We start from the raw sequence: 72089 nt of genomic DNA, 5'->3' as shown, positions 1-72089 counted from the left end.
GGGGTGACGAAGAGTGACTCGTCGGGAAATTAATTAGCAGTGGGAAAGCAGTGAAGCTGCGGCCTCTGGGCAGCCGTCTGAATCAATGAGGCTGCGATCAGCTGGCTTTGACCTGCCAGCCAACTTGCGGCGCTTTCCAGCATATGAAAGTGTAATGAGATGCCTATCGCCCGGCTCGACACCCCCACTTCTGACTCAACCTCCACAGAGCTGCACGGAGGGGCTGAGGTTTGATGGGGAAGGCTGGCACCTGGGGAATTACAGAGAAGAGAGCAGACGGTTAAGGGTGAGATGATTCTTCTTTGATGGACGCAATCTTCCTGCCATCCACTCCAACTCTTCTCCTTCCTCTCAGCTCAGGTGGCTGCTGCAGCTTTTCCCACATCGTCCGAACCGGGCCTGAGTGTAAAATCAGTCTCACAGACCCAGAGAAGTATGAAACCATAAAACAGAATAAAACCTGACAGCCTATTTCTTCATCACAAGAGTTATGAGCCCATCACTGCCAGTTTTGCTGATCATTTGTGTCCTCGGTGTCGTGTCAGCTACTTGTAGTTTTTCCATTTCTTCCCAGGAGTCATGCAGCTCTCAGCAGAGGGTATGAAGCCATCATTACAGATGCAATCCCAAAGAAGACTGGCCTCATTAAATCATTACTACTCATGGTAATGACCGGCGCGGGGAGAAGCCTTCTCAAAGAGCTGTTTAAACAACCAAGCAGCTTTAAATTAACAAATCAAATGGACGATGAAAAATGTAAAATGCTTTTGATTGGTCAGTATGTTTCTCTGACTGCCCTGTTCTTGGGGATTCAAGCAAATACTGATTTATGTTCCTGACAGTTTTGGGAATCAAATCTAATCTAATCAAACTTTATCTATAAAATAGCGCTTCTCATGCATTTATGCAGCTCTAAGCGCTTTAACATTAAAAACAGAAAACACAAAATTAAAGTAAAAACCCAAACCACCCTTCACCCTTCCCATTCCCCTCTGTTAAAACACATGACCCATGACCCCCACGTACAATGAATTGATGAATGGATGTTAGCAGCAGTGCGGTGGGGCACTTTCACGACTTCCTTTCACTCTCAACACCTCAAACTGTCAGCTGATGACAGGAAGGCCTTCTGCAAAAAACCTTGGACTAAAGCAGCAGTCGGACAGTTATCTTTATAACCAAAATTAAGGAAATTACAGCACATTTTTGAGGGATGAGCAATATTTGTAAGTTTTGGGAGTAATCTGGGTGACAAATAAACTTCCTTCAAGACTGCTTTTCTACAAAAAGTATGGTGAACATTACATGTCTGCTTGCAATTCCAAGAAACCTTTTCATTGCTGTTAATCTTAACCCTTAGCAGGGGTTGACATAGCCCAGAAATTTGCACTGGCCCAAAGGGCCAGTAGTTTTTGAAACTTACTGGCCCTGCCTGAAAGTTACTGGCCCGACACCGCGCATAGCGGGACCCGCCGCTCCGCAGGTGCTTGCAACTTTAGGGGGGTACGGGGGCATGCCCCCCCGGAAACTTTTAATATGGTGCAATTTGGTGCATTCTGGTGACATCACTTATTTCTACACTTTTCAATGACTGAAAATAGACCATATCAAACTTAAATCTGCTCTAGTCTGTTTCAGATGTTTTGAAGAGAGCACTGCAGTGTAGTAGGTAACACTAGTTCAGAAGTTTTCATGGTGCTTCTAACGGCCAATATCGCAATAAATCATAAACCTTAAATCTGTTAAAACAATCTAATGGCAGCTTGAACCATTTAACGAATCAAATAAATCCCTTAATGCATTTGACCAATCGGATGGACGCCTTCACATTGTTGACCAATCAGATGGAGCCCTGTTATGTTAGATGTTTGTAACCTATGTCAACGTGGGTCATTTGGAGTATAATTTTTAAACTGGGAATGGTTATTTGGTTATTTTGCTGTTTGTTTATATACCGCAAATTATATCGTTATCGCAATTTTAATCTCTGATATCGCATATCGCGAGTTTTCCTCATATTGTGCAGGTCTAACTGAGATCATTCAGCTAACTAGAAATACTTACTGCTTACAGTGTTCAAACACAACAAAATTAAGTAGTTTAACATTCTACTGCATTTGAGTCTGAGATTCAGGTATTTGGAGTTGCCTTTGATTCTTTGACATTCAGCTTAAAGCTTAGTGGATACAGTTTCATCTTCAATGCATTCATTAAATATCTTGCTGTCCATAGTACTAATTCCACCCATTACTCCATCCAACATATTCCTATCTATTCCTGCCATGTCTTCCACATCTCTGACATGCTTCAGTCTCTCTTCAGTGACGGTGTCGGATTTATAATCAAATGTAATAATAACCCACTGGCTTGTGCCTTCGTTGTTGCTGTTTAACAATGTTTTGTATTGAATTGTTACATTCAATAAAGTTTGAAAAAAAAAGTAGTGAGCGCGTGCCGCGTGGTGCTCGGCAGTGAAAGCCGCGCCCGCAGGCGGGAGAGAAGGAGAAGTGATCAAAGGTTTCCAATAGAAACCCTTGAAGTCTGAACACAGGACTAGCAGAAAAACTAAATTATGAAGACGAGGTAAATCTACACGTTTTCGCAAAATTTACTTTATTGAAAAAGGTGAAGAATATATAAACCGTTAGATATTTTAGTGGCCCGAGCGGACAAGTGAAAAGTAAAGTCTTGTGGTCCGCACTGCTCGAAAAACAGGACCGGGCCAGCGGACAAATGGCTATGTCGAGCCCTGCCTTAGTCTTAACGCCGGTGAAAGTAAAATAACACACGTTCTCTATTTACTCTTTGACCGTTTACGTAATTAACGTAATTACAATAGAAAGAGTGTTGCATATTGGCAGAAAGCTGCTTTTCTCTGCTTTAGAATACACTGGAATTAATAGAGCCTAACCAGTTGGAGAGTTACAGTAGTGGACAGAATGTCAAAACTGGAACTAAAGCTACGATTCAAGATTCAAAGGGTTTTTTATCATATGCACAGTAAAGAAACGGGTTTCCCTGCACAATGAAATTCTTTCTTTGCTGTCTGCTCCAAATGCCAAAAGTATAGAGGAAACAAAACAATTCACTCACATTGTACACACAAAAACACAAGATGTCGAGTGGCAGTTCTAAAAGTGCAAAAGTGACAATGACAATAGCAACAATTAGGACGAGCAAAGGTGCAGTTTGTTTTTCCAGACTCCAGTCAGCTGTTAACGAGTCTGATGGCAGAGGGAAAGAAAGAGTTCCTAAATCTGGTGGTCCTGCACTTCACACTCCTGTACCTCCGTCCTGAGGGGAAGAGAGTGAACAGTCCTTGTTGCGGGTGGGTGGGGTCCTTGATGATGGAGGCAGCTCTCCTGCAGATCCTGCGTTTGTAGATGCTCTGCAGCGAGGGAAGAGGAGTCCTGGTGATCTTGGACGCAGTCTTTACCACTCTCTGCAGGCGTTTGCGGTCCATGGCGGTAGGGCTTCCGTACCACACCGTGATGCAGCTGGTCAGAACGGACTCAACCATGCAGCTGTAGAAGTTGCTGAGGATCTTTGGGGACATGCCGAACCTCCTCAGCCTCCTCAGAAAGTACAGCCGCTGATGAGCTTTCTTCACCAGTTCTTCACCATGTTAAAGGGTTAAATACAAAAAAATGCATAACATTAAGAGAAGCGAAGATTTATAATTTCAGAAAAAGACTAATTAAGCTACAGAAATAAAAAGTAGCAATGTCACAAAGGAAAAGTTTTAATTCAGAATTAAACATTAAAAGGTCATTGGCCATTTAAAATGATGTATAATACATTTGTAAGCGTTAATGATGCTATTAAGGCTGGAACCTATAGTTGGCAAAGACTCCAGAAAAGGTAAAACAATGTATTGAACAGTTGATGAATAACGCTGGGGCTGAAGCAGAGGGCAGCAGATGGGGAACGGTGGTCATTGCAGGGGTTCTAGAAGAGAGAATAACAATTATAGAGCTGCAGAGTGAGTGTCAGCCAGATGCAGATGAGAGTAACCTGAGGAACTTCTGGTAGTTCTGGTGGAGGCTGGAAAACCAAGAGGAGAAGTTTGGAATGAGGCGTGTGTGTTATGTGGGAATTCAGTCATAATTGTCTCAAAACATCCATGTAAGAGCCATCCAAAGGGACTAATGCAAAAGGGAGTCCTGGAAGAGGTGAAAGGTCAAAGACTAAGATAAACTAACTGTGAAGGCTGAGAAAGAAATCCAGATGGCCAAGATGAAGCAGACAATTAACCATAAACTCAAGGTATTCAGGGGAAAAAACTCCACACATCCAACAACTTTATGGCAAATTCTGAAAGTGGAGTAGTAGCATTGCAGCAGGCTAAAGACCCGCTCCTTCTGAAAGAGTTTAAGTCAGTTCTGCTGCAAAGCTCCAACTCAACTTATAGACCCACGCCAATGAAAACCATGTTTTTGTCTAATGAAAGAGGAAGAAAAGGAAAACTTAAAAGCTTAAAATTGCATTTCTGAGTATTTCTTTATTCAAATCATTGTGAATCAGGAGGAGAGGAAAAAATGCTGTTGTAAAAGTTTGTAGCTAAGACGTGGGTCACAAGCTCTTCATTCCCATCCACTTGTAAACATATGCAGTACGTAGGGAGACAGTGTAAACAAAGAAATTATGGGCTTAATCCAAGCCAATGGTCCAATCCACAGCTCAGAGGTGAACTACTGCCGCTCTGCAGAAACTATGTCCTAGAAAACAACATGTGTTTTTTTATTCAAAGTGGGACTTCAACCAAGCTGTATAAAAGAAATCCTGTTAAAGTTTCTTTTAAACTTTACTGTGAAAGATGGACCAACTTTACTTTTGTGACTTCAAGCTGATAAATGTTTTCGTTTTGCCGTTTAGACGTGTTTCACCATGACAATAAAGATGCCTTTGGACTGCGAGGACAGCTGCATATGGTTGCAAGATGTGGGGAGTAAAATGCACTTTCATACATTACTGTGGGTAACCAGTCCAGATGATCAGCGGCGGATAAAAAAGAGGATATTTATGTCAGTGTAAATATTCAGTAGGAGATTTTTCTCTGTTGTCTTATGTGAAGCTAACATCGGCCATTAGAGTACCCTTCAGATGACAAACTGTCAGTCGGTGATGTCTTGCCTAAAAAAAGTACATTGATGTTTTCATTCAGAAAATGGCAGTGTGAGCATTTAAAATGAGACAAAACACGATAGGATTAATGCAGGGAAAAGGACATTAATTCATCCTTTAGAAAATAATTAGTGCTGCTGTGGTTTAATTTGAGCCTCATTGATGAAAATAGCTGTTAAAAATTGTTGACTGTTAGTAAAAAGTTGACATCTTTATTCTTTAGACAGTTTTTGTCTTTCCAGTATTTTAAAGTCAGCAAATGTCCAAAAAAAAAAAACTTAAAGCTATCAGCACAATCTTTTTTTTAATTTAGTTTCACATTTTGAAAAAGTTTTAATATTTAAAAAAAGCAAGAAGTCTACAGTTTGTACTGGAACTAGAAGTTTATTGTTAATGTTTTGCTTAAGTCTTGTCCCATATCATCTGCATAATAAAGGAAAGATGCAAAAAGAAAACAAAGAAGCTCAAAAATGGATCCCAGTGGGATTCCATGGCTCCACAACCTGAAATAAAGAACTTATAGTTCTAAAAATGAAATATAAGTCTAAATATTACTTTTAAAGGCTGGTTTTCAGTGACACAGCACTGTGGACACATCTTGTTTTTTACATTCTTTAAAGGCCACACTTTAAGCACAACAAGCGAATCACATATCTGAATAGTCGCCAAACCTGAAAAGTGAATAAAAACCTGAGGAGTAAAAAAATGGAGCACAACGCTGTATGATCCATTTATGTGGGTCTGATGCCAGATGACCTCCTGAATGAATGTTGCTCTGGAAATGCAGGTGAATGGTTTTTAAATAATGAATAAGCAACAGTCCTCTGCATAAGGTCACGGAGCAGAGGAAAGACTTGTTTTTCTGCTTGAACATCCACAACTACAGTCTGCAAAGAAAAAATCTGTGTTTTTTGTTTTTGGCAGTTTTTAAGAGCATCGAAGGCACGCAGGCTTCCATCTGTAAACACTTCTGTTTCTTTCACCACTTCTCCATCATCTCAGCTCTTTCATTGATCTGTCACTAGCTAGTTTTGATATCTTAACATGTAGTCAAACGAGAAAGTGTCGCTGGAGCAGTAGAAAATGGGCAAAAGGTTGTCAGAGATTGACACCAGTAAATGTTGTCACAACCTATAAGAAGCCAGGTAACTTCTGCTCACTTTGTTTCAAATCTGCCTTCTGTTTTAGTATTTTAGGCTAAAAAAAAAAGGTGGAGAAACAGCAACGATGTATAAAAGAGATTGAACCTGCTGTTTTAATGTTGCCAAACGTTCACCGTTTGCAAAGATTGGTCTTTAAAACCTTTTTAAAGTCAGTGTCCTTTTGGCCACTGGAGAGATTTTGTTGACCACCATCTCCCCTCATAAGTTATTTGTTTTTCTTCTTTTCCTTGATGAATGAACTCCTGCTCCATCCTGGATAATTAACATGCTTATTCTTAATCCAGGTAAAGTTCTACCCCACTTTTTGACCCATAACCTTCCTGAAATTTAATCTAACCAATAAAATGAGTCCTAAAATGGGGCTTTGAAATTTTGGGTTTAAAGCAAACGTAACCAGAGTTATTGCACATTACTGTGATACGCCTTAAAATAAAGAGTTTTTTGGAGGTTGGCATACTTTTAGTACAGAGGTAGAGTGGTCAACCTCTGATCATTAGAGGGCAGGTTCAGTTCATGCTACATTCACACCGGGCTCAGAAACGCGTATGAAAGCGCGTTTATGCACATTTTGGGCTTCCGGGTTCAAATCTCTCGCACTTGTGAGGTTTCTTTTGCAGCCCTTTTTGGGCTCTACGTAGAAAACGCAAAGCAATTGAATGCTCACTGACAGCTAAACAAGTTGAACTTTCACCAGTCAGGGTTTCAGGTTTTGGTAGTGATGCATGGGTAGTGTCCCTTTCAAAACTGTTTGAAAACAAATCAGGTAGGAGAAATTAATGATGGCGGTTTGACCCGACATGAAAAATCATCTTTCATATTTCGGAATAGAGCTGAAAAAAATAAAGCTTGGAGGAAAACTTGCACCGCTTCGACATTTCGCACCAAGCCTCTTCCAACTGTAGGTGGCGGACATGCGCTAGTAAACAGTAAAAAAAAATAAAGAAGACGCATATAGTGCGTTCTTGTGTGGTGTGTATACTGCCTTATGCTAAAAGCGCATTTAAAAAAACTCACGTTCAGCGAGTTCTTGAATGCGCCACACATGCCGGTGTGTAGCACAAAGGGCTTTCTGCCTTTAAGGAAGGTTATAAGTATATTTCATTTACCATTCTGTTTTTGGATTTACAAATTTTTCTTTTATCTCTACATTTTACAAATTTCTCATAAACCAGAAAATCAAATTGATCTTAATCTTTACACCAAAAAATAACAAGATTTACCACTTCGAGTTGAAGTTGTTGTACAGTTTGAAGTTTATTGTGGAGTCACTGTGTGATAAAATGATAAAAAAAAATCGTTTACATAAAAAAAAAGGGTTTTAAGCAATGCCACATAAACTGTTTTAACAATAAATTGTTAGAGCACACTTTAAAGTAGTAGAAACATTCATATAGGCCCCAAGCTACTAAAGGTTGAAAATAAGACATGCCTTTTCTTTATTTACTATTGTAATTCAAGGCTATTTTGTACCACAGCAGTATCATTCCATCTGGTATGAAAACATTCAAAAGTTTAAAAATCCTTTTTAAATTTGGTTGTCTGATTCACCAGCAGTCTATCTACATTTACATACTATTTCTGTGTTTATCTAATGAAGTTTATATTTTGCCTTAAGCTGTCACTCAGGCTGCAATTAATTGAGTCGTAGCCTTTAATTAGACTTGTCGTTGAATTGTGTTATTGTTAGTTTTCCTGCAGTTTTGTCAGATGTCCTCATATTCCTCTTTATGAGTCAAACATGAGTTTTATCTCGTTCCGACTGACCCTGACACGTTTCTAGAGCAGAAAATAGGTAGTCGCCCCCCTCCCTCCTCCGCACAACCAACAGTCAACTTCAAGATCAATTAGCGCTCACTTTCAAATCCAACAGATTGCAGTAAACCGAAGGTGTATGTCGAGGAAGGGTGGCCACGCACACACACCACCAGTAATTAGGATGAAGCTCCTAAAGTCGCATAAGGAAGGATCGACACTCACGTTTCCCGTGTCACCTGATCGTCACACTCTCTAATTACAATAATCCTGTGTGGATAGAGATGCACCCCCTCCACCCCCACCCTATGTCTTTGTCTTCCTGTGGAATGAGAGGTTTAATCTGGCAGGATCAGAGCTGCTGGGAGCAGGGGGAGGGAAAAGAGGGGGTTGGCGAGTGGAAGGAGGCAAGAAGGAATTTGGGCATCTTAACAAACTCTTAATTACGTTTTCTATCCGCCGCTGGTGGCAGGCATAAATGGCGTTCCCCAGGGAGCCTCTGATCCACTTTCTGATCTGCACAATCCGCAGCCGAGCTTCTGATCAAAAAGATGGAGCGGCCTAGATGCTTCAAACACATGGGACCTTTTCCAGCGTGGGACTCGTAGCTTGTCATTGAGCGGAAGTTTGAATTGTAGAAATTTGTGCTCAAAAAGAAAAAAGAAAACAGCTCCTTTTCAAAACCAGAGGGAGGAAAAGAGACTGCGAGAGTTTGGCTGCTCTATGAATTGATAATGAGCATTCATGCAACGTGCTGAAGGCGTTTGTCCCACATATGAGGGAGGATTCATTGGAGATGACCTCCACCCACATTTTCGCTATTCGTATATGGCAGACACAGCTTTGATGCCTGCCATCAGCGTAATCCCCGGGGAGGTTCTGCTGCATTAAACCAAAGCAGCCACTGTGCTAAAGCATCCGCACCAGCAGGAAGCCAGATCGTCCGGCTCCATCGGCTCTCCTGGAGCCGCATGGAGTCATCAGCCCATGGGCCTTGATCACGACAAAGTTGGATCATTACAAGGCAGAAAGTGTGGAACCATATCTTCATAAAGTGAAACATTTCCTCTGCCATGGCATTACGCTGTAGGTGCTTTAATGTTCTCATGCACAAGGGACTATCTGAGCACGCTCAGGACTTCCAGGTGCATAAATTGTGTCCTTGGTTTGGATGAACTTGAACTCTCTTCAATTCAGGATTGATTTAGTTTGTTACAGCGAGAAAAGTTAAAATCACACATTAAAGTTTTCAATTTGTTCACCAAAGGGTGCAGTAGGAAGACCACCTGCCTCCCATCTCTGCATTTTGGGTCCTTCATCAACCCCCCCTACCTGACAATTAGTTAATTTATAACTAACTGGTGAAATTTCCCTTTCGCAGTTTTTTGCCAACAACCTCCAGTTTTTACTCTAAAAAAGAGTTTTCTACAGTATTAGTTCTATAGTATCAGTATTAATAAGTAGGGTGTTTTTTCTCACATGTAAATTTGTGTTACAGAAGATACACATGATGTAATTCTGGATAGGATCTTGAGGCCAGCGCTTTGTGGGAGTGATCCTTTCTGCCTCACCTGAGATTCATTTTCATGGAAACATCTACTTCATAGTACCGGTAGGTAAATTTTTTCTGATGGTTTTCAGCTCTGAAGCACAAAAGTTGTCTGACACATCAAGTCTGGGTTTAGAATTCTAGTTCTCTACTATTATTTTGCCAGAAGAAACAAAATGAGATCTGGTCATTGAAGTGTACCTGCAGTGATTTCTCTTCAGCAACAAGCAAGCTCATGCATGGAGCAAACATGGTTAATGCTTAGTCACATGCACCCAAACGAGGGTTGACTCTTGAGGGATTTTGGGTTGTTCAGGCCCACAGAGGGTTGTAGAGAGGCTGCATCTTAAGAGAAGGGCAGGTGTATCTTGCCATTTAAAGCTTGTGCGGCCACTTTAAGAGATGTCATGAAAATGAAAAGTAAGGTGGTTTTGCTTGTGGTATGTGAATCGTAAAGTATTTGTAAGAATAATGTAAGTTACACACACTTATGACTTGTGGATGATGCTGCGCTACGGTGGCGTTTACGCAGCACTTTAGTAAGATGCACGCATTGACCACTTATTGGGTTGGATTTATCTGCGCTTTTCCGCTCAAAGCTCTTACAACGTGTCCATTATTCATTCACTCTTCATTCATATTTGGTGATGGTAATCCACTGATGTAGCCACAGCTGCCTTGGGGCAGACTGACAGAGGCGTGGCTTCCCAGTATGCGCCTATGGCTCCTCTGACCATCACCGGGACAGTTATCCGCACACCGGTGGAGTAACACTGGAGGCAAGGATGGTGAAGTGTCTTGCCCAAGGATACAATGACAAGATAACCGTAGGATGGCCACACAATTGTCTCCTGATTCTTACACAAAGGGCGTCAAAGGAGCATTCACCTTTCACTTGAACAGCACAAATGGGCTCCCTGTGTGGTGGGATTGAAATAAGGAAAAATCCTTCTCTACAGTGTTCCCTACAATCTGACGCCTGCAGCATGCCAGTAGAAAAGAATGTACGGGAACATTTTCACCTTACAGGCTCACTAGGTTTTCTACAATCTACAGTGTGTGCCCCATACAGATTTGCCCATTTTTCACTTGCAGACAGCCTATATCCACCTGTAAGGGCAGTTGTTACTAAGGCATTAAATAAGAGGATAGTGTATTAAGGACTGGGACAGTATTAAGGACAGTGGAACTGTCTGTCTATGGTTGGATTGTCCTTCCAGCTCCCACCTGCTGTGAGGAAGTCATCATTTCCAGGTTGGAAAAAGTCAAATGGGTGTTCAAGCAACGTTGCTCTGGACCAGCATCCTTAGAAACTTAGAAAATCATCTGTCATGTTTTACAATTTTTGTGTTTTTAGAAGGTAAATCTATATCAAAAGTTATAGTTTCTGTGCTTTTCTTTGGTTTTGTTTTAATTGTGTTTTTTTGTCTGTGTCTTGCTTTTGCCTGACGGTTTTGTCACTTAAAGCCCGAGACTTAGAAGATGAATCCCCATGGGAACGCTTTTTCTGGGATTCAGTTGAAAATGCCACTTCTCTTTGTAATTTGTAGCCAAAGACTGCATCTCTTACACTCAGAAATCCTTCACTTGTACCAGTCTCACATATCAGCTCACAGCCTTTCTCAGATCCTAAAATTCCATATCCTGTGAAATATGGGGACGTCTCTAAGCCAGCAGAGGAACATGGGAGATTAGGATAGGCAAGTGCATTAAGATGCCCTGGTTGCAAATATATACAGGGTGCCAGAGAGGGAGAGGGAGTGTAGGTTTTTAAGTTGCTGTCACCCGGCTGTCAGCGTGTCTGTCAGAACAGATCCATCAAGCCCCTGACACATTTGCATGGAGTGCAGCAGGAGCACGCCTTATTATGCATTCTTCCTCACACCGACCTTCTTCTCTCCACCAGAAGAACTAACTAGCATCCGAGAGGCATAAATTGCAGACTGACATAAACTGGAGATGATGGAGAGCTGTTATTGGCTTCTGACAGTACGTGTGTGTGTGTCTAAGTCTGTGTGTGAGAGCCGCCATCTTCCCGCTCTTCCCAGGTGTTCGGGGATCAGCCATCTTGTCAGGTGAGCTGTGGCGTCTCTGCAGGCTTACACGACACGCGGCAACAGAGGCAAGGGGGGGGCATTAAGGGCACAGCTCCGGGTGCCCATGTGTTGCAGATGCAGTCAGCACCCCCCTGTGTGGAGGCCTCCACTGGGACGAGCACAGCTGTGGCATGGCATTGGGTTGCTAACGAGCCTTATCGCACAGGCGATAGACGAGAACACACAAAGGCATACAAGCACAACACCAAATGGGGGGAGGGGAGGGGGAGGCTCAAACACCAACAAGAGATTTAAAAACACAAAACTCAACGTCAATGACACAAGTCACACAACATCAATATTTCTAACGTTTGTCCTTAAGATTGACTTAGAGTTTTATTGTTTTGTAGTTGACAGGAAATCATATATCACTGATGATATCTAATCTGTCCAGTATTTATGTTTTACATCCCAGTCTCACTGGAATGCAAAACCTGCAGAAATCCCATGACTTAAAAATTTTAAAGATTTCACTTTTAGTTTAATTAGATAATTAGATAATTAGATAAGCTGCAAACAAAGTCCTGGGAACAGACCAAAACTTCAAAAAACATGAACCATATTTAAGACATGTAACATGTATATACGTCTACCTAAATCTAAAATGTAAACAATGACATATACCAGTATGTGCGCTAAAGATGTAAACTTAAAGGTTGTGAGGAGGGCACTTTAGTTTGCTTTTTAATTTTTGGGTAGGGATATTTCCTGGAGTTCTTCTGTTATGAGTTGTTTCCCTTTGTTTGTCACACCAGGATCAGGTTGATCCTCTACAGCTGTCTTCATTTCTGTTACAGTAATTACCCTCAGTGTATTTAAGTGTGTGGTTTTCAGTTCATCATTGTCAGGTCATCTGTTTTGTCACTCTTTTGTTGAGCCCTTGGTTTTGTCATGTTGACATTAATTAATTAAGTTTCTGACACCAAGCCTGATCTCCAGCATTTTGGGTTCTACATCACTGGTTTCTGACAGAAGAAATGATGACAGAGAGAACCAAAATATGATTGAAACTAGGACAGGAGCTGAGAAATAAGTTAAAAGGTAAACTAAGACATGAACCAAGACAAAACTAAGATAGATAACACACAGTAAACTATGACAGGACCTATGACCTGAGCTAAAGTGTAATGTAAAGTAGAATGTGAGCATCACGTATTGTAAACTAAGAGGAAAACAAGAATGTGATCAAAGATAAATTAAAAAACTAATTTAAAACATAAATGAAGATAAAACCATGACACGCAGTAAACTAAGATGGGAACTCTGAAGATAACTATGATGTAAACTGGAATGTGAACTAAAACAAAAGTAAGAATACGCAAAAATGTAAACAGTGACAAAACTATCTAAATGTAGAGTGACATACTACAATAAACTGATATGGGAACTATGACGTAAACTATTATTTGAAATAAATTAAAAAGTAAGCATGGTGGCGCAGTGGTTATGGCTCTTGCCTCACAGCAAGGAGGCCCCTGGGACCTGAAACAGAACATCAATGGGGGACCTTTGTGTGGAGTTGGCATGTTCTCCCTGTGCATGCGTGGGTTTTCTCCGGGGACTCTGGCTTCCTACCACTGTCCAAAAACATGCTTTATAGGTTAATTGGTTACTCTAAATAGTCCATAAGTGTGAATGTGAGAGTGCATGGGTGTGTCATTTGTGGTCCTGCGACAAACTGGCGACCTGTCCAGGATTCCCCCTGCCTTCGCCCGCAAGTGGTTTTGGCAGGCTCTGTCCCATGACCCCGAAAGGAAAAAAACAGATTAGAAGATGAATGAATGAATAAAAAGTAAGCTATGGCACAAACTACTGCAAAAAAAAAGAAAAAAAAGAAAAAGGAAACGGTATTTCAGTAGGGGCTTTTTAAACTGAAGTCTTATTGGCTTTTATATAAAGCATTGTCAAATTTTTGTATTCAATATTGACTGCAACATTCCAGAAAGTAGCAATCACACTCAACAAAAAACATTAGCAGTTAGAGTTTTCCTTCATTTAAAAATCAACATTTTTTCCTCTTTACCTTCCAGATTATAGCACTGATGACCCATCCTAAAGAAAAATACAAACATCTATTTGTGTAATTTCAATTTCTGGGAGGTGTAAATACCTCTATGGTCCAATTCTGAAGGGATTTGTCTGTTTGCAGAAACGGGAAAAGTTCCCCAGCTGTTGAATATGTTTTGATTTAGAGATCCTGTAGCGTTGGTGGTTTGGTGGAAAGATGAATGAATGGATTGACAGATGAACAGTTCTACAGTCTGACACAAAAAGTGATAACATGGCACATTTTTGGATCCTCATGACTCTACTAAAGCCATCTGTAAAGCCACTGACATTCCCTATTTTACTATTTCTTATACTACTATGCAGATTCTTTTAGGATTGCACTTCATTTAATTTCTCTGACTCTTCAGTAGTGGCCTCCATCATCTCGTGTTTCCTTTAGAAACATTAAATTACACACAGTTTCAGATCACTTGGCTCTTGAGATGAAGAAGTCCGGTCTAAAATAATTATCTTTTTTTATTGTTCTAGATTTCTGACAGTATAAGTATTGCATGGAAAATTTGGTATATTGCACTACAGTGACGTGCGGTGAGATTAATGGCTGGTGAGGCACTGACATCATCAGTCAGATTTACAAACATGAACCATACTGAGTAACTTTTTCACCAGTTATTATTGACTGTTATTGACAACAGTTAACGTGTTTTGTTTAAAATTTCATTTCAACGTGGTTTTTTTTTCATGTACAAACTGCAGCATAGAAAAAAGCACAAACGTTATTATCGTCTTACCTTTACTTGTAAATAAAGTCCATATGCCGCTCCTTCTGAAGAAAATGACTTGCCGCTTGCTATCACTTCTTCTATTGTTTTTTAGCGTCATAATCTCAGGGCTCACCGGCGCCCCCTAACATGAGGCACGAGAACTGCTGGCCTCACTCAGCGGCTTTTTCGCCGGCGTTTAGCGCTAAGCACAAGAAACACGTCCCTCACATACAGTTATTTATAAAAACAAACACTGTACATCATATACATCTGCTAAATTATGTAAACTCAGCTCATATAGTACAAGTGATTAAACCGACATACAGAGAGACAGCAGTACCGTCTGACTGCACAGGTATTGCGCAATCCAAGGTGAGGCTCAGCGGGCTGGTGCCTCATCGCACATCACTTTTTAGTATCTGAACGGCAAATGCGGAAATTCAGCGATTTTGAAAAGAAAAAACGCCCAAAAATGGTACATTTAAATGGAAAATGACTGCAAAGCACAAATTACTGACTAAATATAATAATTGAATTTACTTTTTTCTCTTTTCTTCCCATATGACGGGTGAGGCTGTGCCTCACCTGCCTCTCCAACTGCACGTCACTGTTGCACTATATCATGACTTGATTTTCATGACAAATAATTCAAGATGTCTTTTTGACTTAAGCAAAATCTAACTTTGATCACACCTTAATGTAAGAAACTAATGACTGCCCTTATTTGGTCAATCAGTATGTAAAGGTTTTAATTTTTTAAAGAATATTTTATTAAAATTTAAACAAATAAGACTGTTGTCTTATGAAGTATTTACATGTTTTGTTCCTTTCGGGGTCACAGGGCTGCTGGAGCCTATCCCAGCCACTTTTGGGCGAAGGCAGGGGACACCCTGGACAGGTCACCAATCTGTCGCAGATCATAGAATCAATCAATAAGAATTGATTACTTACAGCAGGGCTGGCGTCATTTGAACACCAGACTAAGAGTCTACTCTAAACTGCTCTGCATGAACGGATATCATTACAAAGAATTAAGAGAAATCCAAACATAACTGACTTTAGTGGCAGCTACAGAAGAACAAGGCTGCTCCATCACCGACTCTGCAGGATCCTTTCAACTTTTTGTGGCTGCCATTAGAAAGTAAAACTCAGCTCCTACACTCAAACATGGGAGTGGAAGCATGTTATTCTGGGTTTTGCTCCATTTATTTTTTTAGCTGTTTTTTAAGACAGTAGTAGAAAATAGATGTACAATTTAATGGCAGCCAGAAAAAAAATGTTTGGATTCACACACACACACACACAAAACAATCAATGTTATGAACAGAAAATATTTGAATAACATAATTTTGATTACTAAAACTGACATCTTAAATCAGACTCTAACAGCATTATTGAGCTTACATCCTCCAAGTCACATGCTGGGTAAAATGGAAACGCATGGACATAAAATTCCTTTAGTTGACTTTCAAGCTAACAATTATTCATGTCCTCTTGAATTGACACAGTTTTTCTATAATCAGCAGCACCATGTGACACACCAAAGTCAATACATCTGCCTGGTTTCTTCATCCTTATTCACCATGCAGCGTATCCTGAAGTGTCAGTGTTATCAGATCAACATATGCAAACATTACAACTACAGGAAAAACAGATCAGCCATAAATCAGGTGAAAACAACCCTTATAATGGCATGTTTGAACCACAAATACTGAGGCAAAATCAAAGCTTTTTGGTAAAATATAAAGAAATATAAGTAAAAAAACAATAAAATGTGTTTTTTTATATATTTTTATTATTGGATTTTATTCCTTAAATTACTCAATTTTTTGTATTTCCCAATTTTGTCACAAGTTTCACAGACTATTTCTAAAAATAAACAAATGCAACTCTAAACCCCATAATCCATCATCTCCTGTTTTGACTGGTATGATAGTGGACATGCACCTCCCCTCACAGGCAGCTTTGAATGAAAATATCTGAGACACAAAAGGATTGATTTTCCTCTTTGTTTTATTTTACAGTCACCAGATGAGCAGATACATCATTTTAGAAAAGAAATTGATATTTGCAAAAGAATTATAATACAATTTTCTCAATATAGATTATGTACAGAATCAAATGCAGTCAGACTGAAATAGCATCCTGCCTCTTTTTCAGGACAAAACAGTGAGGGCTTCTTCATAGACCCATTCTCCCCAACCAATAAATATAAATTGAATTTGTTATTTCAGCCGGCCACGGATCGTACCAGGGCAAAGGTGCGGTTCCCCAAAATTCCCTTTATCCGTTCTTGTACGTCCATTTGCTGCTCACTCTCCGACAAAGCCTGACGCAAAAGTGCACATGAACCAAAGAACAAATTACAGTTGGGTTGCAACAATGGGCCATCTTAACACGTGAAGAAAAGAGAAAAGGATCAACAGAAATGTGTGTGGAAATACCCGTCACCGTCTTTGATCAGGAGCCAGAAGTGGCTGTCTGGAGCCAGCTGAGCAGCACTTGACATTTGGCCTGATGGAAACAGACAATTTTACAGAAAGCTGCCGAGCTGGAAAATCTCACACTTTAACCGCCTCCCTACCATGTAGCTTGCCTCTTACACCCTCCACTCTTACATGTTTCTGTTCTGTCTGTCCTCAGAGGAGGAAAGTAGTTAGCAACCCCCCCACACACCGTTGTTTGTTTGTTTTCCAGCTGCAGACCTGGAGCACGAAACACATAAGCTCATCGGACGAACAACTGCACAAGCACCAGAAAAGACCACAGCAAAGGGAGGCCATGTGCAGGCCAAGGGGGAGGGGCTTGTTTAAAGGATGCGAGACACTTGAAGGACACTACTGCCAGCACACCCCCTCCTGAGCTGCTTCACCCAGACGCTGGGCACCGCCTCTCAAACGTCACCCTATCAGGGGGAAGGAGTTATGACTTCACGCTAGTGAGCAAACACACGCGCTCGCATGAATCATCCATCTTGTTTGTCGGTTAATTACTCTTGTTTACCCTCCGAGTAACCTCGGGATGGGGGGGCGCGATAGGAGTGAGCCTGGAACGAGTAGATAGCACCAAACCATAATCTGCAAATGCTGGTCCTCAGTGGGTCGGTTTAGGAGTTTCAGCACGTGGTGGGCTTCAAACTTTGAATTCTGGCAGGTTTTGGGGAGTTTTAAGGACAGCTGCTTTACCAGCCCAGCCCCAGCCTCCTGACCTGAATGCGCCTGTTAGCTGAATTCCTCCCAGGTCCGCTGGTGAAGGTGCCACACTGAGGCACCTCAGCCTCAGATCACTGCTTATTTTACTGTGTGGAGGGGAAAAGGGGGAAAAATAGGCATAGAGGGAATTTCTGCTCTTTTCTTATCTCCCTTGAATTCAGGCTCCCTTTTGCAGAAACAGCCTTTCCAATCCCTCCCTGAATTAGCGCAGAGTGACTTTTATCATCACTTTCACCAAAACACATTAAGCCGGTGCGCTGGGAGTTGAGGAGACAAAGGGGGAGGGGCTGAAAAACAGAGGAGCGCATTAGATTTACAATGGTGATGCATCAATCTGGCATTACTTTGGAGATTAAAGAAAGGATGGTGCGTTTCAAGAAGGGGTGCAGATGGTTGTTTGATGGATCACTGTCCTCATGAGCCAAACTGGCCAAGACAAGCCAGAGATCACACCTTACCTGAATCTCCTTTGTTTTCAATATCCCCACTTGAGCTCTTTCCCTCCTTTCCTTAAAATAAACATTTTTATTTATCCCTAAACCTCAAAGCGTCCTCGAGCTTTAACCTGCAGTCTGAGAGCATCTCTGCACTGGAGATATTTATGCAACTGTTTGATCATGCTCTCCAGTCCTGCTTTGTGGGAGGGGATAATACTGTAAAGTGGATTGCATACATTAAACTGAAGTCAACACGTCACTTTGCCTGGTTTCTGTGTAACTGCATTAGTGTGAGGAGATGATATAAAGTGCTTGGAAGCTTAGGACGGACAGGATGAGTCTGGCAGCAGGGAGACAAAGACGCAAAATAAAACTAAAGGACGAGAATTGGGGGGGGGGGGGGGTATATTCGCTTTGAGCTCATATCCAGCAAACCCGTAGAGAAGGCTTTACACAGAGTGGTAGAAGTTATAAACCATCATGTGATAGTGTAAAGTCCTCAGGAAACCAAATGACATTACAACATGTCTCAGAGTTTCAGCCCACAGCAGCTGAGCCCTGAAGTTGAGCTCTCAGGTTGTGTTTGTCTGTCCCATTTGGGTGTGACTTTACCCCGGTACCCAACTCCGGTTGTTTTGGGCCGGTGGAGGGCCGGCAAAAGCCCCCAGACTCATGCCCATTCCCATCCCCACCCCTTGAGACAGAGAACTGTCAAAGTTGAAGTCCATGTTTTGTGTGTCCATGAAATCACTGAGCAGAATAGAGTCAACGTCACAGTCCAGACTATGAGAGGCGTTCTCCATCTCCACGTGGGCAGACATCCTACTGTGAGTGCTCGGCTGGTGCTCCTGGTATCCTGTGATCCCTGCCTGCTGGTTGTTATGATAGTAGCCTTGCCAGGAGTCAGTAACACCTTGATGATGAGCTCGGGGGTAGGACTGTTGACGAGGGTGTGGAGCAGATGCCAGGTGGCAGGGATCCTGGGAAACATCCAAGATGCCTGCAGGGTTTGGAGGTAGGGCAGGGGATTTTGGAAAGTGGGGACGTGGTCCGTAGTGGTTAGAAGTCTTGAGAGTGTAGGGCTGCAGGACGTCAGTGCTCATTTGGGGAGACAGTGCCTGCTGGGGAGGCCCGCTGTGCACAGGAGTGTTGTGCATGTGACTCTGGCTTGAGTGGTGATCATGGCTCAGATTGACTTTGTGCTCATGCCTCTGAACATAGCTGTTGGCAGCGAGGGGCTTGTGGCTATAGTCCAGGTTGGCTTGGTGTTTATGACCCTGAATGTGATTCTGATGGTGCGTCGTGTTCTGGTCATGGACTGAGCCACAGCCATTGTGTAAACTGGGGTTGTGAGAGTGCTCTTGGCTGTGATTCTGATTGTGCTGGCCATGAACGCCACTTCCTTGCGTCAAGAGTGCTTGTGTTTCCCGGTCCTGTCCCAGAAGTTCATTTTTGCTGCAGTATGAAGGACCCCCTGTAAGCAGACTCTGCAGGGCGTTGTTCTCTGAGTACCCCCTCACTGGGCGCTGAAAGCTGACTGGCTTGTTTTCCTGGATGGTCTCCATTGGAGTGTGGTGCCACAACATGCCTATGGAAGATTGTCCGTACATGTGCCCGCAGTATGACCCCTCAGACTTTGGTGCAGGCACATAAGAATAGCCATTGCATTTGATTTGGGCTTGCTGGGGGTACCTACTCTCATTTAGGCTAATAGCTCCGGTCAGGTCAGTTAGCTGAGGCAGCTCCACAGTGGGGCAGTGGCCTCCAGTTCCCAGGGCAGGCGAGCGGGTGCTGGTGGGACTGGGGTAAAGCTGAGGAGAGGTTGAGCAGGAAAACCCCTCCTCCTCAGGTTCATTAGCCTCTGCATCTGCAAGAATTGGAGACAAGCAGCCACTCAGTGTGGAGGCAGAGGATGAGGTCCTGGAATGGATGTCGGTCCAGGTGTCATATTCCTCACTACCCTTGCCTGCACCCCCTTTCCCTGCAGGACTTCCATGCTCTGGTGATCCCTGCAGAGCTGGACCAGAACCCTGTAACTGTCCTGATCCAGGACCAATGGCAACTGCTCTCTTTCGGCTGATCCGACCCTTGGCTTTGAGACAGCGCGTTCCACCGTCTACGCAGGCTGCACGTCGCCTGGGTCCCTTTCCCATTTTGCCTCCTTCTGGATTGAGCATCCACCAGGAGCTCTTGCCTGTGCCCTCGTTTTGCACCCGGATGAAGCGGCTGTGCAGAGACAGGTTGTGTCGAATTGAATTCTGAAAAGAAGGAAAAAAGGAAAATTGATAAATATTAACAACTAAGTGACCATTGATGCCCAAATAATTGCCATTTCCCAACACAAATTCCCTTCGCATCTTGGCTAAACTACCGTGACTCTGGAGGGACCAAGAAAAAATATAGACAAATAATAGCAATAGAATGAGGAAGAGCAGGAAGGGTGAAGGGCTAATCGATGCCTCCCTTGACCACCCTCTCCTCTCTGCACGCTCTCACTGAGTCCTAATATGGGAAGAGGTACAGCCTCCACATCAAACCATCACCAAGGTTACAGAAATGAATCACAAGAGGCAACCAGGCAGCCCATATCGATCTTGGTGCATCCAAATATGAAAACTCCAACTCAAGCCACAGCCAGGGAGGGTGTGGAGGAGGTGAGATTGAGAAGAAAGTGACTGGAGGAGCAAAAAAAGTACTAATACAGGAGAGGTAGGAAAAAGGTTGGGGCTAGTGGTAATTTACCGTCAGTTAAAAATAGCAGGAAAAGGACCACCAGTCCCATTCTGATCATCTTTTGATCTATTTTAAAAGTGTTTCCAGTGGTCTTTAAAATTATGATTATGCTGTTTTTAACTAAAATTAAAAAACTAGTTTTCTATTGTGCAGAGCAGCAGTTGATCATTAAAAATATGCCTCTCAGTTGTGGCCGGAACCGTTGGCGTGAAGCAACCCTGCCCAGCTTCCCAACATCTTTCTGTTTATACTCTCTCCTGCTAGCTTACAGTCCCACACAAGCCAACATTGGCGGTGCAACAAAAATGACGAGCAATATCTGAGCTATCCAATCATACAGTTTTGAGTCAGATACCAGATCAGATGAGAAAAACAAAGACGTACATGGATCCATTTGTCTGAAAGTGGGTGCATTGGAACAGAACGGAGCAGGGAGCTTCTGGCCCACTTATTGTAGTCCCTACGTCACACCTTCAGGCTTTTTCCAACAGCATTTTTTATCATCAGCTCCTGATTCCCAACTATTTGAATAATGAAATATTTAGAAATGCCGATTTAATCTTAATTTTCCTAAAAATCAAAATTTAAGTTAAGTGTTGAAGTTTTCGCAGCTGTGTTTGAAGCTAAACTGACTTGAGCTCTTTCTGAAGGAGACCTGAGAGATCCACATCTTCTCCTGTCACACGTTCAAGCAGATCCTTCCTGTTTCTGTTTAATGCCTCCATCTTTCTTCCTGTTCCATATCAATCCTTTAATTTCTCTCCTTTCTGATTTTCTGGCTGGTTTCAAACTCTTCAGCCTTGTAGCCCACATGTGCAGTCCCACACTTTTCTCCTTCTCTCTGGAGATATCCATCTATTCCACCATGTTTATTACCTGCACATGGCTCCCAATCTCTGTCTCCTGATATCTCGAGCTGTTCTCTATCTTCATTCACTCCCCGCCTCCTGTCCAATTTTCCTGCTCTCAGCCCCATTCATCTCCCTCTGTGAGTCTCAGCCTCTGTTGATCACGGCATTGCTCATTCCCTCCCTCTGTCTCCACATCTAAACTCTCATCACCCCCCTCCTCCGTCTCCCATTCATTCTTTTCCCCCTGAAAGGAAACAAACAAACAGATGTAAATTTGTCCTGGTCACTCGGCTCACAGAGGTTGTTTCTCTGTGCTTTATGAAAAGCTGCTAAAATGTTCACTGCAGGAATTCGCCTTTAAGTGGACTTCAGATCACAAAATCCCAACCACTACTACTTTCATTCACATAGAAACCCCCCCCCCCCCCACACACACACACACACACCCACTCCAGACGTTGACTCATCCCCACAGCGTGACTGCTAACAGGTAATTGTATCTCATCCTCAACTCCAATGCCACGGCTCTGGCAGGACTTTCCACAGATGCGAGGCTGGATTGTTTCTGCGTTTAGAGGGGTCCACTTTAAAAGCCGGCCCACAAAATTGCAGAACGTGCGGCGCCGAACGCCTGTACTCTTGAGCTGCCAGAGAGGCAGACTTAATCAAAGCCAAATTGAACAACGCTGAGTGTGAACGAGGCCACCAACGGAGGCGACCCGCATCAGGTGATCAGAGAGCAGAGCCCTGACAGGCTCCTCCGCGGCGTGATGGCTCCGGCTGGGCGTAGCCATGGCAACAGAGTAAACCAAAGGAGGGAGGAATGAAGAGAGGGGAGGTGATGGTAGGGAGGAGAGGAGGGGGAGAGGGAGGTGGTGGGGAGGCGGCTGATGCTGTTTGATGCTGCAGGCACCTCCAAACAGCCTTTTATCTGAGTCTGTCAGATTCCTGCTTCCAATCCACCAGGGAGGCTCAATCACCTGCAGTCCCAGCGCCTCGCTACCTGTACCAAGCTGTGATTAGCAGGCGTGTGTGTGTGTGTGTGAGAGACACAAAGGTAGAGCTTCTATACTACAGTAACAATTAAAACACAGACACACAGCACTGCTGGTGATCCTGCTGGTGAGCCGAGCAGCTCTTTGTCCTCCTCTGTCTTCTCTCTTTCAGTTCAAAGGTTTGCAAATCGCGACAAAATCAAAATGATCGACTCAAAGGCTTTTTGATTTGAGTGGTTTGTTGGAAGTGCATATGGGAAGTTAAGGTTTTAAAAACAGTAATTTGCAAATTTACTATTGAGGCATAAAGGCCTGCCCCTACAGCCACAGAAGAATTGAAAAAGCGTATTGCTTTTTTATTCCATTTTAAATAAACTTGAGTTGCTTCAAATTAAAGGTAAATTGAAAAAGTGTAAAATCAGAACAAATGAAGAATTTAACAGATAATTGAACCTCTCTCTGTGCCCGGCCTGCAGCATCAAAAGACAAAAAATAACACCAACTTCACATCAGTCTCCATGATTCTCCAAAAACTCCAAAAAGTGTCTGTTGGATCGCTTAACAAAGAGTCACTGATTGTCTCTGAAACCTTCTTTAAAAATGTAATGAAAACCTTTCAGTTTAAAAATCTGCTTTTGCATGAAAATGACGAGGATGAAATGATCAAAAAATGAAAAGAAATGCTGGATGGACACCTAACAGTGGGAAACAGGAAAAAGATTTTATTTAGAAAGTTAATGCACATAATGCCAAGGAAACTTCCAATCCCAAGCAGCGAGTTTTAACTAAATTAAATGAAAAGAAATGGGTCAAAGAATTTAAAAGTTTCTCCGGATATATATATTTTTTATTAAAAAAGTGAAACTCATAAAAACCTAAAAATTATTTTTTTCTCCAACCCCTTGATGCCTACATTTCAGTCAGACACTCTTGCAGTAAGAAATATTTATTTCACAACTTAATTTTCACATTCTTTAAGTTGGCATTCACTTCTTTTTCGTTTGGCAAAAGGCTCTGTTCAATTCCATGAGAAATTTCCATAAAATTTTCGGGTAACATTAATGGTCAACACAGTGGGTGTGAAGCTACTCCAGAATTTATCAAACACCTCAGATGTTATTCAGGATATTAACCCCCGCAGAAGTGCCAAAGGGATATCAGTCAACAACAAATCTATCAGAAAATTGAGACAAGAAGAAAAACTGTAAAGTTTTGACAGTTATACCCCTTAAATCTGACTTTAAAGTGATACCAACTGTAGCTGATCCAAAATCTCTTCCTGCATAGAAGCTAATTTAAAAGGCATCTGAACCAGTTATTGAATAAAATACCGATAGGTCTTTATCATGTCCATCTTTGCATCTATCTGAGTTTTGATCCCAGCTCCATCCCATTCCTCAGTGTTAGATGGGATTTTTGCCTCTCTCATCATGATCCTAAACAAACCTGCATCAGTTATGCTGTTGAATCGTTGTCAACCTTACTTTTCTTAGGGAGGATCGTTCATCCTACAGGACATTGCAGCGGGGGCTTTATTAGCCTTGTGCCAGTCTTCTCAGTCACCATGGAGCCAGTTTTCATTTCCACAAGACTGATCTTCCTGTCACAGCTCTGTCAGGTGCTGTCTGCCTTGATGCTGTCAGTTTTTTGCCATGACAGTGAGGCTCATCGAGATAATCCTTACCTTCACTTAATAAAAAACTGTGATTGTGTGTTCCTCCTGCCTGGTGGTGTGAAGAGGTCCATCCCACCCTTAAAAGCCGTTTTTAAGTCTGGAACATTTTGCTCTTTCTCTCTTTGGACTGATTCTGGGGTAAAAGGAGGTGCAGATTTGGTAACATTCAACTAAAGATTAGAAACACAGAAGTGATCAGCTGATCCCTGATCTATAATCAGCTGATAGCCTATGAGTGTGGCTCTCACAAGCTTTTAAAGTCAAGACAACTATCAGTCTAGGTTCTTCTGACCAGAATAATTCAGTTTTGTGCTGGTGCGGTTCTCTTCACTGTTAATCCAGATGGACTTTCAGCAGGAACGGAATCAAAGAGAGGAAATGATGTAAGCTGTGCAGGTTAGGAGGAAAAAAACAGCTCAAACCATAAATCTGAAGATGTAGAAATCATGAAAAAGTTGGAAAATGTCTGCTTGGTAAACTTGGTGTGGTGAAGTTGTCAGTTTATACAGTCAGTTCTTGGTTTTCTCCTGAGAGTGCTATAAGGAAAACCAGAGCATATGGGGTAGATATTTATCACCATTCCCAAGCATAAAGGAGTCCTCCAAGACAGGAAGTGATCTAAGAACCCTGACATTTCTGACAAGTTTTCTAGATTCCTAATGTTTTTTTCTTTAGTCTGGATTCAGTCTCCAACACATCTTTATGTTTAATCCTCTTGAAAAAAACACGAGATGTTCAAATGGCTGAGCTTTTTTTGTCCACACCCCCTTGCAGCCACATTTTAATGGAGATTTTTTTTTAATGGTCAAACAGCCCCCACGCCACATCCTCTATTTCACTGCAGCAGTAATGGAGGAACAGCTAATTTTCTAGGTTATTATTATTTTCAATCCCCTTGTCCCTTTTTATTGTGTGTAACCTAGCTAACACTAATTACATCTCTTGAAAATTATCCAGATCATGTTGCATAGCAACAAGAATGCAACAAACCCGACGCCCCTCTTGGCAGTTCTTTATTCCTAATTCTTTCAATGAAGCTTTGTGTCTCCGCAGGAAAAAAGGTGCCAATTCCAGCAAGACAAGTTCGTGTTAAAAAGTGTAAAAAAATGCTTGATGAAACTGTATGAGACATTACAGATTATCTGCACAATGAACTGGACCACACCAGCTCCTATCTGTTAGGACATGATCACTTTCTGGGGTGCATTCTCTATTCCTAAGAAAATGAACAAAGATCAGTTTTTCTCTTTTTTCGCACCTTTTTTTATATTTATATTGATACATGTAATGAAAAGTTGTTGTTTTTTTAAAACACTAATAGACCTGTTGTGCTTTAATTTGGAAGCGTGGCAGAACAGTGATGATGTTTCCTCATTCCCACACACAAAATTGATTCAGTGTTTACAGCTCAAGTTAAATTTGCATTATTTTTGTCATGGAGCAGCCAGAGCTGCACCAGTTTAAATTCTCTGCATGGCTTCCAGTTGACGTTGGAATCAATTGTAAAAGTCTTAAAGACTCACTCCAATGAAAATCATGTTTTTGGTGTGTTTTTTTTTAAACATGTTCTTGTAAAAATTTTCTCGTGATGAAGGACATATATAAAGAAAATTAAGATTAAAACTGCAATTCTGAGTATTTCTTTATTCAAATCGTTGAGAATCAGGAGCAGACAAAAAAAGCCATCTGAAAAAACTTGTAGGTGTGACATAGAAGCCACTACTGCAGGCCACAAGTTTCCTACACAGCTCCATTTGGATGCATCCACTTGCAGACAAATAGATCCATTAAGGTTTTTGTTTTCCTCATCTGAGCTGGAATCTGGCTCAAAACTGTAAAGCTGGATAGCTTCAATATTGCTCGTCATTTTAGTTGCATTGGTGCAGGGAAAGTCAAGCAGTTCCCAGCTTTAGCTCATGTGCTGACAGGCAAGTAAAGGACTGCGTCACAGAAACCTGAAATTAACAGACATCATTACTCGCGATAACAACAAGCAGAATTATAATGTAATTAAATGTGGTTTATTAAACATTAGATCCATTTCCTCCAAGTCCCTCTTAATTTATGATAACCAACGTAGTCTACTAGCCTTAACAGAAACTCCGGTTCAAAGCAGTCTCTGAATACCTGAAAACGTAGCGTCTTAAATAATAAAAAAGCTCTTCGTAGAGCTAAAAACCCAGTACCATTCAACCTAAATATCAGAAAATGGAAATGATCTAAGATTTCTTTTTAGTACAATTGCTAAATTAACTCGCATTTAGAGCTCAGTAGAACCACATGTTCCTGTTTCACTCAGCTCTGTTGATATTCTTACATTTTTTTAAGTAAAATCTCAAATATTAGACATAAGTTGAATCAAGTTATTCCTACTATCAGCCCAGATCAGGCAGAAGCAGTAGAAGTGGAGGCATCCATAGAAACCTCTGTACCATAGACTGCTTCACTGCTGTGGATCAAGCGGAAATAACATCAGTTATTACGCCCTTCAAAACCTCAACTCGTCTTTTAGACCCAATCCCAACTAAGCTTTTAACCCTTGTGGTATCTTAGATGACCCCACCCTTACATTAACGTGTTCTCCCTACCATGACAAAGGTGGATAAAGGTGGAAAGATTTCATGTAATCCATGGATACCAGTGAAGTTCACAAATCATTGAAGAAAAAAGGTTCAGCGCACTGTCTAGTGGGTCTAAATGACCCAACTCCCAATGTTAAAGTGCCTAGGATAGCACAAGGGTTGAAAGAAGCCTTCCCCCTAATTAATGAATCTGTATTAACTATAATAAATACCTCTCTAGAAACAGGTTATGTGCCACAGTCTTTTACATTTTTCATAGAAAATACCTTCTCTCGCACCTGAAGTATAACTTAAGCAGGACGAACAAGAAGGGATTAATATCTACCCAGATGTGCAACAGTTCCACATGAAAACAAACACTGATACTTGTAACTGTGTTGTTTTGTGCTTTGGGTCACAGTGGGGTCAGGTGGGTCAATTTATGGCTAAGAGACCTGTTTTGCTTCATCCAGCTGTGATTACCATCATCATAACTTGAACTGAGTCAAAACAACTAACACCATATGCATTTTACAACACCATCAACATGCGCACAGACACCCCCCCCCCCCACCCCACCCCAAACTAGCAATCATGCCAAATCCCTCTCCAGCCGGAGTAATCCCTGCAATCCAAAGATAATCCTGGTTAATTCTGGGCACTCCTCTGGTAGGTTTCACCCTGAAACCGCAGAGACAGAGTGGGGATTGGTTGGATCGTGGCGATCAAGGGTGGGCGTGCTGTCGATACACATAATTGGTTGGGCAGTTTTCAAGTCAAGAAAAACAAGCACAGGTTTTTAATGACTTCAGAATTTATCCGGATTGACCCTAAGTTTTCATTGCACCCTGGCCTCCCCGTTGTCCCTGCTCCAGCAGGAAACAAACATGTTTTCCATCCGGCGATGCCTGTTGTGGGAAACCATGGTGGAACTAACATTCTAATGATTGGTGGGATATGTAGGGATTAGAAAGATGAGGAAACAAAAATAAAGGCACACTCCTGTGTTAGATGGGGATTCTCAGAAGTTATTAGCCTCGATTCAATCAGCTCTGCCAGGTGAAGCGCCATGCTCGATCCTTCTTAGTGGTTATTGATCCTGGCCCCGAATGAAGCACTTAAGACGCCTTGATCAAGCTTCCTCTAATCTAGAGTTAAGAAGACTGAGACCTTTTCACCTCCAGCCTCAGACACAACTTGTTACTTTGGCTCAGGGGCACAGTGGCAGTCCAAGCACAGTTGCTATCACAGCCCTGTTTGTGATTTATAATCTGTTTAAGTCCCCTTGGTGCAGAGCAGGCGGCAGGAACACTTTTACTTTCTGCCATTATGAAAAAGCTGTCAATATACACAAAGCCAAGTATGTTAATGAAGCAATATGTCACTGACAGCAGAGAGATGGAGATGCTTTGTTAAAAACAAGAAGGCCTCTGGTGCTTGTCGACGCCACTATCTGCCTCTCAATTGAGTTTGAACGTGGAAGAAGCAGAAAAAGTGACTTTGACGCGCCGCGTGCTCGTGGCAGGCGGGATGGAGACGATTTCCTTTCTCCAGCAGCGACACAAGGATGGTACCTCTGCCGTTGGATACTTTTAAGTCTCCTCCAAACTTCTCAGAAGAAGAGGATTTGGCGTTTCAGAGCTCAGGCTTGTGCCAGTCTCTGACTCATTCTGCCATCCCTTCAAAAGGGAATTTTTTTCAAACTCCTTGCATCTCCCAACTCCCAGCCAGTCCTCCTCTTCCATGGTAGGAAGAAACAGAAGCTGCCCCCCCCCAACCATTATTCATTAATCAATTTCTCACAGCCAGGAGTCATTATGCACGGGCCTGTCAGTGGGTATCTCTGTATGCTGCAAGTTTATTTGATAATAAGTGTGTGTGTGCGGGGGGGGGGGGGGGGGGGGTAAAAGCGCTGACTGCGTTCATTGTGGCGCAATTTCTACAGGCATGGAGACTTAAATGCGAGCATCCAGGCTCTGTGTGGGAACGGGTCTCGTCTGCTGAGCCTGTCTGGAGGCAATCGATGGAAATTAGTCAACGTTAAAGATTCACTTCCTGTGACTGATGCAGCGCGCAGAGCTTGTCTCTTTGAAGGGAAAGGAAAAGGTGGGAGGCTCAGGGATTAATGGAGCTGCATGAGGTGTGAGCATGCTGAGTTTGGGTGGGGGCCAGCCTGGTAATGAAGATGCTTCTCTTTTGGTGGATGGCAGAAAAATCTAAAAACAAATGCATCAATTTTTTGTTGTGCAAAAAGCCAAAAGTCTCATTTAGCATTTCAGTCTCTAAAATGTCTTGATTTCAAAAGATCAAATGAAAAAAATGGCAAAGGCATCATAGTAAAACCACACAACATTTCTCCTCCTCCAGAACTGGGATGAGTCCATCAGAGGTGGACCGTCCTGCAGCTGTTCTAAAGCTTGCACCACATTAGCTTCTCCCAAAAAACAGCTGAGCGACTTCAGCCAGCATACAGGCGACAAAACGCCTTTTACTCACACTTGTTCCCTCCGGAGCTCCAACTGGTGGGGTTAAGGCAGGGAAACAAAGACGGAGAGAAAAAGACAAGCTGGGATAAAACGCGGCAGGCAAGTGGTAGGAGATTCTCCTGCAACAGAGTGGACGGGGAATCTGAAGGGAGGAGGACTGGTTGTATAAAAATAAAGCTGGCTGTTTAATGAGCATCTGAAAGGAGAGATGGCAATCTAAAATCGGTCCAGACTGTAACAGGTTCTGGAAAGTCTGATGGACTCTAAGTGAGCGTGAATGACGCTTCTTCATACTTGTTCTTCTCAAAAAGACACTCGGCAAAAGGAGAAAAACTTTAAGACCGGACTGAAACCTTTAGGGTGGAAATGGATGCATGAAAAACTTGCCTTTCCCCTTTTCCTGTGACTTTCATGAAGCTTCATTGATACTATTGTAAGAACTGGAAAGACATGCTGTGGTGCCACTGATAGAAAATGTTTTACTTCCGGCAGCAACCAAATTAAGTCAATTCAGTCGCCATTTTTTCTGCAAAACGACGCTGCCATGTTGGAGCCAGACGACATCAGAAAGCAGTAATTGGTCTGAGTCGGTATGAGTCAACATTTCTATGGCAACCACTCTCACCAATCAGGAGTAAGCTTGTTTGAGGTCAACACTTCCACCATTTAAAAGCAGGATTAGCAGGGACATGTTAAAAAAGGGAGCACAGTAAGAATAGTTATTCTGTCAAATAGAATGACTAAATAATAGCTGTTTATTTCTCAGTAGATGTCTATGGGGTTTTAGCTTCTCAGTGCCAGCAGGTAATTCCTATTTAGAACTCAAACGATGAGGAGTCACTCAGTCCAGTTCTCAAATACAGCCAATAGCTGCGTTTACATGGACAAAAGTAATCGGAATGAACGCCTAATTGAAAGAAAAATGGGTCATGTAAGCACGCCGTTTGGAATACTCTGCCCCGATCAGACTCATTTGGATCAAAATTTCTTTCCGATCGAGATAGGTGGGTTATGCTGATTGTTGATCCGATTGTGGTGCATGTAAACAGTTCATCCCGATCGTGGTGCATGTAAACAATTAATTCCGATCATGGGTCACTACTGCTCTGGTTTAGGTCATGCGTAGACGGTGTGGCGCTCCAGAGGAGGCTTTGAAGTGCGAGCAAACCTGTCTCAGAGCAGATCACCTTTTGTTTGCGGGCAGGGAGGGTGCTTTGTTACGAGTGTGCTCCGGTGTGCAGTCCATCCCACCGCTCTGCGTGAGCGAACTGCCAAACTCAGGAGAACCGTGTCTTCAGTAGAACTGTGTCCCCAAGCAGAGGAGAGGCTTTGGGACGGTGTGTGAGCTGGTGGAGGCAGCTTTTCAAAGCAGAAATGCCGAGCAGTTCTGAGAAAATCGTGTAAACAATCATGTGAATTTGTGTTACCAGTCGTGTCCAGACAAAATAAAGGCTGATGTAATTCCCATATAATAACGTGATGCCAAGATGCAGATTATGTTCATCCAAGCCTAAATGTTGTTAGCACGTGTTAGCCTACTCCTAACCCTTCTTCCGGCTCGGTTCCGCCACAAAAAAGCACTGACCACATGGATTAACAATAAAAATGATGAGCAAACAGACGCTTCATAATAACTATAACGATAATAAAAGCATGTTTAGAAGATCATCTCGGTCTATTTTAGAGGGTTCTGGGCATGTCCAAATGATTTATTCCGACCGAAAGTGTGGCGTATGTAAATTTTTGTTGTAATCTGAAAAAGTTTTTCTGGGCCCATGTAAAAAGTTCTGTTCTAATCCGATCTTTGATCCGGTCAAAGATATTTTGCACATGTAACCGCAGCTAATGATTCCATTTTTGTAATGGAAGAGCATTTATCCCACCTCTGTCCCGCTGGATCCCATTTCAGAGCTCCTGTTTGGTGAAGAAATTGAATATGCTCCAACATACCTGCTACACATGTAGAGTCAGAGTTTTAATGCAGCCAAACATTTTTGAAGGCCTGAGTGTCTCTCAGTCAGACTGCTCCATAAGCGTAATGTTTAATAAATGATGCCATCGAGACTTTCAAGATCTGGAAGGAACTGGGTTTTTGTGATTAGCCAAGATGCTGATGACGCTGGTGTTTCTGCAGAGATAAACCAAATTCTACTAATCCCACCATGAGATGAGCAGACTCTTACTCACTCCTCTTTCACACCCATCTTTGTTGCCTAGTTTGGAAAGTTTATTGAATTGCTAACCAAGATAGCAAGGGTGTCGGTTTCCTGAAATCGGCCATGCAGACTATTTGTGCTGCATGGCACTTTTGTTGCTTCAATAACCATCCCCCCACAAAAGAAAAAAAAGTTTCTCACCCTTTCTTGGACATGCAAAAATAAACTGAAAATAGTTAGAGAACTGTTTGGAGACACTAGATCACTTTGATGAATGACAAGAACATTTTCTCCAAAAATTCTTTAAACTTGGTTATCATAAGAAAGAAGTAAAGAAAATAAGAACTCCTCCAAACCTTTAAAGACATTTTGAAAAATTTCCAAATGCTGTTAGTAGTTTCTAATTCATCAGTGATGGAAGGCTGTGGTGAAGCTAAAGGTTCAAAATGTTGACCTCCAGGTGGAGGGTTGCTGGTGCAAGTCCTAAGACCAGCAGAATTAACGTTGGGGAAAAAGATACACATTTATGTGTCCATGAATATAAAGTGGGCCACTCTCAGGTAAATGTGGAAATGTCCTTGCAAAAATGAAGAAACTGGAGTTGTTTAAATTATCTAAAGGAGCCTCAACAGCAGTTATGACTTGTACTTTGACTTGTGTCAAAAATCCTCTGACTGACATTTCTTAAAGACCCACTCCACTAGCATGTTTCTGTGGCATTTTTCTCATGACGGAGGACATATATAAAGAAAATTAAGGTTACAATTGCAATTTTTTTTTAGTATTTCTTTCTTCAGATTGTTGTGAATCAGGAGCTGATAAAAAGTGCTGTTTGAAAAACCAGTAGGTGTGATGTAGGGGCTTCAATCAGCAGACCACAAGCTCCCTGCTCTGCTACATTCTCATGCATCCACTTGTAGACAAATAGATCAATGAAGGTCTTTGTTTTCCTGGCATCTGGATCTAAAAACTGTACGGCTGGATAGCTCCGATATTGCACGACATTTTTGTTTCAATGCCATATTAGGTTGTATGGGGCTGTAAGCGAGTGTGAAAGCGTGTTAATAAAGGGATGATAGGAAATATTGGTAGACTTACTCCACTCATAACGACACAGTTTTTTTGATTTTGGCTAAAAATGGCATAATCATAATTAAATCATCACTGGAAACGCTTTTGCAATAGACCAAAAGATAACTGGATTTTAGCGGCTTATGCAAGCATTTTTATTTCGATTTTATATTCTACAACACTATTGTTTTAATGAAATATCACAAAAGCGACCCTACAGCTGTGATCCCAGAAGAAAGTGGGCCTCTCTTCACCTTTAATTCACAAAAGACCAGACTGTTCAGCTGTGATTTCAGCTCTCGGGAGTTTTCACACAGCAGGTGTAAGACTGTCACACCTATGGGAGCCAAAGGAGAAGCGGATAAACAGGCTGATCTCACCTGCAGTCAGGTCTCCAGAGAGCCCCTCCCACCTTGGCGCTCATCTGTCACGTCCATGCGCTCAGAGCTCAGACAGCACTGATCCCTAGGCAGGGGCCGAACATGCAAACACTTCCTCTTCCATTCATTAATTCGTCCATAACTGAGGAAATATCCAGATCTGGAGCTAAAGATGAACAAAAGACTTTCAAAGAAAGGTCACCGGCTTCTTCTGAACCTCAATTAGAAGAAAGTTTCATTCAACCTGAAGTGCTTCTAAAAAGACTCTTAGCGTGGCCATGGTTATTCAAGGCTGCTGCTGAATATTCATGTTGAAGCGAGGTATTGTTGAAATTGTGCTTAAGAACCTTTGCTCCCCAAGTGCTGCTTGAAGATGGTAGCAGACTGATCCACACTCTACGGCTTCAACAGGAAACATGGATGTTTTTTTCACTCCATCTGGTGAAGACCATCACTGGTCCACATGGGAAAATTCTTGTTTTAGCCAAAATCAAACATGTCATGCCTCAAGAAATGATTTTAGGCAGTTTAGTAGAAGTTTTGGTGATCTATAAAACCTCAGCAGTGGCTCCATATATTTCTTGCGCATAAAGACCAAAAAAGATGCCATAATTGATCACTTTCAGGTAAACCCTGCAGGCAAACCAACAGAGTAGATCCTAGATGTTATCAAAATGAGGTGCAGATCCACCTTGGAGAAGAAACAGACGAAAGCTATCCGGAAAATGTTGCTTCTTCTTTTTTTTTCTACATTTATCGGTTCTTCAACCGTTCTGGGTTCTGGTATTAAAATGCTCACTATTCATAATTCCAATTTTGGGTTTTCATTACTTCTATAGTTTTTGGAATAACAAAACGTTGTTTGGATCTTTAAAACTTTTACGTCCTACGGGCTTTCTATTGTTCTTTTTTTTAGTCTATTACTCTTTATGGAAATTATTTACTCTAACAACTTTATAAATGGTAATAAATTGTAGTCGCCTTTGTGCTTTTCTTTATGAATTTATCTTCTTGGAGGGTTTTGTTTTTTTACAATTATTTAATTAGAAAGAACAATGGTTACATTTTTTCGCCTGATGTAGCATTTGTTATTTAAGCAAGCAATATATTTTAGTTATTGTAATACACTTTACTCAATTTATTCATATTTTTTCCAACAAATTTTACCTTCATTTTTGCAGCTCTCCCAGTTATTGATTATTTATTACCAGTACCTTTCTTATGATAGATTGAAGATAGAAAAATTAGTGATGATAAGGTTACTTAAATTAAGTATTTATTAAACTTTCCACTTTTTTGTTTTGTTTGTTGTTTTTTGGTGCCGAAAAACCTTTGGTTCTTTGTACAACATGAAAATGACTGTAAAAATGCCAACTCTGTTTCTCATACTCTTGGGCAAACACTGAGGTCATTTACTCCAAAAGTATCCTTTTTCACAAGCGGCTATTAAGACCAAAATGTGATGTTTTGGTTCATCCACTATTAAATGACAGCCAGAGTTTGGCCACGTTATCAGAACAGCTGTTTCTGCTTGTATTCGTGTGGATCCAGCAGCAAAAAAGAGGGAAATGAATGCAGATGGTGTCTGCTGCTTTTAGAGGTCAAATGTCAATAAAGCAAGATTTCATCTGTAAACAGGAAATCCCACAACAAAGAAATCTACTCAATTCTGCAATGTATTACATACGGCAATAAAGTCTATTATTAAAACGTGTAAAAATATTTCCTAAAACATAATATGAACTGATTCTGTAATAGTCACAGACAGTGGCACAAATAAAACAAAGGGAGTGTTGGATAAGATCAAACCTTGCAGGAAGAGGGCAGATGGAATAATTACATTTTAATCCATCAAGAACATCCTAACTTCACAGTCTCCATGTAGTAAATATCTGTTTCATCCCAACTGGCTGCATTTGGTGGACAGTTGTGTCCATCATGGTGCATCACAAAGCTTTGCCAGATCAGTAACTGAAATCCTGAATCTCTCCTGGATCATGAATATTTCCAATTCTGTTTTGACATTTTAACAAACCGTTTGCTCAGTTTGAAGCATAAAATGGTGTTACCACACAGCCCTCGACTCCTCCCTTACCATGATGTTGCCACAGTTACAAATACAAGTGCTGGGGAGGAAATGGAAAGTTTTCAGTCACACGGGTCCACTAGCTTTATGCCTTTGTATTGATAAGACATGAAGCAAACTTGACCTCTGTGTGATGCTGTTTTAACATTGCCCTTGGAAACGCATGTTCAAGCAGCCGCATCCAATGAAAAGTCTTTGTAAATGAGTGTACCAAAAGTTTGGACACACCTTCCCATTCATTCGAATGACAAGGGGTGTCCAAACTTTTGGTCTGTACTGTATATGCACGTTTCGGGTTACTATGTTCAAAACTCACGAACAAGGCTGCACGGTGGCGCAATGGTTATGGCGCTCTTGCCTCACAGCAAGAAGGCCCCGGTTCAAGTCCCGGCTGGGGGACCTGGACCAAAAAAACATCAATGGGGGACCTTTCTGTGCTGAGTTTGCATGTTCTCCGCGTGCATGTGTGGGTTTTCTCCTGGATCTCTGGCTTCCTCTCACCGTCCATAAACATGCTTCATAGGTTAATTGGTCAACCTAAATTGTCCCTATGTGTGGGTGTGAGAGTGCATCTGTGTGTGATTGCAGACACTTTACTCTGTGCCCCCTGCCTTCACCCACAAGTGGCCGGGATAGGCTCCAGCAGCCGCATGACCCCGAAAGGGAAAAACGGATTAGAAGATGGATGGATGGAAAACTCGCAAACACATGTTGCTATGCAAGTTTTTACAACCCTTTTTGGACTCTACGTATAAAACGTGGACCTTGAACGCATGTTGAAAGTTAAACCAGGTCGAACTTTTGACCAATCAGGGACTCAGATTTGGCAGTGACGTATGGCTGACGTCCCTTTTAATTCACGAAACTGTTGGCACATAATCTGATCGTGGAAGACATAATAATAATTGCGGCCTAATGACAGAATATCACACTAAGTCTCTCATTTCAGGAAAGAGCTGTGAAAGAAAAAGGCTGGAACAAGATTCATGAGATTCGCACCGCTTCGACATGTTGCATTAACTCACTTCCAACTGTGAGTAAATGCGCTAGTATTGGGCAGCAACAGACCTGTGTGAACACTAAATGCTAAAAGCATGTTCATGAAAGCAAGCATTAGGCATCTTCTCAATCAACAGAATCAAACACTTTGTTATCCTCTGGTCAGATTCATCTGAACCATCAAGGTTCAACCCTTTTATCTCAATCATTTTTCTTTAGCTCTAAGAATAATGAAACAAATTAGAAAGAACAAACCCCTAGTGATTACACAGGGTGGTGTGTTGGCTCCACACTCGAGATAAACGTGTCAACCTTCAGTAGGGTTGTTAGGGAACTGTGTGGTTGTTTTGGAGCAACACTTTTTTTCACCTGTGTTGTTCCCATGTCAAACAGCACACACATGCACATGTGTGATGGGGTGGATTTGGGGGGGGGGGGGGGGGGGGGTTAAGAGGTGAGGAAGCATTCACTGCTGCATCCAGTTGTTAATTAGTTTCATAATCAAAATTTTTTTTTTTTTAAATTACCTTTGAAAAGGTCATGTCTGGCCTGCTACAGTCATCGTTGTTTGATAGAATAAAAAAAAGAAAGCATTATTTGATCGTTTTCTCCAAAGAGAAGTCTATAATCAGTTGGGGTTTTTTTCAGAAGGTAATTTTTAATGAGCATTTTTACTCTGCTGCGCATGTGATGAGTCAACTAAACTAAGAGCAAATAGATTTCAGGGGACGTCAGGCATCCAGGAAAGAGTGCGCGCACAGTCTTCAAACTACAGATTTAAGGGAACTTATGTCTCATCAGCTGACAGCCGGCATCTGAGCCATCACACATCTCACTCCCCGCCTGCATGGCATGCTGGGACGACTCATTACTACAATGCCAAGCTACTAGTTGCTAAGGAGACCTGAGGGAGAGGGAGGGTTCTTGTTGCCATAGTAGCAAGCTTGCATCCTGCCAACTGTTTACCCCCAGGAGACCTGACCATCGTAGACAGAGCGAGCGAGACGAGGTGATAGCAAAGACGAGCCACCAAGATGGGTAGTCTAGAGGAGGGGGGTTCAGACACTAAAATATTACAACCTGGAAAGATGTCTTCCAGGTCCCAGACTCATAAAGGCCCATTGACACTCCTGCAGTGGGGCACAGGGTAAACTGCATCCAGAAAAAGCCCCAGCTTAAAGGGGTGCAACCTTCAAAAATTTCCCACATGTGGGATCAATAAAGTTCTTCTTATTCTGATTCTGATTATGACCAAAGCTCCACCTGAACACTGACTCATACCTTCAAACTCGAGCAAAAAAACCTCCTCCGTGCCCTGAAGCAGCGTAAACGTCCCTGAGTGAACCTCCAGGCTTTTAGTGCCCCTCCCTCGGGAAAAAAAAACCTGTTCTGTAGGAGGGAGGGGTGCTGAATGTTATGGAGCATGGGTAAGGGATAAGAGCAGGGAGATTAGACTGAATGGAAGGGAACAGGTCATTCAAGGTGGGAGCAAAAAGAACCTCTGAGTTTTTCATTTTTAAATTAGCCAAATTAGCTTTCAAGGACATGGAACTGTTTCCATCCTTTTCCCGCTCTGCGTGTACTAATCACTTTTCCCTCCCTGACTCAGCTCGCTCTTATTAAATCACTCTTTTCATTTAGAAGTCATCTGTCAAGGGAGCTGTCATCTCAGAGTTATCGAAGGAACAGTTTTCCAAACAGCTTTAAAAATTAGGAAAAAGTTCAGGTGGGCTTCCATGTGGTTCTTTGTGAGAAATGCTGTTGCACTAAAATAGGCATGTCCAAAGTCTGGCACAGACATCAAATGAGGCATATTAATGGGCCATAATTGGTAAATGTGTATTCTAACAAAAGGTGGCAGCCACCACACTCCAATCCCTCAGTCCCACCACACACTTTTGGAGCAACCATTTGGAGCAGCAACTTTTAGACAAAAATAAATTATTTAAACAAAATGTAGGTATTTTTGTATGTAGCTTAGGCCAGATATTTTTTAAAAAGAATAAAAAGTTCTTTTTAAAATTTCAGAGGGAGATTTTTTTTTGCACCATACCTTTACAGCTATTCAAGCTGGTTTTGAGATCTCTCAGGATGATCTACATCCACAATGAGGCAGGTTGTACAGGCGTACCGCACAAATATCACACAAATGCCAAACACTCCCTAACACACACACATGAGTAACACAGAAACACACAATTTCACACACAAAAAAGAAAAACACACTCACCAACTCACACATATGAATAACACAGAAACACACAAGCACATACTTACACACACACACACAAAAACACACAGTACCCAACACACCCGCACATGAAAAACACATACACACAATATCACAAACAAAAAAACAAACACACACCCACTTACACACACATATGAATAACAAGGGGGAAAAAATGATTATACATGAAAAGGCAAACACACGCTCACCAACACACATATGAATAACACAAAAAACACAAAAACACCCATGAAAATTAATACACTACACAGCTGAACAAAGACCCACACAAACACACAAACACATAACCACATAAAGACACACTCTCAAACCGACACATTTACCCACAAACAAACTTACACACTCTAATGTACACAAACACGCTCACAGACACACACACAAACTAGGTAGTAATGGCTACACTGACTCCTATCTTCCCATAAACCTGCAAGGCCCAACTCCCCACATCCCTCCTTGTCGTCATTATAAATCATACAGACTGCCCCATGACCCCACAGTCACCCCCCTGCCCTCACAGATCCGCCAGAGTTTAGTCATGATGCCCCCTCACTCTCAGGTCTCCCACCTCTCTTCACTTCCCACTTTCTTTCTGGCTCTGATGGGGAAGGTATGCCTACATTTGCCAGAACAAAGGCAGCCCAATTAAGTCAGTTTGAGTTAGGGTGTGCGTGGAGGAGAAGCATCGGAGGCAAGGAGGGAGGAAGACAGTCTAACGAAGAGGAGCGGAGGAAGACGGGGGAGAAAAGAGGAGTGCGAGTCACTTTGTAGCGGAAGCGGGTCGACTTCGTTTTTAGCTCCTCAATGGGAGGCTATGAAATATTAATATCTGCTCGAGCCATACACTTCAGAGGCCTCTGGTGAAACTTGGAGTCTAATGAGACGCTGCTCATGAATTGCAGATGAAGATGAAGATTGTGTGTTCTGCTGGATGTTTGCACATGTGTGCGGGTCAAGCTGGTTAACGGAGGGGCGGAGTTAGGCAGAGAACAGAAACTTTCATTGGAGGATTGAAGTTCCCTGGTGCATGTCCGAACAGAGAGGTTTCTTTGGTTCTCCTGATGGCCCACACAGAGCACTGTTAGAAATCATCCGGAAAGAGGATTTTTCCTTCTTTTTTTTTTGGTCAATCTTTTCTTACATCACTCATTTTTGTTCCCATTTGAAACTGGATCTTCTGGCAGGATTTGTACCCCACAACATAATAATTAGAAAAGGTGCTTTTTACAGTTAAAGTTAAAAATTGGAGTTTTTTACTGTTTTCACAGAAAGTTGCACTTTTACAAGGGTGTAAAATGTCCTGCATTGCTTTAAAGGGAAACTGTCCAAATTCAATAAAAATCCTCTGGACAGATTTGATTTGAGGTTTCAGGTTTGAAACCCCATTTATGACTGGAGAAGCAGGTGCCACAGCTTCATTTTCTCTCATTTGAGTTTAACATCCTGCTGCTTCTGACGGCTTTCTTATCTCTTACTTTTTTTAAGATGTGAGCTCTGAGAACAAATGAACTTGAGATGAAAATGAAGAAACATTTTTCACTGTTTAAAGGAGAAACTTCATGGTTGTGTTTTTCTTCTTGTTGCTACAAACCTTTACTTTACACAATCAAATGGGGATAATTAAACAGAGTACTGATACAGTAGTTTCATACAGTATAGCAGTGGATGCCGTTTATTTTTCACAGACATGAACGCAGCCGTGAAAGCTTTGTTTGCTGAATCTCAGAGGACAGCATTGTCAATAAGAGTCTGTGTGAGGCTGAACTCGCCACAGCACTCCTCCAATCAGTGAGAGTTTAATTCAGGCAGGAAGGAGTCTGCTGAGAGAAAACAAAAAACACTTATCACATCTGTCACAAAAAGCAAAGATCTGGGTATGATTACAGTTGAGTGAGGAAAAAGCATTTTAATACTGTAATCCATTGTATTCACAGAAAAATGTGATTTATCTTTTTAGTATTTTTCTATTCAAACTTTTTTCCTAAATATGACAGTGTATGACAGTGCTAAGCATTAATGATGCATGATGTGATCAGATCTGATTCACCTAAGACAAGCTGTCCAGGTCCTCAAGCTGCAGAGGAGCCCCCCTATGGTCATACTCATACCTCCATGTCCAACTTTGAAAGTGTTAACTTGATCAGATGTTTGGGGACAAACGCCTTCCAGAAAGTTTCTCTTCTGTCTCAGTTTTTCCAAAGGTTTATGGTATAATCCTGATTTTTCTGAGTCTTTGGGTCGTTTTTGATGATCAGTGTATTTGTCCTTGTACCGGTACTCTCCTTGGGATTCATTCTTGTTCCAAAGTCTTCTTCTGACTGTTGAATCATGAATTCTGACCTCAATTAATCAAATGAGGCCTTGGCTTCTTTGCTTCTTTTTCTCTTTATTTAAAGAATTCTCGAATTAGCTCTTCTAGTGCTCCTGGACTCATTTTGGTCAGCTTTTCATCAGTTTTCTCCATATGTGGATAATAAAACTCCCAATGGTTCTCTGAAGTCTGAAAGCTGCAAAAACATTTGTGTGAGCCAGTTTTCTCTTATTATTATTTTTTATTTAATATGAAGACATCTTTCTTTTGGAGAAGTTTGACAGACAGACAGTCTCTCTTTAACCCTTTAACACCAAAGCTGTCGCCGGGGACAGCATAATTACACACGCTTTTTAACCTACGTAACAGTTTTTTTTTTGTAATTGCAATTCCAATGAATTTTGGTGTGGAAAAAGTCAATTTTGTTGTTTGTGAGATATGCAACATTTTACGCCAGTAAAGCCACTTTTCTCCGCATCACAATCAACTGATTTATGTTACTGCTGTAAAGTATTGCATATCAGCACTAAGCTGCTTTTCTCAGCTTCAGAATCAGTTGGAAATGTTTTAATTGAAAAGTTATAGTAGTTCAAAGAACATCAACACTGAAGCTAAAGCTCTGACGTTAAAGGGTTACGTCATTTCTTGACTTATTAGTTCTGAATGTGGAATGTCAAAGTGAACGCAGCTTTAAAAAATTCAAGAGGGAAAAGGTAACAATCACTGCTCCCCTTCGTCTCACTCGCTCTGTCTACGATGGTCAGGTCTCATGGGGTAAAACAGTTGGCAGGATGCAACAAAAACTTTTTTTTAGCCTCTTAAAATCAAAAATAAAAACATGTTTCAGTAATAAACGGCTGCCAAAGTATATGCATGATTGGATTGCACAAATACACATTAAAGCGATGATGTAAAATACATACGCTTCTGATCTCCAAAGCTACATTTGGCAATAAATCACTTATTCAATTTGATTACATTAAATAATTTAAAAATCTTGTGCAATTTTTTACAAGGGGGAAGCTTTGCATATTAAAAAAAACATGGTGGAAATGTTAAAGAAGTATAAAATTGTATACATTTGCAGAGGTCAGACTGTCTCTGGATGCTTGGGCTCAACCTGTAAGCAGTCTAATGATGAAAAGTCCAGCAGACAGAATGAGCTGATTTATTATCGTGTGATTTATTATTCTCAGTGTCACACTTGTAATTCTTTAATGAATTTGAACTCGTGGCCTTTATGAATGATCTTGCCATTAAATATGCAAAGAGCTTTCCTAACCTAATCGTTCATTAGTAAATTGTTCTGCAGCTAGAAGCTTCTGCGGATGGTTGGAAGCGGTTTAGTGTTCTATTTCAGCTAGGAGGATCCTCTGCTGACCTGGAGCTCACCGGCAGGGCTGAGGGACTGTGGGAGGATAACAGACAGAAAGTGGGGACACAGAGGTGAGGCCCTGCTGTTTCTGGCTGACACTCCCCAGGAAGGGAGCTGATGAAGAGATTCTTCCTCTGTTCGCCGTGGATGTTGTCATGGCAGTTGTTACTGGAACAAACTTCCTCACAACTGTATATGATTTGTGAGATTCCTTCACAACTTGGAAAAAAAATATTTGCCTCTCATGTGGAAAGTTGCAATAAAGCGGAAGCGTTTTTCTGAGTCACTCTAGAGTTTGCTGCTTCCCTTCATATCCATCCACGCTTTAATAAATTGAGATCATTTTAGAGATTTTTAAGACCTAAATCAGAGCAAAAAAAAGACAGAAAAGCTGGTCTTTGGTTCTTCTTTAGTAGATTTTTTTAAATCAGATTTGGTTTGTTAAATAGAAACGGGTAAAACAGTGTTGGGTCATGTTATCATTGCTTTTAGTACCAATAATTGTTCCAGTTGGAGCTGTGTCTGCACCAAGGAGTTTGTAAAGAGAAAAACTGCAGATTGAGGCATGGGTGTCCTTACAGAGGCTGAATCATACAAACTCCATTAATCATTTTGCTTTATAAGGATGTGATCATCGTGTAAGATTTAAAAAGAGCATTTAATTCAATTCATTTTTTGCAAGTTTTCTTAGTCGACCTCTTAGGTTTCAATTAGCAATAAAACAGCTGTGGCATGATAATCAAAACAGATTTTTAGACTTTTAATTTTTCATTGCTTTTTACAGCAGATACATGAAAGACTTTGACAGAATTTGAAACCTAAGCTTTTTATTAACATGGGGGTTTCAAACCCAGAATTAAACTCAGTTTTTATTATCTGGTGCAAATGTTTAAAATCTTAAAAACTATAAACGTAAGTCAACAAATCTTTGACTCCCTTTGGTTCTCCACCTCTCTTTGGTCAATGCAAAGCTTGTTTGCAGTAACACTGAAGTGAACCACACCAGACTTCATCTGCAAGTAAACAAAGATCCTTTGTCTCAAAAAGATCAGAGTTCTCTGGTTTGGTGCAAACCAGAGTTCAGGTGAGCTTTCACATCAGCCAAACCATTACAACCACAGAGAAAACCAGCACCAGAGTAGGACTGAACCTGAATCAGACCAGGACCAAACCTAGATCACACCAGGACCAGATCTGCCAGGGGAAATGTTTCCATACAGTCTCAGTGTATTGCTTTTTTTTATATTCCAGTGAAACACAACGCTGCAGATTGATTAGTAACTTTTCCTCAACTCTCATTTTATGTATTTGGTTTCCTTTCTTTAGATTGAATTTAAGTTTGGTTAAAATCTTTAGATTTTCATTATCACCATGTCCTTACTTTTCTCTTTCATTCTAAAGTATTTTTGCAAAGTTCAATCAGCCACTTAAAGACATAAACATCTTTAGGTTGCTATGGCTGCATAACAGGTGTTAAAGAAAAGAAGACAAAGACACGAGATGACATTTTGCAATTGTGGCGACTTTTGTTGCAAAGAGAAAGAAAACAGTTTTTCATGTCAGGAGAAACTTTGTGACACATCTGGAATCTTTCGGTTCTTATTCAGTCTCAGTATTATTTGCATAACAATGCCTGAAGGCGGAGTCAGCTGCCAAACACATGTGTGGTCTGCTCGTCATCTGCTGACATGTGACTGAGTGAGTGTCTGGGATTGGTTCCCGCATGCCGTCCCGGCTGGCGTGCACGTGAGTCACGCCGGTGCAGTAAATATGCAGCGGTGTGACATGAAGGAGTTCATTACACCGTCTGTATGTTTGAGAGATGGGGGGGCCGATTTCTGCATGAGTGGGTCTGTCGGTGGGCATCAGTCAGCCGGGCAGCGACAGCCGCAGCAGATCATTAGCAGAGATGGAGGGAGCAGAAATAGGGGGGGGGGGCTTAATGTTGCCTCTGTGAGGGGTTACTCTGACAGACCTGTGCCCCCCTCAGTCACGCAACCACAACTCTGCCATGCTGTCCTCCTGCTGCCCCCCATCACTAAGACAGGCCTCACATCTGTCAGAAAGTGTGAGGCAGCGCCCCCACTCCTCCATGCTCAGCCTCTCATCTCCATCTGAAGGCTGTGTCCCATTAAAGTGAGTCTCATGTGAGTTTAGGCAGATATTTCTGCTGATGCATGTCGGAACATCTCCTGTACAGTTGTACGACGAGGGGGGGGGGGGGGGTCCTTACTATAGTCATTGTCCTACTTTAGAAGGATAAAGATCTTACTAGTTGTCAGAAACAGGGAGGGTGTGCAAAGGGAGACGAGAAACAAATTTCTGCATGAGAACAGTTTAAGCATGAAAAGACATTTAGTTTAGTTATTCTTGTTAGAGGACACATGAATGGATGAATGGACTGAAAATGGACCAAAGATCCTAACAAAATGGGGTTTGACCACTATCATCCCTTGAATTATGAGGAATTGAACCTGAAACAAAAACCTACAGTATCTAAGAAAAACAAAGCACAGAAGCACATTTTACATTTTATTTGCCGTAATTTTTCTTTTTTTTTTTTTTAAATAAATGCTTATAAATGGGAGTACAGGAATGGTGATGATGTAAACGAGATAATGGTGCCCACTATACAGAATAATTATTTTACTGTTACTTTGTTTATGGTGAGAGTGTTATGTTGATGTAGATGTAATTATGAGAAGTGTTGTGTAAGTGCATCAAAAGCATAAGGGGTGGGATAAAATAAGCTCATCTTTTGCCAACTCTCTTTGTTTCAGATTATTATTTGTTGTTATTGTTGCTTTAATTATTTAAACCTTGTGATAAAACAAATTTATATGTTCAGTTTTGTTATTTTTACGGTTGAAATATACTCATTTAGAAATAAATGCTAAGAAACATTTGAAACATTTGAAGCTTCATTTCTAAATTTAAATAACTGGATTTACAATAACTTTTTAATTTTTTTTCAAAATGTTAGTTTGTCTGTTAGCGACCTTTATACTAGAGGTAAAATAGAAGAAAAATTTCTAAATATTAGAATAAGAATATAAAACTAATTACTGATTGTTTCCTCTGAATGAGGCCTTCAGTTCATCATTAATTCATGCATGTTCAGTGTTGTGCACACACGCATTGATCAGCCATTGTTTACTATAGATTAATAAAAGGTACAAATACAGTTTTAAGTCCAACACAGAAGCTATAACATAATTCTAAATACTACAGGTGTTCACACAGGTGGAACTGTTTCTCAGTTAATTCAGTTACATTATACTTACATTGTAACACCTGTTACACTTCAATTAAATCTCAGTTACTAAGTTACATTTAAAATACAGTCGCACCTCAGTAGGTCTGTTGCCTTTTGGATTCATTTTAGTTACATTGTAACACTTGTTACACTTCAATTACATCTGTTTACTCGGTACAGCTGAGCTAACCTTACTAGTGATCAGAGATAGTCCATCACACTTCAGCTGATGTCCAGTTAAAATAGAACTAAATGTAAATCAAAGAGGATATTTAAACATCTGCTTTTTTTTCTCCTCACCACCAACACCTTGGATTTGAAGCAAACATGTTTACATTTCTCTACTTGGATGGCTGCTGTGCCCTTCCCCCATCTCCGTTTAGGTTTAGCTCATTGTTTGCCATGAGACAGCAGAGTTCATCGACCAGTGATCGTCATCTTCCACTCAGCTTCAGCACCATCCAACCAATTAATGCACGGAAGAAGAAATATCAGGCCGTCAGGATCGAAGATGAAGTCGTCCTTTTTTCTGAGGAAAACATCAAGAGGAAATGGAAGAAGGCAGATGTGCATGTTGATAAAAAGCTAAAGCTTTGCAGAAAATGGACATATGTCCAGCTGTTTAGCCGGTCCGTTGTCTGTAATTAATGATAGGATTAAAGGCCTGTGCCCTCAAAACATGTTTTCATTCAGAAAAAAAAAACATTTGAAACAAAAACAAGGCTGTTTACACTACAGCATGGCAAACATATCATTTAAAAAACACTTAATATTAATCTGCACAAGTGCATATTTTCTAATAACTTACAGAAAAAGCATTTAAAGTCTTCACTTTCAGTTTGGTTTTAAATCATTTTTTGGTGTTTTTCTTTAACTGTCTAAATTCCCCTCAGCAAATCTCCATCACACAGATCCTGTAACACAAACATTCCTGACAGCATCCTTGAAAGCTCCGCTTTATAATATACTTATAATATACTTTTCAGTTGTCACATCAATATTTAATTTTAAGATGTCAAATCACACATGAACTTCTTGTGCCATTTTGACAATGATCTTACAACGGCCTTACAACATTTCTACAATATTCATGAATTCCCTAAAAAAATTGTCTTCAAGAGTACAACAACCCTACAATAATCCTACAACAGCCTTACACCAGCCATAGTACAGTCCTACAATAAACCTACAACAGCCTTACAACAGCTCTAGAACAGTCCTAAAATAGCTTTACAATCACTAAAATATTCCTACAATAATCATACAACAGCCCAACAACAACCCTAGAACAGTCCTACAACATCCTTACAGTAGCCCTAGAACAGTCATACAACAGTCCTACAACAACCCTAGAACAGTCATACAACAGCCCAACAACAACCCTAGAACAGTCCTACAACATCCTTACAGTAGCCCTAGAACAGTCATACAACAGTCCTACAACAACCCTAGAACAGTCATACAACAGCCCAACAACAACCCTAGAACAGTCCTACAACATCCTTACAGTAGCCCTAGAACAGTCATACAACAGTCCTACAACAACCCTAGAACAGTCATACAACAGCCCAACAACAACCCTAGAACAGTCCTACAACATCCTTACAGTAGCCCTAGAACAGTCATACAACAGTCCTACAACAGCCTTACAATAGCTCTAGAACAATCCTACAATAATCATACAACAGCCTTGAAACAGCTCTATAATAATAATAATAATAATAATACAATTTATTCATAAGGCGCCTTTCTGGGCACTCAAGGTCGCCACACAACATGTATACAGTATAAGAAATACAATAAACAGTTAAAAAAACAATTTAAATACATACACAATTAAATAAAATGTATATAAAAACATGAAAAGGTTACTGTTACAGTGAATAGGCCATTTGGAAAAGATGAGTTTTGATTTGAAATGTGGGAATGTGTCAGTGTTGCGGAGGTCAGGGGGGAGTGAGTTCCAAAGCCGGGGAGCAGAGCAACTGAATGCCCGGCTCCCCATGGTGACAAGACAGGCGGAAGGGACAGAAAACTGGATAGAGGAAGAGGAGCGGAGAGAGCGAGCAGGTATGGCGATATGAAGGAGGTCAGAGAGATATGGAGGTGCAAGACTGTGAAAGGCTTTGAATGTGTAGAGCAGTGTTTTTCAACCTTTTCTGAGCCACGGCACACTTTAACCTTAAAAAAAATCCTGCGGCACACCAGCATCCAAAAAAAAAAAAAAAAGGAGAAACTCATAGTCTGTATTGATCTACAGCCCCTGCACAATCTCACATGCATTTTTGAGATAATTGTTACAGAAAAAGCTGGAAACTGCAGCTGTTTTTTTTCTAAAAGATGCAATAAAAGTTAAGTTAGAAGATTTAAAAACAGTTTGTGTGTTCGTTAGTTTCAAGACGTTTAACAACAGATCTCCTTTTGCGCTGTCACTCTCACAACCCAATGCATCATGGGAAATGTAGTGCATAAAACGGCCGAAGATCGGTTTTCGGAGCTTCATTGTTTTGTTCACTTGTTCCACGGTCTGATACCGGATTCTGTGGAAAGCTACACCGCTAAAGACGAGCTTTAGCTGGTATTTCTGTTAGAACTGAGCGACTTTACGAGCTAAATCGGGACAAGGAAGTGAAGACTTTAAGCACTTCTGATTGGTCAGACCGATGACATGTGATTAACCCCCCCAACACGGGACTTTTCCAAAATACAGCCGAAGGTGCAGCTGAATCGCGGTACGTCATTCTTATCAAAATGTCTTTAATAAAATAAAATAAACGCAAAGAAAAGGTATTTTACGATCTTTTATATTCCTAACTCCTCAGTGTTTTATCAGGATGTTTGGATGAACAGAGAGCTAAAATCCTGGAGATGGGAAATGTTTTTAGATCAGTTAATGAGGGCAATTTCCCACGGCACACTTGGCCATCTCCCACGGCACACTAGTGTGCCGCGGCACACTGGTTGAAAAACACTGGTGTAGAGCAAGATTTTGTATTGAATGCGGTATGAAATGGGGGGCCAGTGAAGCTGTTGAAGGATAGGTGTGATATGGTTGATGGAGGGAGTGCGTGTGATGATACGAGCAGCTACATTTTGAACCAGATGAAGTTTATGGAGGGATTTTTGTGGGAGACCAAACAGAAGTGAGTTACAGTAGTCCAGGCGGGAAGTCACAAGGCTCAAGGCTGTCTACGAGTTCAGCAGTGGACTGAGGAGTGAGGAAGGGCTGGAGACGTTGTATGTTGCGTAGATGGAAGTAGGTTGATCGGGTGAGGTTGTTTAAGTGAGAGGTGAAAGATGACACCCAAACTCTTTACCTTAGGGGAGGAAGAGATGGTGGAGCAGTCAATGGAAAGAGAAATGGTTGGTCTTGCTCAGGGTGGATTTGGTGCCTATCAGAAGAACTTCACCTTTATTGCTATTGAGTTTTAAAAAGTTTGAGGTGAACCATGATTTGACTTCATTGATGAGGTCAACCAGCGCTAATGGAGGCAGTGTGGAGTTGGGTTGGCTTGAAAGATAGAGCTAGGTGTCATCCGCATAGCAATGAAAATGGATGTGGTGTTTTTGGAAAATATGACCAAGTGGGAGAAGGTAGATAATAAAGAGGAGTGGACCGAGGACAGAACCCTGAGGGACACCATTTGTGATAGGGACAGAATGAGAAGTGAAAGATTTCAGTTGGATAAACTGAGTACGGTCAGCCAGGTAGGAATAAAACCAGGAGAGGACGGTGCCAGAGATGCCAATGGAGGAGAGTCTGTTCAGGAGAATGGAATGAGAGATGGTGTCAAAAACTGAACTGAGATCAAGCAAAAGGAGGAGGAATAATAAACCATTGTCAGCAGAGAGGAAAGGGTCATTAGTGATTTTTAGAAGAGCAGTTTCAGTACTATGAAGGGGACGGAAGGCAGATTGGAAAAGTTCATATAGGTTATTGGAGGAAAGATGAGCATGAAACTGAGCAGATACTATTCTCTCAAGAATTTTTGAAATGAATGGAAGGTTGGAAATGGGATGGTAATTATTGAGGTCTGTGGGATCTGAACCCGCTTTTTTAAGTATGGGAGTGACAGCATCAGTTTTCAGTGCAGGAGGAACAATTCCAGAGGTGAGGGAAGCATGGATTATGTTGGTGATGAGAGGACAAAGAGAGGGAGCAGTAGCTTTAACAAGGATGGTGGGCAGTGGGTCAAGTTGGCAAGTGGAAGGTTTGGATTTTTTAATTAATGTAGATATTTGACTAACTGTGGGTAGGGTAAATGAAGAAAACGAAGTGTCAGACGTAAAAGACAGAATGGAAAATAGAAATGGAGCAGAGTAGGGGGTAAGCTGTTGATGGATAAGGTGGATTTTTGTGGTGAAAAATTAAGCCAAGGTGTTGCAGAAATCAGTTGAATTGAGATGTGATGGAAGGGAGTCAGGAAGTTTGGTGATGTTAGAGATTAGGGAGAAAAGAATCTTTGAATTTTCTTTATTTGAATTGATTAGATTGGAGTAGTAGGCAGATTTGGTTTTGGAGATGCAGTCTTTATAGTGGAGAATGTGCTGTGTGTTCATGTCTTTGTGGATGGTTAGTCCGGTTTTGGTGTAGTGTCTTTCAAGTTGGCGACCTTTTGTTTTTAACTGTCTGAGAGTGGGGGTGTACCAGGATGCAGTATAGGTGAACGAGACAGATCTGGATTTGAGTGGAGCAAGTGTGTTGAGGATGTGGTGCAGGTGTGTGTTGTAGTGGGAAACAAGTTGATCTGGACCTGTAAAACTGTCTGTATTTGGAAGTTCACTGATCGGGGTAGCTAAAATCTCAAGGTTGATATCCTTAGCATTACGGAAGGTAATATTGCGTGAAGGCTTGTGTTTGGAAAGAAACAAATTGACATTAAATGTCACAAGCATATGGTCGGAAAACGGGATGAAGTTTGATTTACAGTCCACGGGTATGATACCTGAGCAGCAGATTAAGTCCAGAATGTGTCCTTTTGAATGAGTGGAAAAATCAACAAATTGTTGAAACCCAAAACTGTCCAAACAGGACAGGAAATCATTAGTAAGTGAATTGTTAACATTATTCGGGTGAATATTTAGGTCTCCTAGTAATAAAACATTTGGTGAAAGTGTAGAGATATATGTTAGAAAAGTTGAGAAGTTCGACATAGAATCCTTAATTGGTTTTGATGGTCTGTAAATAGTGGCGATGATGGTCGGGTAGAACCAGAGAGCTGACATACAGTGGCCTCAAATGACTGGAAGATATGAACTGTTAAAGGAGCTGCTCACAAACACTCACGGAAAATTAATGCAAGACCACCACCACGACCAGTGACACGCGGTTGGGAGAAGTAAACAAACCCCGGTGGAGTAGCATTGTTCAGGTCCTTGAAGACATTCTTCTGCTGCCACGTTTCAGTCAGGCATAAAAAGTCGAATTTACCGTCCACCACCAGATTCTGGATGAGATGTCCTTTTTTGGTGAGAGAGCGGGTGTTCAGCAGACCAAAGATTACTTTTGAGCTGCTGCTGGTGGTTGTGTTCGATGTTCTTGGGACTCGCACCAGGACATTTTCAGCACGGCGACCCGTTTTTCTCTACAACAGTACTGCAATTGTATTACAATAGCCTTGCAACAGCCCTAGAACAGTCTACAAAAGTCTTACAATATTTCTATTACAGTCCTACAACAGTTCTTTATCACCCCTACAATAATCCTGCAACATGTTTTTATATTATAGCTTTTTCACAATAGTCCTATAATGTTGCTACAAAGTTACAACATTCCTACAGTAACAATTTTATTCAAAGACGTTTTCTGCTTATTTGTAAGTTTTTTTAATAGTTTTGATTTTGCTATTGCAGCACATCTACGCAGGGGTCTTAACTTTAAATGCTGAGACCTTTGCTTCCTTTAAAAATTCCTTCCACCCCTCTTTTGATGTATCATATGCATCTGTTTTGTTCTGTGTTCTTGAAAATGTTCCTTACTTAGTCTTTGTCAGTATGGATACTTCTAGGTTTCCTCTGTTTTTTGCTTGACACTTTGTTTAAATTCAGTTTGTTTACGTTTTCCGTCACCACTATCAAACAGTGTTTTTCGCAACTGTGAGCTCTGAGGATTTCTGTTTCTGTCTTTGATTCAGAGAATGCTGTGACAGAGGGTGGTACTGCAAATTGAAATCTGAATGTTGCCACTTGGCTTGTGGGTGGGTGGGAGCAGGTTTTTAATCCGCAGCGTACAGATCTGAACACGGAGACAGAGGATGACAGGGCACACTTCAGATTTTAGGGGAGAAAGACAGAAAAAAAAGAACAGGGAAATCAGGGAGGCTTTCGTCTGGAGTTTGTGGAAGACGGCTGTCGTCAGGACCTGGATGCTTAACAGAGTGGCCAAAATTCTGACCTATTTTCATCAAACGGATAGAAAATCTCAGAGGGGCCATCCTAACCTCCATCGACCTCTAGGACCATCATGACCAAAACATCATGCAAATGCTTACCATGATCTCTATGACTATAATCCACATAATGTAAGTCTGCTCAGCTCAAGTTTGATGTGTTCGATTAATGATGCCCATAATGACACATTTGTAATATATTTTCTCTCAGCTTCAGTTCCAAAAGCTCTCATTGTAATTTGTCCAAATATGCAGTTGGGAGAGATAAATATTCATGAGGCAAAACACTCTTCCCTGACCCGTCTTTGTCCTGACAGCAGACGGTTGAGCCCACATCCACCTTCTCTGCCGCAGCCGCCGTTTTTTAAAATTCAGCTGGCGAAGGATTCTGCTTGAAGCTGTAAATGATGGTCCTCTTCAGGCACTAATGGCCTCTACTTTCAACAGGCTTTTATCAGCTTTAATTAAAGTGCAGTAACAGACATCTTTAATGAAAATGGATTCAATCGTCAGAGAGAGAATGTGACTTGATTGATGCTGAACAACACCTCAACATGAGTGAGCTAATGTGAGAACAGAGCACATTAAAGGGGACTGATAGTACAGTAAAATTATGGAGAGGCACTTCCTGTTAAGATACGCTTTAGGACCCGCCCTGATAACACAACCCCCGCCTCCCTCTTTGTCCGATCTCCCCTGACCTCCTAGAGCCACCAGGCCCGGTGAATCTACATTTTGTTAAATTAGTCTGTGCTTTTCCAATTAATGCTGGGATGTTTTGATGAGAAATAAAAAGAAATTCAAGGGAGGAACTAAATCTAATGCTAAAACAGCAGCTGTTGTGTTTTCTTTAGACCTTTTTTTCAATCATTTCACACTGTTGATCTTCATTTTGTGATAAAATAACTCTTACAGTTGAATTGTCTGGTTATTATGTCCCAACTGCTTGCCTATTTGCAAGCTGTTGTTGAAGTGGGCGGAGTGTATTCCAGTCAATATGGCCGCCCCACTTGTGTCTTTCTTTTGGATGATCAAAATCCTCTGGGTGACGTCAGAGATTATTGCTTCAGGCAGTACATGGCTGTGGTTTTCACTAAGCTGGCTGTTGCTTCAGGCCACCTTACTGATGTTCTGACAAGTGTTTAGTCCACCCAGGATGAAATTAGAACACTAGTCAGCCCTCTGTCTCCTTCTTCTGCAGAGCCTCAAAAAGCTAGAGTTGAACCAACTTTGAGAAAGAACATTTCTCCACTGAGGTCTTAAGTGTCTGAGGCAGAGATGGTAACTCATGCCTGCATTTCCTCTAGTTTAGTAGCTTTTCCTGTGTTTGAGTTCGATGGAACTTCCCTCCTCCAGTCCGCTTGATTTTACTCCAGCAAACAAGTTTCCCTCTGTTCGCTTAAGTATAACAACCTTAATATCGTTCAAAGTTTTACATTGTCTTGAGCTTTTACATGTTACAACCTCTCACATTCTCCCCAGAGATATGAATGGATGGGAACATTAATCTTGAGGTTTTTGGCTCAAGGGGGAGAGCAGCTCTGTGTCAAACCATCAATCTGCATGTTTGTAGACTAGGACATACAATTCCTGACAAAACACATTGATGGTTTAAAAGAGGAGTCAGACGAAAAATACATGTACATGTTCATTTCGGGCTTCTGCGTTCAAACACGCTGCAATTGAATGCGCTCTGTTAAGTTAAACCACTTGAACTTTGACCACTCAGGGACTGATTGTGACATTTGGGTAGCGCCCTTGTTAATTCACAATAGTGACAAATGTTTAAAAATTGATCATGTAGGAGAAAATAATAATTGCTGTTTGTGTCCAACAGGAATTATACAACACAAAGTCTTTCATTTATTGGAATAGAACTGGGAAAGAAAAAGCCTCGAGCAAAAGTCACAAGATTTGCACTGCTTTGACATTTCACACCAAGCCTCTTTCAACTGTGCGTACATGCGCTTGTATCAGGCAGCGTGGACACCATATGCTAAAGGCATGTTCAAAAACTCCCATTCAATGCGTTGTTGAAGGCGCCACACATGCCTGGTGTGTACGTAGCTTAAGAAGACCAAAACTCCAGCGCGACCACACCAATGACGCTGTGATGGGACTAGAGGGGAATTACAAGATAAGAGGGTTCTAATCTGGCTTCTCCTCTTTGTTTCCCTTTATTGAGCCCTCACTTTGCAGGAATGAGGGTGTCCCACCTGGAGGATACAAATGTGGACTGAAGACTGCACCGTTTAGACCACTCAAAGAGCCATTTGGGACCGCCCCTAATGAAAAGAAAGCACCCGGAGCCACAACCCGTTTTGACATCATTATATATATTATGCATGTATATATATTATATCAAAGGTGCTCATTACGTCGATCTTCAAGGACATGAGTGTAGATCGCGGGCCAGGAAAGATTAAAAAAAAAAAGTACTTCTTAAAAATCCACCAGCCAATCAAAATCCTCACTGAGAAGTACGGGACTTGATTGACATGTAGATTGGCCAATCGGACATCCTCTGAAACATACATCACTGCAAATGCATATTGTGTTCTTAAAAGGATGATACCGCGGCCGCGTGTGGGAGGAGCCACCAGCTGAAGTTATGGTGTGATCGCTGCATGGAGCGATGTGTTCATCAATGCATAGTAGACACTGAGAATGTGGAGAGATCAGGTTAATTATTTTAAAGAGTTCTACTTGGTAATCATGTTTCCATGTTTGGGTTTATAAAATCATCCCAGGGAAAGTATCTGCTTCAACTCCCGCAGGGAAAGCTGCGTCTCAATCTGATGCCTGTGTTTGCATCTCTCTGACAGAGTTTGAAGCCAAAGCCTCTCCTCCGCCTCTTTACCTGCTTTTCCTATGGTGTCAATATAGTGTCTAAAGAATTATGCAGCAAAACAGTAAAACCACGCATCAAAACCTCAAATCTGATAAATCAAAATGCATAAATTGAGAACCAAAACCTATAATTTGCAACCAAAAGCTATAACCCAAAGCACAATCATCTTTCTCAGTTCCCGATTTGTTTTCTTGCCATTCTGAAATCCTGTTTTTGAGTTGCAGTTTTATTTTGAAATCGTCTTTTTGAGTTGCGCTTTTATTTTTTGCGGTTTTGATTCTAAAACCTGTCGACACGTAAAAACAGTGTCATGTCAGTCAAGGGGAGGGGAGGCGGGACATCCCTGATATCAAGAAGCTCATTGGCTACCGAATAACACCGAGTCTTACGTCAACAGACCAGTTTAGAATGTGCCGGTAAGTTTTTCATTTTTTTCAAATCTTTTACTATACTAAACTATCAAATTGTACTTTATTTAACCAGCGGGCCGCCAGCACAGTCAGATGAGGAGCTCCACCAGTAGCTGCTAGTGAAAAAAGATGTTAGAAAGTTAGATGTTGCATGACAAACTACCACCATTGTTCTCCCGTGTTAGCATGCTAGCTAGCTCAATGCTAGCGGGGTTTCCAGCTCTTTTCATGACTTTTATGGATTAAACAAAGTCCATTTTTTATCACAGTGTCAGGATCGAATGTCAAACCTGGGAATAATTGCCCTCTCTAGCTGTTCACCTTTTCACATCCTCTGCAGCTGAGAGTTGGTTTCCCCGCGCTCCTCAGTGTGTCCTACACAGAGAGCGCAAAATACGATAGTCGGGGCACTCCAGCGCAGCACAAGGATGAAAGAGCCGGACGCAGGTTATAGCGAGGATAAAGCGGGTTAAGCAAATGAATGAAAGAAGGCGGCCCGCTGAAGAAATATTCAATATCGTAAACATTTTATTATTAGTCTGAACTATCATTTATTTAGAAAAATCTTTTATTTTGCTAAATCAGTCCAGTGCGAAAAAAAAACATCAACAAAAGTTATGTTGGGCGGTTTTTGGCTGGGTCTGGCGGTTTTCAGATGACTTTTGGGCTGGAAAACTCTGACTATCTGGCAACACTGGCGCAAACTCTCTGTCATCAGCGAGTTGCTCTCTGCCCCGCGGCACGTCAAGTTCCCGGCAGAAGATCACTCCGGACCGCGTGTGTCCTCCTGCTATCAGCTCTGCAGTTCTCGCCCGATAAATACGAGCTCATTTAGGAAGCTGGTTTTGACGTGGCACGCGCTTCGTACGGAGCCAGCAGATGAACAAACTAAAATAAAATTTAATTATTATAAAATACTCATTATTTTCCAAAGTCACAGGGAGCCACAACAAAAGGATGAAAGAGCCACATGTGGCTCCGGAGCCATGGGTTGCCGACCCCTGGTTTAGACGGATGAAGCCACTTGGATGAGTGATTAACCATTCAAGAAAGAAAATTTCAAGTCCAATTGCCATGACGCAACTTCAAGACATTACCTGGATGAATGAGAACCTTCACCGTCATCCATGTTAACAGAGATGTTTGCCACAAATATAAAATTTGAGTGGAATGCAGGAGTGAATTTCAGGGTCTTTAGAGAAATCACAGAACCAGTTGAATATTTGTTGTGGTTTGGAGTAAAAAGGCATTTGTTTTTGTAACCATGGTGACAAGATCACCAACTTAAACTCAGAAATAGAAAAAAGAATTGTTCGTAACTTCCGAAGAGCTTAAAGAAGAGCTTTGTAAAGTATCTTGAAAGAAAAGAATTCATGAAAAATGTCTTTTTAAATGTATTTCTGCTTTAAATATGCTAGCATGACCTCAAAAAGACCTTTTGTTTTCAGTGGCAGTCCCTGGCAGATTTATTTTTCTAAAGTCAATGAGAAATTGTGATGTATGTTAAACTAACACTTGAAAAACTATCTAAAAAAAAGTTATTGGATTTTCAGGGACACATTTTCAGTTCTAACAAATTCTGTAAAGTATGTCCAGTATCCTGCATCATATTTTTCATTATCAGATTTAATAGAATTAAATAAGACACATCGCTGATGGGACATTGACCTCTTTTGGATAAAAAGGTGTCAAAAGAGATGAGGGCAGCGCATATTTTTTAGGTTTTCTATATTTTAGGGAAACACATCCTGTATATTTAAGAAATAAAAGTTAGTAAAGTCCTGCAACAGACTGGCGACCTGTCCAGGATGTCGCCTGCCGAAGAGTGCAGCAAAAGATGCAGCTGGTTTCACCTCTGCTTTCTCTGTACACATCAGGAGCTTCGGTTTTCCAAGGCTGAGATCTGCTTTAAAAGTGATGATGAGCTTCAGACTGAGCAGCTGTAATCAAGGGGGCTGCTGTCCTCTAACTTCTGACAGGAGAAAGTCCTCTTGAAGATCTGATCACAAATGTAAGAGGCTCATCGCAGCAGCATGCGTCTGCATCCAAACTGAAGCTCAGAGAGTGACTCTCCAAACCTCCACCTCCCAAAGTCCAGACCTGATTTGAGGAAACTTGCAGAGCTGGACCATTCCCAGCTAAAATGTTTGTGTGTGTGTGTTTGTCATTAAAAGCAGTCAAATGGGGGAGGGGGGGGGGGGGTCTCTGGGAGTCTGCAATTAAGGTGGAATCAGAGAGATCTGTGCTGGCTTCATAATGAGTCTTAACAGAATTATTCACAAGAGCTACCCTACACACACACACACACACACTGATGCAGACTCCCATCAGGCTCAGCTACACAGCAAGATCAAAAACACACACAGGCTGAGCCTACAGATCCAGATGGACTCTCCTTCTCTCGATTCACAGATAGACGTCAGGCCCTGAAAAAGCCAGTAAGGCCCCCCAAAAAACACACTTTACTACATAATGATAAAAAATAAATCAAAGAATAATGATCCTAATGTGCTAAAAGTTGGGGGTTAATCATTACTAATACTAAGGTCGGTAATGAATGTAATATTTTTCATTTTCTGAGAGATGTGAATGGACTGAGGATTTGCAAGAAGGAACCTTGTATTTCTGTGCTGATGAAATTCAGCTCTCCTTGTCTTCTCCACAAACAAGACAGATCTTTATTAAGGCCATCTTCATCTCTAACAGAATCATCTTTAATCTCTCAAAGTCAGAAGTTTAGATATTTTTCTGAAAACCTTCATGCAGGGATCTTTAGAGCAACCCACAGAAGTTTGAAGGTCACCAGTGAGGAGCACATGAGCTATACAGACAACACCCCTACTTCCCAGCATGCAGTTCTGTCCTCCTTCTTCCTTCACTTGACACCTCTTTGATTCTTGCAGTGCTGCAGCTGACACACAGATGATCCAAAATGCTGCTGCACGTCTTGTTTTTATTCCTGTCACCTGTGCCTTTCCCCCTTCCTCAGCAGCATCCTTCTGCCTGAACTTCCTCCTTCAGATCTACAGCTCTTCCCTCCTGAACAGAAGCTGGAGGTCCCTGCAGCAGAAGATCAGAGAGAAGTTCCACCATGGAGGACTAAAAATTCCACAGATCAGCTGCCTCTCTGACAACACTGAGAATGATGAAGACTGAACTCTTCATCTTATGGCTTCAATCCAGAACGTGCTTCAGTTTATGGTCCCTGTGTAGCTCATTGAATGAAAGCTTTTGAAAAGTATAGTGAATGTAGACGTTTTTTCTCAACAATGTATGGGGAAAAAACCCAAAAGTAACAATTAATTTAGAATGCTACAGCACAAAGTACAAACATTTTTTGGCCTGTGTTTGGTTGACAGCTCAGTAAATGTCAGATTTACACCCTGACTCAGCTAAATCAATTTTGGTTGTGCTTTTCTGTTGTAGGACATGATCTTTGCAGTAGATGCTCATGTTGGGATGGAGATATCAGATGGAAATGCACTTTATTTTGTTTTTTTTATCAATTTTTATCACGTAGTTTTTAATCCCCTATAACAAGCTAATTTTGAGAAATGCTCAGCCCCCACGGGGTCCTGCAGGCACTGAGGAGCTGGGATCTGCGCCTACAGGTTTCCACCCTGTCTGTGTTTTATCCTGAACCGGCAACAGCGCAAGAACTCCCCAATTTGACTTGTCACCCACCCCCCGCTACTCTACAGACTGATGGAAAATCTACAACTAGCCCTTGTCAAATTTGACATCCACTGAGCTGACCCTTAGATCAGATTATGGCTACTTTTTCTCCCATGTTTTAAAAGATAAGACCCCATACCCCTCTATTTTATTTTCACTTTTAGTGCCTAGCTAACTATAGATTTGTAAAGAGAATCTTGCTGCTTCATCCTGTCAGAACTGCAGAATCACAGAACCTTAAACTAATACCAACATGTTCACTAGCAGGACACGACCCACAAAAACGCACACGCACCCTGAGATCACAATAATCCTCACAAAACCTCCCGCTCCTTTTCCTGCCCCACTCTTCTTTGGTATGTCAAACTACGTTCACACTGCAGGGCTTAATGCTCAATTCGGATTTTTTTGAAAAAAATCCAAATTTTTTGCAAGACCGTTCACATTTCCAAGTAAATCCGAACTTTTGTGGTCTCCAGTGTGACCGTGAGACGACCCAAAACTGACCCGCATGCGCAGAAGAGTACTCAACGGTGAACGACGTCACTCGTTGTTTGCGGAGCCAACGTGAACAATGGATGTCAACGGTGGAGCTCTTTTTGCATATCGTCTGTACCCACCGTAGTAGAATGAGGATGTGTTTGGGCCGCGCGCGCCGTACAGACAGGAGAAGAGCGCGTGCAGCGGTGGAGAATGGGGGGGCAAAGATCGGATACGTTTCGGAATCAGGACGGCATACCCAAGTGGCCTGGGTCGCAATTGAAAAGATCGGATCTGTGTCGTTCAGACTGTCATGAAAAGATCGGAATTGGGTTGCATAGGGGCAAAAAAATCGGAATTGGGTCGTTTCAGCCTGCAGTGTGAACGTAGCCTTAGTTTACCCTCTAAAATGTTCGTGTAGTTTTACGCTTTTCTTTCTCATTAAACAAAATATTTAATAAGGAGAATATTATTTAGACACAATTTCTAAATCATTTCGAAAATAACCTTAAATTTAACACTAAAAATCTGCAAAGTTCCCACAAACTGAGTAGATGTAACTAACCAAAAGTACTCAAAATCCTTTTCAACTTTATCTTTATATCCAGCTTGATGTCCCTAGAAATGTAAATTATTTATTTTTAGACTTTTGGAATATCTTCAAAACTAAATTTAGTAAAGAAAACATTTATTTGAAGACGAAATAGTTACTTAAAACATTAATTTAGTTTGGGTTCTTGAATAAAAAACGATTTTTTGTGTGTATTTCTGTCCACAAACACAATTGGACCCCTAATAATAGACAAAAGAAAAGGGTTTAAAAAGTTGGACCTTTTTAACATGGGAGTCGATGTCAGATTGTTCTCTGCTAAAACGTGCCTCCAGAGGTTCTTAGAGGAAACTGCAGCATTTGTTTTTTCTGCTTTTGTCTTAATCAGAAGTGGGAACATAGTTTCTGTTGGGGTTAAAAGAGAGTGTTAGCAGCTGTTGTGATAAATTTCAAATAAATACAAATAAATACAACAAATTTAAGGAAAAAACAGAATGAGTAAACCCAGATACGACCAGTTGCTGTATTTTTGGAATTCAGTTCTTCTCAAAAGTATTTTCTAGCGTAACACCACAAATGTTTCTAAACATCTTCCATGTTTGGAGCGCTGAAGAAGAGCTCAGGTGCACTCATTCGTCCCTCAGGTGTATGGTCAAGAACCTGGAAAAGCAGCTCACTGTTTTCTGTGTGGCTGTAACCACAGGAAAGCCCCTGGCCTGCAGCATATGGAGCTTTTTAAGGCAGCATCAAGTCTCCAGTGGATCTCCTTCAGTTCCGCAGACAATGAGGTTAAGGTGGCTCTCCACACCAACATGTCTGCAGTGAAAACCAGACTAATTCCTAACAGGTGTTTGAAAAAACTCCAGCTTCCCATTGTCAGAAACTCTTAAGTGTCCCTAAATCGTGTCACACCAATAGTTCCTCCTCATTGTTCTTTTAGTAAAAGTTTCCTTTGTATCAAATGAAACATCAAACCCAGCTGGATGTCCAGGTGGACCTCTTTTCCTTTTTTGGGTTGATCTTGACCGATGTTGGCTCAACATGTTCGCCGCCATGAGGCTGAGTAGCTCTACCCCCCCCCCCCCCCACACACACACACACACACACACTAGGTCTGACAGAATAGTCATTTCAAATGCAAATCATTTCAGTTTTGGGGAAATGTTTTCTTTTCTTTTGGGGGGATTTGTAGCATTTACTTATGTTGGCACCTTCAAAGCTGTTTATCAGACCTGAAAAGTCTGCGAGACCTTCATGTTTTACATATGTTTTGTGGTTTCAGACCTTTGGTTGACCTCCAACCAAACCGTCACCTGTTGAGCTTTTGCTACCCAGCATCAAACTGACAAACACGTCCTGCAGAGAAACTCTCTGTGAATCCACATTTTCTCCATTCATCTGCGCCTCAGAGACACCCGATCCATGCGAGTCAGAGGACAAATCCAGAAGGACGCTTTGAAGGAGACAGCATAAAGTAGGTTTTAAACGGAGTCAGTGTCACACTCAGATGCAGTAAAACGCCCGCTGATCCCATCGCAGCGGAGTTCCCTCTTCCTGAGCGTGTTTGACAAAGAGTCTTCCTGTGTTCTCACTGAAGGAACAAAGAAAGACGTAGAGGCTCTGCCTCCTGAAGAGGCTTAGAAGAATCATCTGTCAGGTCTGTGCTGGAGTTAAGAAACTTTGCTGCACATTTTCTAAGACTTTCGGTATAAACTGTTGGAGAAGAATCCTAAAAACCTTCTTCAGTTTAGACTCATGAAGGAGGAAGAAGCTAAGACGTGTTCAGAGCTTGACAGCTAGAGAGTTGGGCAATGAAACATTTGTGTTCTTTAATTTGCTTAAATATCGTTTTCAAAAAAAGCTATTTGACTTTAAGAGTGAGTTCTGAATCTAAATCGATCAGCTTTGGAACAGAATCTTCTTTGCACCTCAGCAACTTCATGGAGAACCTGCTGTCAGTTTCTGCCAAAAAGCAGATTAAGACACGGAGATTAGATTAACATTAATTTGAATGTAAAAGATTATCTGAGTATACATCTGTTTACTATGACACCCAATCTCCTCTGTTATTGTGCTTTTAGAGCAGTGCCATGCGCTTTGGCTTTGCGTAATTCAGAGGAATAGGTGGGGAGAGAGAGGGTGGGCTGAATCTCTGCTGCCCCCCGCGTGACCCCGGCATCCCTGTGAAGTGCGCTCCCGGATTCCGAGTAAAGAGGAAGCTTGCGTGTCCTGGGTCTCGACCTCAAACGGCACGCACCCCTTGAACCCTGCTGCCGCGCGCCGGCCGCCCCATCTGGCCCGCCGTTAGAGAAGATGCGTGTCAGGTGTGAGAAAGCCAGACTGTCACGTGACTTACCTTCCAACCGGCGGAGCTGTTGCTATCTCCTTTATCCTTGAAGTACGGCACGAAGCGGACCATCCAGTCGTAGATCTGGGACAGGGTCAGCCTCTTCTCTGGCGCGCTCTCAATGGCACGCGTGATCAGGTCCGCGTACGATAGGTTCCCCCACGCGTTGCGCCGCGAGGACTTGGCTTTGCGCAGCTGTCCCGTCACGTCTAGCGCGGCTCCGGACACGCGGGCGGGGGCCGCCACCTCAGGGGCCGACGCGCCCGCAGGGTGCTTAATGTCTGCCGGCGCGGCGCCGTTGCTCTCGGCCCGGCACGCGGGAACGTCGTAATGCTCCACTTTGACAGACGCTGGACCCCCGCCACGCGCCTCCGCCGCGCAGGGGAAATCCTCCGTGCACGGCAGCGGCCAGGCGCACGAGCGTCCGTGAGGCTCAAATCCAGAACGAACCGGACGCGCGTGCATTCCGCCGCTCTCCATCATCATAAGCATGATGGTCGCGAGGTCACGTCAGCCGCGTGTCCGTGGGTTGAAGCCCGAGCTGCTCCGCGCGTGAAGCAGAAAGAAGTCCGTGTTTCACAGAGCAGCGGTGTGGCTCCTCCTCCCAGGAACAAGCTCCTCCTCCTCACATCAGGACAGGTACAGGTGTGTCCGACCCTGTGACAGTCATGGTCTGCGCGCTGAGGTCAAACGTCCCAAAGGCGCAGCAACAGCTGATCTGATCCAACTCCTCCAACTGTCCGAGCGCCCTCTCACCTTTTATCCCCACGCCGCTTCACCCTTAAATTATTCAGAAGTGGCTGCAATCCTACGGAACTGAGCAGGTTTCGTTTGGAGCATCTTCACGTCGTGACAGCGTCCACACGTGCCCGCGCGCCAATACAGCTCTGAGACACTTTAAGTGAAGAAGCTGCTGCTGTGTAATTGGACGCGCGTGGACCAAGTCACTCCCTCCTGAGCGCGAGGGGGGAGGGGGGAGAAGTTCCGACTCTAGTCTAACCATAAATGCATAATTCATAAATCCAAATCACAGAGAGACATTGTGTAAAAGCGATGTTCAAAGAGGAAACTTGTGATTTGAACCACGCTTTTCATGGTGGGGGGCTCTTGTGGATGGGGGTTTTTGGATTGGGCTTCATGGAAAAGCGGGAAATGGTGTAGAATGTCCTAAATATTCCACACCATTGTCCTCAAATCTATTTATTCACGCGCCTTTACAACATGTATTTGCGTAAAGAAACAATTAAGTAACAAATAATTTTGTGTATGACATTAATGCTCGTTACTATAGTTATAAAAGTGCACGTGAAGCATGTATATCATTAAGTGATGTATATTAATGTATAATGCAAATAATAGATCATTTCAATTTAATCATGAAAAAATAACAAAACAGGTATTTTTGAAGCGTTTTTCTCATGTAAAGAAAAACTGTAAAACAATGAGAGAGAGAAAATGTTTGATAAAATATTTATTTCATTTTTGAAATAGCCTTAAATCTATTTGTAACCATAATTTGATAGTCTTTATGAGGTTGTTCCATTAAAAAAAGAACTCTTAAAACTTGTTGTTGCTCCCGCTGGGGTCTCTATTAATGCAATATGAGCTTCAAAGACCAATTCCCGTGCAGTCTAACAGCATGTACATCCGTGTTGTGGTCCCTCAGCATGTCTGCGGGACCACTTCCTGTCGCGCTCTTCTGTCAAAGCCTCTGCTGTGGATGAGCTGCTGAAGAGAGAAAAGAGGAAAATAAGCCCATCATCTGTCCATTACATTTAAACCAGACCAATAAATATGCAACGCTTTACTGTTGTCCATGAATAAAGCCACAGATCACAAAAGATGGAGATCCACAAAATTGGGGAAATTTGAACAGTTTTATTATGGACAATCGAACAGTTCAGGGTAAATCTCTGGGGTATCGAGATGTTTTTAAGCACTCAGATGTTCCTCTGAATGTTCTTCTGCAAAAAAATGTTCTTCTGCAGACAGATTGTCTCCTGCACACAAATGTGCTTCTGGACACAAATTATTTTCCATACAGTGGTTCTTCTACATAGATATGTTGTTCTGCACAGAGATGTTGTTATGCACCCAGATGTTCTTCAAATCATAGCTACGCTGTTCTTTTTAACAAACCAATATAGCTCTGCACTCCGATGTGCTCCTGGACACACACATTCCTATATGTACCTTCTACCAATAGATGTTATGCTGCACAGGGATGTTCTTCTGAGACAACAAATCTTCTGCTGCAAATCAAAGTTCTTCTGAAAACAGATGTTTCTCTGCACACTGATGTTTTTTCCAGCATTCAGGTGTCTTTTTGCACACAAACTTTCTCCTGCATGCAGATGTTTTTCCGCATGCAAGTGTGTTTTTGCACACAGATGTTTTCCAAAATGCAGATGTTTTGCTGCATGCAAGTGTCTTTTTCCACGCAGATTTTCTCCTGCATAACCCAAACCCTTTTTCACAGAAAACCACAGAATCAAAATGGACGCGTCATGTTTCTTCTGCATTCAGGTGTTATTTAGCGCACCAATTTTCAACTGCACAGAGATGTTCTTCAAAAAGCAGATTATCTTCCGCCTAAAGCTGTTCTTCTGCATCCAGATGTTTGTCAGCTCACAGTAGTTCTCCAACACTGAGATGTTCTGCAGCAAAGAGAAACTCTTTAGCACACGCCTGTCCTTCTGTATCAATATGTTATAGGTCTTTTGCACAGATGTTCTTTATTGCACACAGATGCTGTCCAGGTTTCTTCTGCAAACTCTTAATGTTCAGATCCAGGAAGTTGGACATCCTCTCTTTTCTTCAATTGGGGTCCCAGCCAGAAGGTACCATGCATGCTTCCTATTGCCATTCTTTCCTTTCAAGCTATCTGATTCCTCAGTCTTGGAATGTGCTTCTGGTTTACTGGGGTAGGAGCCACATAATTAAAACAGACCTGTCATGATCATCTATGACAAGAATCTGGGTGATGCTTTGGTCTAAATGTTCCTCACACAAAGCATAATTGTTAGAGTTTGCTTTTCAGCATAAATCAGCCCTGTGATTTAACATGGTTGGGTCAAAGGGCGCCACATTTGTCACCCCCGTCTCCTTAGGTGGCTTGGAGTCTATGAAGCTCCATCAACAGCTGCTCTGTCTACGTCTACGTAATTGTGCATTTTGGACTTCCAGGTTCAAAACTCTTATCTATTTATTCTTATTATTTACAGGTTCTACATACAAAACGTGCAACTATTGAACATGCATTAAAAGCCAGGTTTAGCCAGGTGGAACGTTGACCAATTAGGGACTCAGATGTGGTAGTGACTTTTGGATGGCGTCCCTTTTAATTCACGAAAGTGCCAACCGTTTGAAAATTGATCATGGAGGAGAAATTAATAATTGCGGTTTGCGCCCGGCCAGAATTATATCATGTATCAAAAAAGAGTTGTGAAAGAAAAAGCCTGGCGCAAGATTTTCAAAATTTGCCAGATTTGAACCGATTCAACGTTTCGCACCAAGCCTCTTCCAACTTCAGGGACATGCGCTAGTATCAGGTAGCAACAGTTCCAGTGTCAACGCCATATGCTAAACACATGTTCAAGAATGCATGTCACATGTCTGGTGTGAACGTAGAATTAGACCAAGCTTTGTGTGTGTCGTATTCATTCATAATCCTTCACTTCTGTTCTTTTGGACTCCAAATGTAATCACCTCCTTATGCACTCCATCTTTTCCATTTGGTTGTGGGAAGTGTCAGAAGTAAATGACTATTTTATATACAGATCTTGCTTTTGAACAGAGGATAGATTTTTGTCAACCATATCATATCTGATTAAAAAATGTTTTTAACCTGTAAATTGATTTTGGTACTTTAAAAGTATAATTAATATAAAAAATAATGTAACTTTCACTTTAAAACTGTGTTTTTGTTTCTATTAAAATTTAAAATTTAATTGCATGCAGTTAAAACAAAAACAAGACCCCTAAGGTAAAACAGAGTTGTGAAAGCAGGTTTTTAAAATGTGTTTCACATATAAAACACATTTTTAGGGCTAGAAAAGCTCAGCAGGGGTGAACTACAACAGCTTAAAACTAAAGTGAGGTAGAGTCAGGCAAATCATTTCTAATATGTGAAGAAAATCATCCTAAATCCAATGCAGGTAAATTATTATAAGTGTTTCAAAGATTTTGAGATTTTGATTCCTTTCTGGCCTCGCAAAACAGCAGTAAAAGATAAATAAATAAAGTGATGATGTGCCAGTACAATCACACCTTATAAAGTCCTGTCTCCACGGATGCTTCAGAGTCAAAACCTGGTGGTTCGTCAGACGCTATTATGACCTACTTTGTCATTTAAGGATGGAGATTATGTCATAAACCACAACGTCCTGTTTGTACATTGCATAGGGACGGAAGCTTTGGAGTGGTTGGATGGCAAACGTCACTCCTGAGAAGGACGGTTCTGTTTGCTCTAATAACAAAAATGTACACACACCCCCGCCCCCCCGAGCAAAAAAACAACAATCTTAATAATGTTTTCTTTTATGGACATCATAAAGCATGTTGTTAAGACAAAAAATGTTGAATTAAAAAAGGGTTATAGCTAAGTTTATCTTGGCTTCAGCTTCCATCTGCTGATCTTCAACCGGTTCAGAGTTTTCCACCTCTTCATGTGTGTTTGTCTGTAGCAATGGGGGGGGGGGGGGGGGGGGCACTCCCTGCTTTGGAAATACCTGAGTTTTTCTAATATTGAGTAACCCTGTCTGCTGCAGAGGCCATCTCCATTCAGGAAAGGTGAGATGATCTCTGATGTCCTCATAATGAGGAGAATGGGATAGTTGCATCCTCTCTGTTTGTTTCCCTTTACTTAACCATGTGGTTGAGCTTAAGCTGGATCTCATCTTCAGGTGATTTCATACCAATTTATGCAAAGTAATCAGACCTGGAAGCTCTAAAACATTGATAAACTGCACAGTGTTGTGTGTCAACAATAAATTATTGAAACAAGGCATAACTGAGTTTTCGAAAGAGTTTTTAAACTAGTTTTTGAGTTGAGGAATGCTGCTTTCCTGTAGTATCGTTCAGCATCCGTGTTTTCCAGATTAGAAGGAGTAAATAGCTTTAAACCCTTTGATTTTAAGACGTTTCTGGTTCAAACTGCCCAAGAAAAACTTTTTTCCATTTTTTTAAAAACTTGATTGTTTTTCTTTTTGCAGATAAGCTTCCTCCCACAGTCCAAAACAACAGTGGTCATAGGAAAACTCAATATTGACTGTGAATGTAAACATGAATCTTTGCTTTTACCTTTACAAAGGCCTATCAGAAATACGGCATCCTTCAGGGCGTTCAAAGAACATCCACCTAAGTTTGGAGCCTCCAGGTGTTGAAGGACAACAGGTCTGAAGAGAGTTCAGATAATTCAATTCAATTTTATTCATATTGCCCAAATTCACAATAACAGTCGTCTCAATGGGCTTCATGCCAGTAATTGTAAGGTAAACATACAATCAAAAAGGATCATAAATGCATAGAATCCAATAGGAAAATACTAAAACTTTAACTAAACAGACTAATCTAAACTGGCATCCCTGCCCTTTGACCCCCTTCGCGGTAAGGAGAAACCCCAAAAAAACAGGAATCCGGAAAAAACAAAGAAACCTCAGGGGTGTCCACGTGAAGGAGGGATCCTCCCCCAGGACGGACAGACGATTTACCAGAACTCTTAGAGAGAAATAGCTTATCTAACTCAACAACTACATATTTAAAGTCCAGCAGATGGGCTTGATCCAGATGGAGTTAGGGGAACGGCTGGGGGCGTGAGACGAGCCAAAGACAGGATCCACTGCATAGTGTAGGAGCAGTCAGGTACAGGAGCATGGATGAGCCAACTGGAATCTGGAAGAGGGACAGTACATGAATCGCACTGCACCAAACAGAGGCATGGAGAACTAAATGATGAATAATGATCAAGAATAGAGGAGAGAAGTAGATGAGAATAGAGGACAGAACCCCAGTGCACCATAGTTTCCCCCAGCTTCAACTTCTAGCAGCCTAGTGTCAACTTTATTGTTATTGTTAAGTTTAAGTTTGGGGGCTAAACTTACACAATCCATGGAGACTATCTGAGCATACAGAGCATCTCTGAGGATTTTAGGACCTAATATAATGACCTCAGTTCCATAATCCAAAGGATTGAGCCACAACATGCTAGGAGGAACCAAATTTAAGATGAACTTTAGAGGGATTGAAGTTAAGAAGGACAAATGTCTGATGTCTCAAAAAAAACTTCCACAAAATTCCCACAGGAAGTTATACCACAAAAAGTCTCTATTGAATCCTCAACAAAAAGTAAAAATAGCTAAAAATTATATGTATTTCAGTCTTATTAAATTTCTTGTTCAGTCATGAATATGATTTTTTAAAGCCACGCCCACCACTGGCCTTGAGTGAGCCACTATGACATCAAGCTCTTTTTTGAGCCAATCAGTACGAGGTGAAAAATAACAAGCCGATCCCATAAAGAAAGTATTTTAACTCAAGTATTGTGAGCATCACCAGTAAGGGTTAAAGCCTGTTTTATCATGTAGTGTAAGATGGATGACAAGTTCACAGAAAAGTAATTGAGTTTGTTTTTACCACTATCATTCTCACCAATGATAGAAATTGATGAGTCTGCTGGTGAAAGGTCTATGGAAATGCACGTTGATGTGCATTTTGGGCTTTCAAAACTCTCGCATTCCCACGTAGATATACAAGTTTTTACAAGTGTTTTTGTGCACTACGCACAAAATGTGCGTCCATTGAACTCGTGTTGAAAGTTACACCAGTCAAACTTTGGGCAATCAGGGGCTTGGATTTGGAAATAACGTATGGATGGCGTCCATTTAATTCAGGGAAGTGCCAACCGTTTGAAAATTGATCATGAAGGAGAAAATAATGATTGCAGTTTGGAATTATTTCACCCCAAGTCTTTCATTTCGGAATAGGGATGTCAAAGAAGCTCAAAAAGCTCTGCACGGATTCAACATTTCGCTCCAAGCCTCTTCCAACTGTAGTTGGCAGACATTCGCTAGTACACAGTAGAAAAGAAAAAGAAGAAGAAGAAGCCCCTCCCTGCTTGTCCAGTGTAAACACCACGGGCTACCTGTCCGTCACTTGCTGGGTGTGTCCGTTGTTCAACACGTTCACACCAGAGGTCACACCCTTTCTTGACCTTGTAGAGATGGAGGAAACAGCCCCCTCTTGTGGGTGCTGTATGATCTGACAGCAGTGGTGTAAAACAGGGATCCTATCCATGTCCTTCACCCACACTGGAGCACAGAAAAAAAAAAGAAAATCAGCAGATGTGAAACAAATGAGTCAGCGCATGCACGTGTCTCCTAACATGATGAATGTAAAATCTGCTTCCATAGGTTCTCAGAGTCTCCCCTGCTTTAACAGCCATACAGAAATGCTGAAGTGTGAATCAGTGCAATGACCGTCCTCAATGAGTTGGTGAAGAAGCCAACTGTGCCCCCCACCCCTAATGTCGCACACTAGAAGCTATTTTGATATTAGAAAAACCAAGTCAAAAAGGCATGGACCTGTGCTCATGCTTTTCTGTGCTTTTAATAAGTGCAAACCATATTTTTGTGTTGCTCCTGCCCTACAGCCCTTTTGATGAATACCAACACTGAACCCCCTGCCGCCCCCCTACAGCATTGTTGAGTGGTGTAAGGCTCAGGCAGTGACAGATTTCTTTCTGCTACACCTGACATAAAGAGCTTTAGCTAACACTACCCGACACCTTGTGTTAATCCTGTTTTAAACTGCACTCTCAGCCATGAAATCCACTCGCAGGAGAAAAAAAAAGGCTCTGTGATGCGGTGCAGAGGTGTTACACAGATAATCGTACCCCTGCCACTTTCTCTGCAGGCTTTAGTGCAACAAAACCATGGACAATTAAAGCGCGACTTCTAAGAAGGAAAAAGCCATATGGGTTTTTTTTAATGATGGAGGGGGGGGGGGGGGGGGGGTTGACAGTGGAAGACGTGTGACACATCCCGTCCTCACAAAAACGTTCTTCCCCTGTAAATTAATACTCAAGGTATTGGGGTTCCTCCAGAGCATCTTCTGCTTTTCTGTGTCTTTTAAAGTTTTGTTCTTGAAAAGTACCAACTCTTATAGTGAAGAACAGTCAACTGTAAACTGAACACCACCTAAAGAGAGTAATTATCCACTTTCTCCATTAATGTTTGTGCCCCTCATCACAAAACATACGATTTTAGCAGAAGATTTTCCATCTTTGGAAGTCAGAACAAGTTTTGAGGACAGAAGATAACAATGATCTCCTTCATGTTGCTTTGTGCCTGAGCAGAAAAGTATCAGTGGTGTGAATTGATTTGGACTCTTGGTTCAAATCCCAGCTGGGTCCTTTCTGTGTGAAGTTTGCATGCTCTCCCCTTGCATGCAAAGGGTTCTTCAGGCACTCGTGCTTAATGGGTCCTGATCATCATTGTAAAGGCGAATTGGTTTTAAATAGACTTACCTGACTAAATAGAAGTTCAAATTTAAAAAAATAACAAATATGTGTTAGAGAACTTGATGATGTCACACTGACTCAAACAGAGTACCCAATTCCAAATGAGTTCAGTTTTGGTGGTAAATAGGTCCATGCCACAATTATCAAACTACCAGCACTGGGTCTAAAAACACAAAAGAGGTAAAGATTGCTTCCAAAGTATCTATATGCCTCATGACTGCAAACGTTTGTAAAATAGTGCTATGCAAGCACAAAATCTGTAAAAAGTTAGAACTTCCCTGGGAATTACATTTTCTGCATGAAGCCTGTAGAAATCTACAATTCAGAGTTTGAATCTGTGATTAGAATGCTCTTCTTTCAGCTCCTGTTTATCACATAATGTATTTTAAGCAGAAAGATAAAAAAAATGAAAGAGATGGTACCATTTTATTCAGCTGGTCTTTGAAATACAGAACACTGTTAACTACTGAAATCCATCTAGGTCTTTACATAAAATATCCATAGAAAATTTGATGAATGGTTGGGTTTGTGGAGTATGATAGACCTTAAGCAGTAATAGAAACTGCATCTTTGTCTAAAACAAACAAAACTATAACAAGTCCACATTCATACATGAGAAATAATTTAAAATCCTGATTTGAGCTTCAAAAAGATCTGAAACAAACAGCTTTAAGAATATAATACAACCTGTTGCATGTTAAATTAACTGACAACTGAGTTAGTCAGAACTGATGTGAACACATCTGAGCTGTCATCTGGATTTGAACAACACAATAGTTGAAGCTCTATAATCTCTTTCTAAATGAGTGTTGAAGATCCTTGATGAGAAACAAAACCATGTCTGTCAAATCTTCACCCAAAACAGTTCTATTTTGAAAACTCTGCATTTTCTTTTTCAGGTCATTTATGATGAGGCACCTTCACCTCTTAGAAAATTTGCTCAAAAAAATCTGACACTTTTTTAATTGGGAACTAGTATCAACATGCACCAGGACAGCATGTTGTACTCAAGAACATAAAATAGCATGTGATCACTTTGTTTCCTTATTCAAAACCATGAAAGAATAAAAGGAACTTCCACCAGATTTTAAAAATTGAACAAGATTTCTCAAAAAATGTTTGCATTTTGTAACTTTTGTGTTCTCCCATAAAAAGAGATCAAAACAATCATTGTGATCTTTTTGTTACTGACTTGAAACATTTTCTATTATTCAAATCAGATGCACTATTTTTCAAAAAAGATTCTCTTTTTCGCCTTTTTCTAATAAACTGGAGCCAGTTATTAAAACATTTGTGCATTTTGTGGTACAAGCTCTTAATTTGGCATGGATGTACTTTAGGATCCGCTCTTTCAGAAAAGCACATACAAGAAAATACAATCTATCCATCTATCTATCTATCCATCTATCCATCCATCCATCCATCCATCCATCCATCCATCCATCCATCCATCTATCTATCTATCTATCCATCTATCTATCCATCAATATATATATATAAAAATTCTGTAAATACCCCTCAAGACTGCATTTTGTACACCATATTGTTGAGACTGGGGCAAATAGACATTGAATATTTT

At 41.4% G+C, this 72089-nt stretch overlaps 1 protein-coding gene across 1 annotated transcript; it reads right to left on the bottom strand.

Moving 5' to 3' along the window:
* Positions 1 to 16453: 16453 nt before the first annotated feature.
* On the bottom strand, positions 16454 to 62878 carry LOC101155614 (forkhead box protein O6). The gene is made up of 2 exons (XM_023960041.1): positions 62002 to 62878; positions 16454 to 20365 (listed from the first exon to the last, which is right to left on the bottom strand). The coding sequence occupies exons 1-2, from the start codon at positions 62482 to 62484 to the stop codon at positions 18716 to 18718; spliced, it is 2133 nt and encodes a 710-aa protein (XP_023815809.1). The 5' UTR covers positions 62485 to 62878; the 3' UTR covers positions 16454 to 18715.
* Between the last annotated feature and the right edge of the window lie 9211 nt (positions 62879 to 72089).

Source organism: Oryzias latipes, chromosome 11 (assembly GCF_002234675.1).
Source record: "Oryzias latipes chromosome 11, ASM223467v1".
In the NCBI taxonomy this organism is placed as follows: Eukaryota; Metazoa; Chordata; class Actinopteri; order Beloniformes; family Adrianichthyidae; genus Oryzias; species Oryzias latipes.
This window is presented reverse-complemented; position numbering and strand designations above follow the sequence as displayed.

Coding starts and splice junctions, on each gene's coding strand:
- LOC101155614 (XM_023960041.1), bottom strand. CDS start 62,484: ATGCTTATGATGATGGAGAGCGGCGGAATGCACGCGCGTCCGGTTCGT. Junction 20,366..62,001: donor ACAGCTCCGCCGGTTGGAAG/GTAAGTCACGTG, acceptor CCTTCTTTTCAG/AATTCAATTCGACACAACCT.